Source organism: Choloepus didactylus, chromosome X, assembly GCF_015220235.1.
Source record: "Choloepus didactylus isolate mChoDid1 chromosome X, mChoDid1.pri, whole genome shotgun sequence".
NCBI lineage: Eukaryota > Metazoa > Chordata > Mammalia > Pilosa > Megalonychidae > Choloepus > Choloepus didactylus.
The window spans coordinates 6,900-78,988 of record NC_051334.1 but is presented as its reverse complement, the minus strand read 5'-3'; the positions used below and the strand labels follow the sequence as shown (position 1 = coordinate 78,988).

Below are 72,089 nucleotides of genomic sequence, written 5' to 3'. Positions count from 1 at the left end.
ATCACCCACATGACCCTACAACAATAACTAGACCACATCCAGAAGAGATGTGCGTGCTGATGTTCTAGGCTGGAGATGGCATTCTCTCCTCTTTTGAATTCCTTCCCTATATACAGTTGTGTGGTGATGACATCTTTATGAGCCTATTGGAAACCCCCCAAAATGAAATGTGAACTTTTCACACAAAAGTTCTTACGTGGGTGAATGCAGAGAATGCCTTTGTGCTGCTTGCCGGCTCCCCTCACCACTTCTTTCGGTTGGGACGGTTCAGCCGCAGGTAACAGACCACCTGATGTCCATCAGCTTAAACCACGTGGACCCTTGTCACTCAAATAAGAATCAGAGGGATGGCTGGCTTCTGCTTGGTGAATTTGATTGCCCAGTGTTGTTACAAGAGGTGCAATTCTTGCCTTTTTCTGCTGTGCCCTGCTCAGCTTTGGCTTCACCCTGGTCAGGGCCAGTAATGGTTTCAGATGGCTGCACAGCCAGCAAAGCCCCTGCTCCCTGGTTCCCTCCAGCGGGAGACAGGGAGAAGAGCAGGAGGTCCTTGGCTTCCGTCTGATGGGATCAGATCCACGCACGTGGCAACCTGAGCTTGGACGACAGCTCGGGTCAAACGCTGGCCCCTGCTTGGCCCATGGCACCCAGGCTGCAGCTGAGGATAAGTTCAGTCACCTCTGAGTTACCTGTGGGAGGGATGGGAATCTGAGCACCTGGGCTTCTGTTCTCAACTCAGCCGTGTTTAATTGAGAGTGAGGTCTGCGCTAGGCGCTGTCCCTCTCCTACCCTTCCCCCACAGAGGACTCACAGCATGCTGACCTGGATGCACAGCTGCCCTGCTCCTTTTTCTTGCGTCCTGCTTGGGCAGCCCGGCGCCATGTTGCTTGTTTGGAGTGGAGAATGGAACAACCTGATGGCATGTGTCTGTCACCACCACTACTCAGGCAAATGGAGAAGACCATGCTAAGGCAGCAGCTGACTGTGCAGCCGCTGCCCCTGTGTGCTCGTCTCACAAACCAAAGCCCAAAGGGACCAGACTGCCACCTCCCCCAGCCCGGCTAACTCCTCGGTCAGGCCCACAGTTCTCTGTGGGAACCTGTGGAGTGGCTAGTCTGTCTGCTGTGGGTTCTCCCTAGATTGGGCATGCAATCTCCTCTGAGCCCAGGAAGTGTGAGACAGACTGAAAGAGAAAGCAAAAGAGAGGGAAGAGGCAAGAGGATAGAGGAAAAGAGGTTAATTCCAGCAGCTTCATTCTCATCTTCTCTCTGCTAGTCTATTCCTCAAATCACTTTGACATATTTTTACCAACCCTTCCTATACACCAAGGGTACTTCATTGAACCCTCTCAACAATGCTGTTTTCCCTGCTCACAACTCACAACCTTGAGGTACTTCTATTCACTGCTTCCCTAACTTCATCTGTCCTGATCCATGGATGCCAATTTTTCAGCCTCAAAGAGAAACATAAAGACTATGTGTAAATGCATAGCTATGATAGTCAAAAGATGTGAAACTGACAGTGGGAATGTATGCATGCTTTGATCCTATCTACACATTTCAGATGAAGAAAAGTAGTCTGGTTTAACCCTGGTTAAACTGTCTCCATGTCTCACCAGTCTGGAGGTTGCTGAGTCCCCTCTTGACTCAACCATATTCAACCAAGAGTAAGAATCTCACAGGAATAGGCATCCTTGTTTCTCCAACTTTGATGGCAATGAGGAGTCTTCTTCATGAGAAATCCAACCTAGTTTCTCTAGAACCACACGGAGAACAGGAAATATGTCATCTGCTCTGTAACAAGCTCCTGTTTCAGGCCCTGCTACAGGCGCTGCTCCCCGGCCCCCCAACCCTTCTCCCTGCCCCATAGCCCACACTCCCGCTCTCCTCCAATTCCCCCACTCTTAATTTTACCTGCAGCAGGCTCACCTGGCTGGTACCTGGCTGCTTTGGTCCTTATCCATAAACCCTGGAAGGGCAGCAACACATTTCTTGCTTGACGTAGAGTTGGGAATGCCCCAACTGTGTCCTTTCACTAGTTTGAGCAGAGGGAGCAGGGAGGACATAGAGTGTGGTTGACAATTTCATGTACCTGTCATAACATCTCTGATTAGTAAAGCACAGAGCACTTAGTATTGTCAGTCTTTTAAACTACAGCCTTTCTGGTGGTTATGAGATGAGGATCCCATAATACCCTTTGCATATCCTTGATGATGAATCGCTTCTGGAAATTTGCCATGCCTTGCAGCACAGAAAACCATTCCATTTGTTTAACTCAGGATTTTCTAATTTCATGTCATCATGGAACACTTTTATCAAGTAGCTTCTATTAACTTGCCATGGGACAGAGTTTGCAAGTTGTATATCTCTGCCATGCTGGGGGACAGGTGTTAGTGTTCGTTTGCTGTTATTCTTGTCATCTAGTCAGCAAATATTAACATGAAATGTAAGTGGTAGGTTGTGTTGGTAGCAAGGTGTCGGAAACCCCTGGTAAGTCTCATCATCTTATAAAGACAGTTTACTGAGATTCTAATAGTAGAGGCACAGACAGAATCCAGCAGTGCGTTAGTGAGGACTGCTCAGCTTTTTGACACGATGATTAAAAATGTACCTGATTCTGCCTCCCGAGTCCTCTGTCTTCCTCAAGGTGCAAATGGGTTTTGGAGGAGCAAGACACACACACATTTACGTGCACACACACACACACACACACACACACACCATGTAATTGGGCTTCCAAGCATTCATTTAAGAATGGCTTAGAAGGCCATTAGGAAAAATACAAACCTTTCTGAAACTCTAAATTCCTGAAATTTGTCTTTGTGGAGATAACATTTTCAAAAATCTTTCCAGAAGCCTGTTCCCAGCCCACCTCACCCCTCCATCCTGTATATCCTGGGCAAATTGAATGAGAGTAAATTGACAATTAAGAATCTAAATGAAAGCTATCAATTTACTAGATGGCAGTGAATCCACCATCCCCAGAAGGTGGCGAACAGAGTGCTTCATCAAATTCCACAAATAAATAAGGGCATTTCTCCCCCTACCCCCCCACCCCCAAGTATGAGTGAGGAGAGGGATATTTTCCTTTAGAGTATACTAAATGAAAACCTGTCGCAAGACTGACTTCCACACAAGAGTCGTTTGCTACCCTGTAGCCATGTGCTCGTGAATTTAATTGACAGATTTAATTCCTAACCGCACCAGTGGTTTTGTCCGGGGAAGTCCCCAGTAGTTGTATGACTTCTTCCTCACTTCTGTCATTTAGATGTCCACTCACCCCACAATGGCACAGTAAGACCGAGCACTAGAAGTATGCTGATGGAATCTTCCCAGTATATCGGGTCTAGATTAAAAGCATCTCTTCCCACCCTCCACCAGGCAGAGGACCATTTATGGCCCATGGCCATACAACTAAGAACTGTTAACTCCTCTGTCGCTGTCTGTCCCCAGAAAAGCTTATTTCTCTGGTGTCCTTGCTCCTGTCTGCCTGGCGTGGTAGACCAGCTGTCCAGCATCGCCTGCTCCGACTTCATTGTGTTGCTTCCTGGAAGAGGGGAAGCCTCACGCTCCAGCTGACTCACTTGACTCAGCCTATCTGTAAGGTCTTGTGATGAGTCAGAGGAATTGGATTAGGAGGCACAAAAGCCAGATTTTTTTGTTGTTGTTACCATTATGTACGGGACCTTGCCAGCAGTTTGAATTTTCTTGTCTCTATTGAGATATCTTTGCTCAGTAATACATGTTTATGGGTTTTACCTTGGATAAAGTGGGCAGTATGTCTTTCTGCTTTGCAAATGAAATGTGAAAAAGTTCACTTAGGATAGACTCAGAAAAATGAGCCACACCATTAGATGGCAACCTGCATGCATGGTTAGTTCCACCCTTGATCTCAGCCAAGTGGCAGGGAAGCAATAGCGTGGTTAGTCTGCAGCAAGGGTTTATTTAATGAGGTGAAGGTGGACTGCCTTTGAGAGGGTTGTGAAACTGGCCACGTTAGATGCTGGCTCATGGCCACAGCCTGACTGCAGTGGAGTGAGCTCAGGTGGGAGGCCTTGCTGGGACCAGAAGACCTGGGAGCAGAGTGGAAAGGGAGAATGAGCTAGAGTGAGTCTCAGGGAATCTTTCTGCCGTGAGAAGCTGTGATGTCAACACAGCATGTCAGGCTCATGCATCGTTTGGGTAACCCTGGCACCTGAGGGAATGCAATGAGGGGTTCCAGGAAACCAATAAAAACATCAAGGCAAACTCCAACTGGCAAACTTTTGGCAGGAGAATCATGTTTCCTGGGGAAAGGCTGGTAAGATTTAGGTATCAAGATCCAAACAAATGCTGCAGATGAATTTATGGTCCAGAGCCCATTCCTAGAGAAGTGAGAATCTCTGGTTTCTTTGTCAGACAACCCAGGTTTTCTCAACGGCAGCACTACTGCTGACATTGTGACCTGGCCACCACCAGCTGTGTCAACCAAAACTGTCTGTAGTGTTGCTGAATGTCCCCTGGGGGGGCAAAATCGCCCACAGTTGAGAACCACTGAGGTAGACTGGTGGGGGATTTCCATGCAGACACTCAACATCACAGACAAGGCCAAGGAAGCTGTGCCAGTTTAAATGTATTATGTCCCCCTAAACACCATTATCTTTGATGCAGTTTTGTGTGGGCAGACATATTAGTGTTGATTAGATTGTAATTCTTTGAGTGTTTCCATGGAGATGCAACCCACCCAACTGTAGGTGATAACTCTGATTAGACAATTTCCATGGAGGTGTGGCCCCGCCCATTCAGCATGGGCCTTGATTAGTTTACTGGAGCACTATATAAGCTCAGACAGAAGAAGCGAGCTTGCTACAGCCAAGAGGGACACTTGGAAGAACACACAGAGAGATGAGAGCAACTGGGAGTGACATTTTGAAGAGAAGCTGCAGCTAAGAGAGACACTGAAGAATGCCCAGGAGCTGAGAGAGGAACTGCAGATGAGAGACAGTTTAAAGATGGCTGTTGAAAGCAGACTCTTGCTCCGGAAAAGCTAAGAGAGGACAAACACCCCAAGAGCAACTAAGAGTGACATTTTTGAGTAACTGAAGCCTAGAGAGGAACGCCCTGGGAGAAAGCCATTTTGAAACCAGAACTTTGGAGCAGACCCAGCCACTTGCTTCCCAGCTAACAGGTTTTCCGGATGCCATTGGCCATCCTCCAGTGAAAGTACCCAATTGTTGATGTGTTACCTTGGACACTTTATGGCCTTAAGACTGTAACTGTGTAACCAAATAAACCCCCTTTATAAAGGCCAATCCATTTCTGGTGTTTTGCATTCCAGCAGCATTAGCAAGCTAGAACAGAAGCAAACCGAGTTTATGCTGTGTGCCGATTCCCAAAATATTACGGTGGTTCTGAGTACATCTAACACACTCTGTGGGAAGGATTTTGAGGCTGAGCGTCTGTGGGGGAGGAATCCAGGGATCAAGCAATGAAGGCAGACATGAGGAAAGGAGCAGGAAATGACAGGACCACCATTCTCCGTCTGTCATTCCACCAGGGAGAGCAGAGAAGAAGGACTGCCTATGGACCCCCAAGAGTACGTCTGCTGGGTAATGGGACTGACTCCCACTCCCCGTAAACGGGTCTCTGGGACTACTGATTTTCCTCCTATCACTACATTGTCGTGATTGATGCAGGAGCTAGCATGGTCTAGGCAGGCTGCTTAGGACATTGGAAGGTCTCGCTGAAGAGAACAAATGCACAGAGAGTTCAGACGTGTTATATAATGTAGATCCCCCCCTCCCTCGATTCAATATGAAAATAAACAGTCTCTGTCCCCTCAGAGCTCACAGACTAACAGGGGAGACAGACACATACTAATTTAGGACTTGAACAGAAATGTCTGTTAAGTAAGGTGTGCCTGATCCAGTGTACTTCCCTTTCACGTTTAACTAAGCGATATGTCCCATCACACAGATTGATATCTGAGGAACTAAAACAGATAAGCAAAAGTATCTATTTGCTTGGCTAAGAAATCTGAGGTTTTTATAGTGAAAAGTGCTAAATCAATTTTCAAAGTTAGCACTGTATTTATCACTTTATGCCTAATGGCCTCTCCATGATGAATTGACTTAAGAGCTGTGCATTGAAGAATTAGCACAAATTACCTTTTTCAATAAGAGAAGGCTCAGGGTTAGCAAATATAGTTCTTTCTTAGAGCAGGGCATTTTAAAGTTGGAAGAGGTCTGAAGGCTCAGAGTTCATCCCAACTGCCACCTACAGTGTACCCCATTCACCCAGGGAATTAAGGGTCTGAAAAGTCAGGCCTGGCTGTATGAAATGATGTGTCCAAGACTTTGCAACTTTTGCTACATCCCCACCATCCCTTTGGCTGCCTTCTGCAGTCACTTTTGGTACATCTAAATTGTATGGCATTGCACAGAACCTCAGGGTATCTTCATAATGACAGAAGTATGTGTGTAATATTTAGGGAGGAGCCTTGCTTAGAAAAGACTTCAAGACAGAGGGAATTTTGGGAAATGGAATGATTAATGAATGGCATTTAAATACAGAGCAGATGGAGAAAAGGGTAACCAGCTAGATGAGTGACTCAACCTGCGAGTAAGGGAACCCTGAAAACCCCAAAAGAAGAGGATGAGCTCTAACAGGCTGGCCGTGGCTGCTAGTAAAGAACTAGTAGAAAGAGCAACTACAAGAGTCAGCCAGCTAGTGAGAGCAACAGCCTTTCTCCTCAGCAGCTTTTCTGAAGAAATCACTGTTTCAGAGAATAACATCTGAGGATGCAAACTGAAATAACTCACTTGTATGAGGGAGCCCTTTTTGCTTGAGCAGATTTACTCTGATTCAGTTCAATTGCCTATGGGCATTGCTAGATTCAGGTGTTACCCCACTAGCACAGGACTGTAATACAACCCTTTGGGTCACAGGAAAACACAATGTTGTGACATATTTAATCATGCAAACACGGTCAGCAGGAGCAGACTAGGAAATGTTACAGAAGGAAGTATGCTATAATATTGTTTCTCAGCATTTGAAAGCCAATCATTGCAATCCACAGTGTTATTGGAAAACATATGATCACATCAACAAATGCAGAAGAAGCATTAAAAAGAAGAGAAGCAGCAACCCCAGTGCTGATTAAAACCCCTAAGTGAACTAGGACTAGAAAGGAACGTCCTGAACCTGAGAAAGGATGCCTATTGAAAACCTAAAGCTAGCATCATTTATAAATGTAATGGTGAAACAGAATGCCCTCTCTTTAAGTTCAGGAGCAAGAAAGAAATGTCCACTTTTACCACTTCTATTCAACATTCTAAGCAGTGCAGCAGGAAAATAAAAATAAATAAAAGGCATCCAGATTAGAAAGGAAGATGTCAAACTGTATGCACAGACCATATGATCAGAAATCCAATGGAATATTTAAAATGCTACTAGAATTAATTGAGCTTAGCACACTTGAAGGATTCAAGGTCAACAAGAAAAATCAATTTTATGTCTATGACCTGGCAATGAACAATCAAATATTTCAATTTAAAAAATCAATACCATTTATAAGAGTATCAAAAATATGAAATATGCAGGGATAAATTTGAGGAAAGATTTGTAAGACCTGTACCCTGAAAACTACAAAACATTCCTGAGAGAAATTAAAGGAAACGTAAATAAATGGAAAGGTATACCTGGTTCATAGGGTGGAAGACTCAATATATTAAGAGGTCAGTCTCCCCAAGTTGATCTGTAGATTCAATGAAATCCTAATCAGACTCCTAAGAAGCTTTTCTAAAAATAAGTGTGTTTATTCTAAAATGTATAGGGAAATTTAAAAGACCCGGAATAATTAAAACAACTTTGGAAAAAAAAAAAAAGACAAAAGTTGGAGAGCTAACAAGACCTGATTTTAAGACATATTATAAAGCTGTAGTTAACAAAACAGTATGGTATTGGCATGAAAACAGATAAGAGGACCAATGGAATGGAATAGACTCATATATATATGTATGGGCAACTGATTTTTAACAAAGACACAAAGGCAATTTCAGTGAAGAATGAATAGTCTTTTCAACAAATGGTGCTGGAACAATTGAATATCCACGTGCAAAAAAATGAACATTAACTTATACTTACAAATAACACATGCAAATAAACACACATACATACTGATATTAACACAAAATGGATCATAGACCTGAGTGTGAGCCCCTAAACCATAAAACTTATAGAGGAAAACATAGGGCAAAATCTTTGAGATCTGGAAACACAATATAACGTCTGCAGTCTGCATCAGTTATGAGTCTGTTTCAGTTGATTGATTTTTCCTCATTTTGGGTCATTTTTCTCCTATTTCTTTGCATGCTTGAAATTTTTTGACCAGATGCCAGGCATTCTGAATTTGACCTTTTTGGGTGCTTGATTTTTTTTTTTTTTTTTAATCCTTACAAATGTTCTTGAGCTGTATTCTAGGTTTTCATTAAGTTACTTGGAAATTACTTGAAACTTTTGGGCCTTGCTGTTATGTTTTGTTAGGCATGCTCAGAGCAGTACTCATTCTAGGGCTAATTATTCCCCCAGCGTTAAGGGAAGACCTTTCTGGGCTCTCTTCTCCCCAGTGGTCAATGAATCATGAGATGTTTTCAGCCTGGCTGATGGAATCACTTGCTCTTCCCAGCCCTGTGTGAGCACCAAGCACATCCCCTCGAATCTTTCCAGGTGGTCCTTTCCCCAACATTGAGTGGCTTTCTCACTCTTATGCAATTGACCAGGATCTGATGAAGCTCAGTGGAGCTCTCTTTCTTGGGGCAGCTCTGTCCTCTCTGGTTTTCTGTCCTGCTCAGTCTAGCTGCCTTAGTGTCCCTGGGCTGTCAGCTCCATCTTCTCCACTCAGGGTGTGATCAAGCTCTGCCTCAGTTTCCCCTCTTGGCACTGTGTCCTGGAAACTTTCTCAAGTCATGCTTGAGTCATAGCGCTCACCTCATTTGTTTCCATTCTCAGAAATCACTGTCCTTCTTTGCCTGATATCCAGTGAAATGAGAACCATTGTTTCATATATTTAGTTAGGTGGTTTGTTTTGATTGTTTTCAGTGGAAGAGTAAATCCACTCCCTCTTTCGAGTCTTTCTTGGCCAGAAGTGGAAGTCCCTCCATTACTTCCATTTAATCCTCCAGAAACAATACTATACCATGAATACCTTCATTTCAGAAAGGAAGAAACAGACACAGAGGGAGTTGATGTAACTTGTCACCTGAGTGTTCAGTGGCAGTATCGGGATTTGAACCCACAGAGTCTGGCTACAGAAACCAGAACCTTAAGCATGTGCTTCATGATTATTTTCACATCATAGTACTCTCAGGCCTTCGCTGGTCGGTTGCCTGATTGACTGGACCCAATGATGAGAGTATAATTGAGAATGGGTCCAGCCATTACAGAGGAGTCTTGAGGATACGTTCAGCCTGTCATGGAGCTACTGTATGAAATCGTCAACCTTGACGTAAATCCTACTTTTAACTTAAGTTTTGCCTGCAGAAACCCAATCTCAAACATTTCTATAGCTCCATGGCTGAACCCAGCATCTGGTATATAGGATGTACTCAGTGAAAGCTTGGAAAGTGAATGGAAAGGGAAGACACCTCAGAAAATGTAAGGAGAGCTTTGAGGTGATCAGGTCATGGGTCCCCTCTCTTGGGCAGGATGAACACATTTGTAGACTTTGGACAATGCCCTTCCAAGTACAACTCAGCATAAATTCTCTAAACAGTAGAGGAGCTTCCCACTTTATCTCAGTATCAATAGAAGAAAGGTAGAAGTTGCTGAAGTCAGGAAGTCAGTTCCTGCAGTCCACTTTTAATGATGCAGGTGAAGTGTGTTGAAGGATGATGTGAAGTCAAAGATGCTGGTGATGACAGAGGAGAAAATGATTTTCCAGGAGGATGAAAAAAAAAACACTTGGGAGAATAATGCTTCAGTCTTTGATTCCATGATTAATTTTGCATGAAATCAGCCATATTATATTGTCCTGAAAATTAGGTAGCAGCCTATCTTTCACTCGCTTTTATGAGACTGCAGCAAGTGTCACAAAGTAAGCTGGCATTAAAGGCATTTTATAGATGCTGTGTTCCAGTGAATCTCCCCAAATGAAAACCCAGTCCTGCTGGCTGCACCCTCAAAACCAATATACATACCTGCATCAAAGTTATGATTTTGACAGTATGAGTAATTGATAACCATGAAATGAGTCATCAAGACATGATTAAATAGCAAATGAGAGCTCTACCCACAAAAAGTTGCATGGGTATAATTTTAAGCAGATTTCCAACAACAGCAGCTAAATGTTTACCTTAGACATTTTAATGCATGAAGGATTAACCGGCAATTAGAACAGTTACCCAGAATGCCTCTTCCCTGACATTATTAAGGAATTGGGATGGAAATGCAGTAGGAAATAAGCAGAATTGGATTAATGGTATTTGTGGGGGTAACACTATAATTTGTGTGTGGTTCGTGAGGGTCTCCAGTCTATAATACAACCTTTCACCCAATTCTGCACAGGTTGCTGAGAAATTAGATCCTGGTCAGGGCACTCTAATGGGTTGACTTTTCTTCCTTATGAGTTTGTCCCAAACCAAAAAACAACATTCCCGTATACACGTGCAATTTAAGCAAAAGATGATGCCTTTTTATAAAAATCAGGTATACCAACTGCAGCCAGAAGAGATGAGGTGCTAACCATGGTGGGCTCAATAAACTCTCAGAGCCCAATCAGCCTCTCTGTCCTCATGACCTGTATCCAGGTGCTGAAGTCAGGAGAAGAGCCAGAAAGCCTCCTCCTGGTGATCCTAGCAGATACACTGTGTGGAGTAGCTGTATGGTTTCTCAAAATCCTATCAGGCTGCCACTCAAAATGGCTCCAGGCAGTTTCTTCACTGGCAATCCAAGCTGGGGATGCAATGCCACCCCCAACTGCTAATCCACAGGAATGTGTGAGCCAGCCAACTCTGGGCTGGATTTGATGCTCTGGGATTGCCCACTTACATTGTCATATATCAGCTGTGTCACTCTGGATGAAGAACTGGTGGTGGCCTTTTCCTGGTTACGAAGAGCAGTTTAATATGAAAAACGGCAGTGAGAATGAATATATCATTGTAAGCCCTTTTTAAAATTCAATTTTACTGAGATATAGTCACATACCATACAGTGATCCAAAGTGTACAATCAGTTGTTCACAGCACCATCATATAGTTGTGCATTCATCATCACAAACAATTTTTGAACATTTTCATTAGTCAAAAAAAATTAAATTAGGAATAAAAATACAAGTAAAAAAGAATACCCAAAACATCCCATCCCCCCATCACATCCATAGTTTTCATTTAATTTTTGTCTCCATTTTTCTACCCATCTGTCCATACACTGGATAAAGGGAGTGTGAGCCACAGTGTTTGACAATCACACAGTCACACTGTATAAGCTACATAGTTATACAATCATCTTCAAGAATCAAGGCTACTGGGTTGCAGTACAATAGTTTTAGGTATTTCCTTCTAGCTATTCCAGTACACTAAAAACTAAAAAGGGATATCTATATAATGCATAAGAATAACCTCCAGAATGACCTCTTGACTCCATTTGAAATCTCTCAGCCACTGAAACTTTATTTTGTTTCATTTCTCTTCATCCTTCTGGTCAAGGAGGCTTTCTCAATTCCATGATGCCAGGTCCAGGCTCATCCCCGGGAGTCATGTCCCACACAGGACAGTGAGTTTACCTGCAGAGTGGTCTTAGAGACTGGCTGCATCTGAGCAACAAAAGAGGTTCTCTGGGAGTGACTCTTAGGCACAATTATAAGTAGGCTTAGCCTCTTCTTTGCAGTAACAACTTTCATGAGGGAAAGCCCTAAAATCGAGGGTTAGTACTAAGGCAAATCCGACTAAAGGATAAAGGATGATACTGATGGTGTTTTAAAACTTCAATTTCTGTGTGAGACCAAAGGAAGAGATGTTTATTTGGCGCAAAATCTGTATTTTCTGTAGCACACTGTATAATTTAACTTGTATGGTCAGTTTATACAAACACCATCATTGCATGGAACTCTGAATAGGGAGTGAGATCTTGTTGGTTTGTATGGGTTAGTGTGAAGCCCTGATACATCCCAGAGTAATTTGGGCAGAAAAAAAAAATGTATTTGCAAAGCCCCCTTGAGGGACTGGGGGAAAATGTGGAAATACTAAACTTCCCCACCTGGGGAATTGCTGATATTCTCACAAGCATTGGGGACTACCATCTTAAGCCTTTTGAAGATAGTGCTGTGTCTGTTTGTGTGTGGGGTGCTGTGCACACACAACTGACATTTGAATGAGCCTAGCAGATTGCTACCAGTGATGCTGAACCCGTATGAGATCACCTCCACCTTTTTTCTTCAGTGGGAACAGAGACTTGGATGGTGAAGCCACTAAAGGGCAGATAAGGGAAGAAGGTGAGGCACTGAGTACAGCTCTGATTTACTATTGACAAATAATTTCAATTTTGTAGAGAAATACCTGAAGTCTTTAGTTAACTGCAAACTCAGCATGTCTCAACTGAGTGGCAAAATTTTTGAAAAGGCTAATGCACGATTAAGGCTACTTTTGTGTAATGTGGGGCAACCTTATTTCCCATCTCAGCATGATAGCACATTTTTGATGAAAAAAGCAGTGCTATCAAACTATCCAGGGAAGGGTTAGAATCATTTATATGCATATATAATAAACACTATATATTTGTATACTATATATATACACACATATATACATATATACTATACATAAACACATATAGTATATACACACACATATATACATACATATACTATATATATACACATTTATACATATATGTACTATATTTATACGTATATATACTTCCAGCAAAGATGGGATTTTAAACTCCCACTGCAAGCCTGGCCTGGTACGGAGGGTGGCCCAGGCCTGGATCCATTGGATGGTGCTCCGCGCCTGAGGTGGAGTCACATGGGAGGCCGGGCAGGCCCATTTCAGAGGCAGCCCCACTGCCCTGGCCCAAGCAGTGTACAGTGCCTGCTGCCAGAGAGCTGGAAGGCACACCTGCTGTCAGATAAACTGAGCTGTTGCGTTCCATAAAGAGATTTGCATATGTCAGACAGACAGTACAACGAGGCTGTTAGACATTGTGCTCATTTAATAAAACTGTTTTAAACTCTAAATACACACACACACACACACACACACGAATGAACTCCTCTCTAAAGAATGACTATTTATAATTACTGATAAGAGTGCATTTCAGCCTGACGGTAAAAAAATGGTTGCCAAAATGTTTTTACCTATGACACTATGGCTTGTAAGCATTGTTTTCTTAGCTTATTATATTGAAAAGTCTGACATTAATTTATCTGTATAAGTTTGTGTCTGTGTATGCTAGCACAAATGCACTCTATTATAATCTCATCTTATTCTATGAACGGTTATTTAAAAGAAAAAATTACAGTCATGGTTCAGTAATACTGACAAGTTGTCAGGGGTGTTTAGATTTCTTCTTCAACCAGCTCCTGTTGATTTTGCATGTTTAAGATCTCTCTACCCCTTTTCTATGAAAAGTTGTATTGCTACTGTCTTAGTTGAGGCTTTCATCATTTTTCATGTGGACTGTAGAATAACTACTTAATTGGTCTTTCTGCTTTTTAGCCTTAGGCCGCTCGTTCTTATTGCTTCCTTGAATAATCTTTCTAAAATGCATAGCACATCTAGATTCTCCTCCACGGCCTGCTGGATAAACTTCAGACTCCTTAGCATAGTGTAGAAGGTCCCTTTTGATCAGGCTCTATCCTACATTTTTAGCTGTGTTTCCCAGCTCTCTCTAACATATACTGTAGTTTTGTGAAATAGGTATATTGCATTTTTAGGAAACTGTTTGATGTTCCAGTGTGTGCAGTTCTGTTTTATTCCTCCTGGCTTTTGCACAATGAATCCCCCAACTCTCTGGCTTCCTTGTGAATATCTGTTGCTCCTTTGAGCTTCAGGTCAAGCACTTCTTCCTCTGTCATGTCTGTGGAATTGTAATTACCATAGTAATCTGCACATGGCTCCCCTGAGTCACTTCTACAGTTGCTAAAGTTGTTTAAATATCTTTCTTCTCATCTGCCTAGGTTTATTACATGCCTTTTTTATATCTGTAACATCTGCCATACAGCGCTTAATAAATGTAGAATGAATGAGTTGGGAGACACCTTGGAGCTCAGTTAGTCCATCCATGTGCTTGATGAATCCCCTCTGGATAGCCCTGTCAAATGGCCATGTAACCTCAGCATGAGCACCTCCAATGAAGGAAAGTTCATTCCATTTTTGAATTGTAATTATTAGAAAGTTCAAAAATGGAATCTGCCATCTGGTAATTTCCATCTGTTATGTCCAATAGCCATACAGAATAAATGTAAACTATATTTACGTGTGGTAACCCTTCAATTATTTAAACATAACTATAATTTCCTCCTTGCTTTTTCTCCTCCTAGGCTGTGTAAGCATTTTCAACTTTCAGATATCCTTCAAAAGCTGTAATATCCAGATTTCTCGGTTGTTCATACTCTTTTACAAGTGCACTCTGTTTCTTAGGACCCTCTCTCTGATCTGGATATGATTCAGTTTCGTGGGAGTGGGTAGGGTAAAGATGGGGTAGGTGAATGGAAATGGGCTCTTGCCGGTGTTTTCCTTGGTGCTTTTCTTCCATTCAGGAAATATTTATCTGTCACCTACCAGGTGGCAGCCTCTTGTAGGGAATAGAATAGTCAGCAAAACTGACATGGCCCTTGCTCTCATGGAACTTGCAATAAGGCAGCTAAAAGTATAATCAAAAGTAGGAATGCTAGCAAGGAGAAGACCATTCTAGAACTGTATTGGGGGATATGTAACCTCACCTGGGTTGGAGGGAGAGGCTCAGGGACTGAAGCTTAAGCCAGGGCATTAAAAATCAGTGGGATGTAGTAGCCTATGGGAATGGAGGCAGAAAAGATTCCAAGCAGGGGGATGAGGCCCTGAGTTAGGAAGGAGTGTCTCTAAGGAACTGAAAGAATGATAGTATAATTGGATTTAAGAGTCATAGAGGCTAGTTCAAAATGAGACTGGAGAGGTGACCATTTTAAGATTATACTGGATTCTGTGGAAGACTCCTTATGATCTTCATATTATGATTTTTCAGTTTCATTCTGATGGAATCTTTCATCTCATTCTTTTAAAATAGTTTTCTAATTTCAAATTGGATAATTTGAAATTTGCCATCCTTCTCAGCTAAGTATCACTTTGGGGAAGTGAGGATTTTAAATAAAGAAAAAGATAATAGGTAAACCACTCATGACTTGTACATGAGTACATCCTAATGTAGCTCTGGGTTTGGACTGCTTAGGTTAGCATGCCCTAACACATATTAGCTGTGTGACCCTGGAAAAATTACTTGACTTATCTGTGCCTGAGTTCTCTCACTGGTAAAATGGGGAGACCTATTTCATGGAGTTGTTATGAAGATGGAAAAGACACTTTTAAGCCCTTGAAACAGAGCCTGGCACACAGTCAGTGCCGAATAAATGCTGGATACTATTTTTAGTATTGTTGCTCTTTACATTTTGATTTAGTTGTTCAGAGTTTTAGAAATAGAAATATAAAAGTGACAGATAAATTGAATCTCTCTGTACTGCTTCTTGATTGATTGCCTTTTTAAGAAGTTTCCCACACTACTTTTGTTTTCTCATAAAAGATTTCTTCTTATCTAATCTTCTAGCCTCTTACACCAAAATATCTTTTAAGAATCTCAGGAAATTGATTTGTATTCCACCCTCCCCCCCCAAAACTTTCAAAGATATTCCTTCCTAAGTATGTTCAGTGTTCTCCTTGCCTATTATAACAGACTTCAGACTCCAGTCAGTTCTTGGCAAGATTCTTTTTTCCCCCCACTTTATTACCCTGTTCTTCCTAATTGGTCAGAATTAGGATTGAAATACCAGTTCTTCTTATCAGTGGAACGTGAAATTTTCAGCTGGAAATAGCAACTTTCCCTGCATAGTTGGAGGCCACGGTTTTCTCCTCTGTACTCCTTCAGTATTTTTTTTGCATTTGGTAGTTTTCTCTCACGGTGCTACTGTCAAATCTGGTGTGTTTTTTTTTTTTGTTTTTTTTTTTTAGCTAGTTACTTGGGCACATGTTTTTTCTCCTTTACAGGCTCGGGTTCTTGAAGGCAGATACCCTGTCTTCTTCATCATAGCACCTAGGATAGTGTCTCCTAACATAGCATGCTCAGGAGAAATGTGCTGAATACATGGATCAATGAGGAACAGTGATAATATGCAGATTTTAAGAGATGGTATCCATGATTATTGTCTTCTTTCTTCATTGTAGGTTTTTGCAAGTGCTTCCTGCTTGCACTGAAGATGAGAAACTGTTAATAGATGTCATACATTTCTTGAATAAGTTAATGAAAGAACAAAGAAAAAATTCATCTGTAGAACTTCTAAACTGGGTTCTAGAATTACTTCTTAGACCTGTAAGTATTGTTAAGGAATTTGGATTTAAGGTTTGACAGGTGATTAATTTATAAAAAAAATCATTAATACTATATTAGGGAAAAGAGTAATTTTTATGTGGGCTGCACTTAGTCAAGTAGTCCCCTTGTTATAATAGGTAACTCACAGTCACCTGGCTTTCCTCATAGGATTGTGACTATGTTTATTCAATTAAAATTCTCTAGGATGAATGGGATCTTCAGTCTTGATGTTTAACAAAACCTGTTCTATATGTGAGCTTTCATGCTTCAACTATGTTTTTAAGTGGGGATCTCAGCAGGGGTTCAAATTGGAATGTGAAGAGGCAGATAGCAGGCCAGTTGGAGGCAGTGAGGTGGGGATAGTAATGGTGAGGTTGGAAAGGAGGAGTAAAAAGCAGTGCTCAGGTTTTAATATGTTTACTGTAGTAGTTATTCTTTCACTATCATTGTCAGCTTTTTTAGTTGATTGTGTTCTAAGAAACATGTTAAGAACCCTAGAAGCTGGCTTCCTATCTGTTATCTATCTATGTGTTTTTATTATTTTTGCAAATACTACATGTATTTACTTAACTTGGTCAAGATAAGCCTTTGCACAAATAATCAAGGAATAAAAGACAAAACCCACAAGTAAAATTTGAAAAAGAGGGTCTAAATCAGTATAGAAGATAGTAGACCTTGTAAGAAAAATATGTTCTGTTATATATTAATACATATGCAAACTTTAATCAAAGATTCGTTCTCTCTAAAAATACAAAGTGCCGATATGTTGTAAGTTAGAAAATCTAATTGAGGATGTTATTTAAAAATCTGCATAGTATATACTACATGAATGTGTGTGTATAATACTTGTCTACATGTTTATTATCTTCTACCTTATTGCAGATTGGTCGAAGTAGGGACAATCTGTTTTGTTCACAGTTGCATACCCAGCATCTAACATAGTATTTTGCACAGTGGACTTGCAATAAATGTTTATTAATTCAGTAATAAACATATAACATTAAGCCAGCTATGCGGTTAATTGCAAGAAATACACTTATCCTTAATTTCATAACATGTTAAAGTATAATAAAAATAGAAATGATGAAACATACTCAAGGTTACTGATAAACATAGGATGTAAAACTTTTAGATTACTACTAACAAATCAAACTCAAGTCTATGCAAACAGAATTACTCAGCAAAACCAAGAAAGTTTTATCCCAGAAACACAAGGTTGGTTCAGTGTAGGAAAATATGACAATATAATTTAGGATATTGATAAATCAAATACCAGAATGGGAATGGACAAAATCCAATAATTGTTAATAAAAACGCTTAAAAAAATCATTAAAGGGATCCTACATTAATACGACTGTTTAAAGAAGAAACCCTAGAGGCAACCCCATTAAAGTAGGTAGAGGCAACCCCATTAAAGTAGGTAAAGTGCTTAGTATAGTGTTCTGGTTTGCTGATGCTGCCAGAATGCAAAACACCAGAAATTGATTGGCTGTTATAAAAGGGGGTTTATTTGGTTACACAGTTGCAGTCTTGAGGCCATAAAGTGTCCAAGGTAAGCATCAACAATCTGGTCCCTTCACTGGAGAATGGCCAATGGCGTCCAGAAAATCTCTGTTGGCTGGGAAGGCACATGCCTGGAGTCTGCTCCGGAGTTCTGGTTTCAAAAGGGTTTTCCCCAGGATGTTCCTCTCTAGGCTGCAACAGCTCTCCAAAATGTCAGTCTTAGCTGCTCTCAGATTGTGTTTCAAAATGGCATTCTCCAAAATGTCTGTGTCAGCTTCTTAGGGCAAACTCTGGGCTAGTACCTCCAAAGCATCAGCAAAACTCTACTTTCATCGTCCGTCTTCAAAATGTCTCTGTAAGTTGCAGAAGCAGGCTCCTTCTGTCTGAGCTCTTATATAGGGCTCTAGTAAACTAATCAAGGCCCACACTGAATGAGAGGGGCCACACCTCCATGGGAATTATCTAATCAGAGTTATCACCTACAGTTGGGTGGGTCACATCTCCATGGAAACAACCTAATCCAAAGGTTCCAACTTAATCAGCACTGATCCATCTGCCCCCACAAGATTGCATCAAAGAACATGGCTTTTTCTGGGGGACATAATATATACAAACTGGTACATATGGTATTGACACGTAGTATACATCCCCAAATTATTAGTTGGTCATTTATTATTTTTAAAATATTGTGTGCACAAGGGTATTTATTTATTCTTTTATTATCTATTCTTTTATTATTGGGCCTTTATTATCTGTCAGGCAATATGCAGACTGAGCTCTATACTTTGAGTATTGATGGGGCAGATAGATTTGAGGAAAGGGTACAGCCACTACCTGGATTAGGGAGAAAGAAACTAAAGTCTAAGGCTGAAATTGTTTTATCTCTTGTGGTGTGTGTATTTAAATCAGTAGATATTATTTTTTTACCACCAAATAATAGTGCACTATTTACATTGTTCTGCATACTTCTCCTGCCCTACCATCAGTGTATCCTGTAAATTTTTCCATATGGGTGCATATAGAGATGCCTTATCCTTCCTAAGGACTGAATAGTGTTGAAAGACAAAGGAGAGTTTGTAGATTATAGCATTTTATTTGGGACACCAGAAGTTCTGCTGCAGCAAGGAAGCTGGATCATTTGTGAAAATTGGAGCAGCTTCAAGCTTCTGGGGATGGCAAGTGATTATTAGCTTGAGTCTTGTTGATTGGGTGGGGGTTTGTTTCTGTCATTTAGGGGTGGATTTAGGGCAGGTGAGCTTTATTTTGTATTGGGTCAAACTTACCTAACTAGAAGCTTGATTGGCTTTCTGGGCCAGCTGGCTGCCTTGGTTGAGGATTTCAAATTTCAAAAGATTTCAAGAGGAAACTCACAAGGGTGTTCAAAGAGGAAGTACAGCACAGGGTTTGCTTGTTATTGTGTTTTTTGGCTCTGATTTTTATATAATTTTATCAGTTTGTTCAATGTATAGTTGTACCTTTTCATTCACTCATTCTTTCTCCCCACAAATATTTATTAAGCAAATGCCCTGCACTAGGTACTGTTCTAGGCACTGGACAAAATACACAATGAACAAACATCCTAGTGAGGGAGCAGATGATAAATAAACGAAAAATAAAACAGGGATAAAACAGGGTAAGGGATGGAGAGTGGTGGGGGTTCCACCCTAGATGCAGTGGTCTGAAAAGGCCTCACTGAGGAGGTGGTGTTGGAGGATGCGCCTGAATGAAGTGGGTTGGGAGTGGGGGACCAAATGGAAGATGAGGGGGAGAGAGCTGAGGCTTAGGTGAGTGGAAGAACTGAGGCTTTGAGGCTAGAGGCCTGACTTGTTCCGAAACAACTAGGAGGACAGTGAAGGTGGAGCGGAGGGAGAGACTGAAGCAGCAGTAGGAGACGATCTATTCAGCCATGATTATTTTCACCATTATTCACTGTGCCAGTTTGGATGTATTGTGTCCCCCAAAATGCAATCTTGTATGTACTGTGTCCCTCAAAATGCAATCTTTGATGCAATCTTGTGGGGAGATGTATTAGTGTTGATTAGGTTGGAACCTTTTAATTGCGTGTTTCCATTGAGATGTGACTCAATTAACTGTGGGCAAGACCTTTGATTGGATAATTTCCATGGAGGTGTTACCCCACCCATTCAGGGTAGGTCTGAATTACATCACTGGAGCCATATAAAGAGCTGACAAACAGAAGGAACTCAGAGCAGCTGTGAGTGACATTTTAGAGAAGGAGCTGCAGCTTACAGAGACATTTTGAAGATGGCCATTGAAAGCTGACAATGACATTTTGAAGAACACTATTTTGAAATACAACATGGGAGCAAGCAGACGCCAGCCATGTGCCTTCCCAGCTAACAGAGGTTTTCTGGATGCCAACGGCCTTTCTCCAGTGAAGGTACCCTATTGGTGACGCCTTGCCCTGGACACTTTATGGCCTTAAGACTTATAACTTTGTAACCAAATAAACCCCCTTTATAAAAGCCAATCCAGTTCTGGTATTTTGCATGATGGCAGCATGAACAAACCGGAAGATTCACTTACTGTTTTTTCAACAGTTATTTATTGTGTTGTCACTTATTTAACATAATCAACTTAGCCAGTTTCCTGTCAGTGGACAGAAGGTTGTTTTCAGTAGAGCTATCATAAACAGTTCTGCTCTGATTACTTGTAGCCATATCAAGCCATATCATTTATCACATACGCAAGTGTATTTATAGGCTAATTTCCTAGAATTGTAATTGCTGAGTCAAATTACAAATTGCAGAGATCTGTGTGTAGTGCGTGTGTATTTTTTTTAAAATAGAGATGGCCCAATTGTCTACCTCAGAGATTTAATCAATATATATTCCCTCAGATAGTGCTTGAGCTGCCTATGTCTCCACAATCTCATCAACATTGTATGAGGTTCTGTTTTGTTTTAAGAGAAAATCGTGGTACTTTGAAGTCATCCTTGAGAGAGTAACAGAAGACCAAACTTTACTAAACAATGAGTCTACGGACTTTGGAAGTTCCCTTATCTTATTAAGGATGTAATAAATGTACTTGAAAGAAATTAGCCTTTTGTCTCTCATTTGTGTTATAATTTTCTGTTTATTATGTCTTTTTAACTTTAAGGTATTCCCTGCCAAGCATACAGAATTCATTAAAATTTGCGAATAAATGTTCTCCCAGTGACAACTATTCTCTAGTTTCAGAAAATAAACAAAAAGTTAATCTGGAAGAAATAAAAATAACCAGAGAAAAATATAAAGTTTGAGGAGAAACTTGAGTAATTTCAAAGAATTCAGAGAATATGGGCATTTCAGAGGAATACAAAGCCCAATTAAAGAGCCATGTATAATTAGGAAATTACCTTATGATTAAAAAAATAAAGATGACAATTCAAATCAGGGAGAAATACATGATTTTCTCTTATCTTTTTTTATTATTAAGACATTAAGGAAGTGTACATAGTTATTTTCTGAACATTTTTTATAAAGCAAAACAGTAAGACTTAATATCATTATAATTTTTCTTTATAGCTTTTAAGGAGCTTAACTATTTTGGAGATTGGATATTAAATTATTAAAGGCATCTATCATGCTTTTCCTCTGAATGAGATTTTTTGATAATTCAAATCAATTTTTGGTCTATGCATCTTGTATAGCTTCCTAATTATTTTACTCATTTGTTTCATTTTAGAAATAAGCTTTGAAATAATATCCTTTTTGGGTTAAAACTCGAGTATTCTGGGGATTATGAATGGATTGTGAAAATAGCAGATATAATGGGCGTTAGTTTTAGAAACTTTTCTTGAAAATTTGTACAATAATTGACCTTATTTAGTTTGAATATAAGACTCTTACATAGTATATAACAGAAAAACACCAGTGCATATTAAAATATTTAAGTTAAAATTAATTTTATAGTTAATAACATAAAATATATTTAATTAAGTAAAATTTAATTAAGTCAAAACTAAATTTAATTGATTGCAGTATGTAATGAGTACTGATGTAATTTTATAACTTATTCTTAGTTATGAAATTAAAATGAGATTTCTACTAGATTCTAGATGATTTTACTATAGTTGTAATTCAATTTTAGAAAAGGTTTTTTGGTTTAATTAAATTTACTTATTTGATTTCATATGGTATCAGGTCCGTCTTTGGAACGTTTTTACTTTATGTCCTCTTAGATTTTTTTTTTTAATTATTCATTTTATTGAGATATATTCACATATCATGCAGTCATACAAAACAAATCATACATTTGGTTGTTCACAGTACCATTACGTAGTTGTATATTCATTACCAAAATCAATCCCCGACACCCTCATTACCACACACACAAAAATAACCAGAATAATAATTAAAGTGAAAAGGAGCAACTAAAGTAAAAAAAAACACTGGGCGCCCTTGTCTGTTTGTTTGTTTGTTTCCTTCCCCCACCTTTCCACTCATCCATCCACAAACTAGACAATCGGGAGTGTGATCCCTATGGCCCCCCCAACCCACTGTCCCCCCTCATAAGCCACATTTTTATACAATTGTCTTCAAGATTCATGGGTTCTGGGTTGTAGTTTGATAGTTTCAGGTATCCACCACCAGCTACCCCAATTCATTAGACCCTAAAAAGGGTTGTCTATATTGTGCGTAAGAGTGCCCACCAGAGTGACCTCTCGGCTCCTTTTGGAATCTCTCTGCTACTGAAGCTTATTTCGTTTCCTTTCACATCCCCCTTTAGGTCAAGAAGATGTTCTCCATCCCATGATGCCGGGTCTACATTCCTCCCCAGGAGTCATATTCCACGTTGCCAGGGAGATTCACTCCCCTGGGTGTCTGATCCCACGTAGTGGGGAGGGCAGTGATTTCACCTTTCAAGTTGGCTTAGCTAGAGAGAGAGGGCCACATCTGAGCAACAAAGAGGCATTCGGGAGGAAGCTCTTAGGCACAGTTATAGGGAGGCCTAGCCTCTCCTTTGCAACAACAGTCTTCCCAAGGGCAAATTCCGTGGTAGAGGGCTCAACCCATCAAACCACCAATCCCCTATGTCTGTGGGCATGTTAGCAACCATCGAGGTAGGGCAGGCCAATACCCCTGCATTCTCCACCAGCTCCTCAAGGGGGCTCTGCATATTTTTTTCCTTGTTTTTTTTTTTTTTAAACTTTTTTTTTCTAAATCAACTATGAAAAATAAAAAAAATAAAAATAAATTTAAAAAAACATACAATAAAAGAACATTTCAAAGAGACCATAACAAGGGAGTAAGAAAAAGACAACTAACCTAAGATAACTACTTTACTTCCAACATTTTCTTACTCTACCCCAAGAAAGTAACCTAATATAGCAACATTTCTGTGAACTTGGTCCTGCTATACCCATCAGAAATTAACAGACCATAGTCATTTCTGGGCATTCCCAGAACATTAAATTTACCCATGATAGCTTATCTGTTCTTCTTGGATTATTGTTCCCCCTTCCTTAATTGCTCTCTATCGCTAGTTCCCCTACATTCTACATTATAAACCATTCGTTTTACATTTTTCAAAGTTCACATTAGTGGTAGCATATAATATTTCTCTTTTTGTGCCTGGCTTATTTCACTCAGCATTATGTCTTCAAGATTCATCCATGTTGTCATATGTTTCACAACATCATTCCTTCTTCTTCTTAGATTATTAATACTAGGGTTATGAAAATACTTTGAATGGTGAGCAAAGTGGAATTAAGCATCCACTGCCAGGAAGGTTTACTCTAAATAGTATGCTACAAGAATTAAATTGGATTGTGTAAGAACCAACGTTCAATATAAGCCTGGAAATAGAAAGTCAGGTACCTTTTAAAGTTTAATTAGAATTTGAAATGGGTAAAATAAGTAAGAAATTATTTAAGAAGGTCAGTGAGATAGCATTTCCAAAGCAATTCTTTGGGAATTTTTTTACAAATTTTTTTTGGAAATTGTTTTGGACCTGTATGAAAAGATATGGAAAAGCTATAGTGGAAAAACTGACAAAATTATGTAGATATGTATACCTGACTAGGCAGAAGAATGCTGATAGGAATTGTAAAGAAAAATCACGTAACTTACTGAGAAAAAATTTGGGAACTTTCTCTTGTGAATTTTTTTCTATGTGTTTATCAAAGCGTTGATTTATTACAGACATATTGTAATTCTTAAGCATCTTAGGAAATTATTACATCACTAATATATATTTTATTGTAATGATACTTTTGCTAATATGTAAGATAACCTAGAAGTGCTGAATTTGAATAACTTACTTTTCAAAATGCGTTTTTTTTTTTTTAATAAAATAGGTTGCTTTATTTCAAACAGTAACTTCCTTAAATTGGAGTATTGCCAAAACCTATGGGATGCAGCAAAAGCAGTGCTGAGGGGGAAATTTATAGCACTAAACGCATATATTAAAAAGGAAGAAAGAGCCAAAATCAAAGAACTAATGGATCAACTGAAGAAGCTAGAAAATGAACAGCAAACCAATCCTAAACCAAGTACAAGAAAAGAAATAACAAGGATTAAAGCAGAAATAAATGACATAGAGAACAAAAAAACAATAGAGAGGATAAATATCACCAAAAGTTGGTTCTTTGAGAAGATCAACAAGATTGACAAGCCCCTAGCTAGACTGACAAAATCAAAAAGAGAGAAGACCCATATAAACAAAATAATGAATGAAAAAGGTGCCATAACTGCAGATCCTGAAGAAATTAAAAAAAATTATAAGAGGATATTATGAACAACTGTATGGCAACAAACTGGATAATGTAGAAGAAATGGACAATTTCCTGGAAACATATGAACAACCTAGACTGACCAGAGAAGAAATAGAAGACCTCAACCAACCCATCACAAGCAAAGAGATCCAATCAGTCATCAAAAATCTTCCCACAAATAAATGCCCAGGGCCAGATGGCTTCACAGGGGAATTCTACCAAACTTTCCAGAAAGAACTGACACCAATCTTACTCAAACTCTTTCAAAACATTGAAGAAAATGGAACACTACCTAACTCATTTTATGAAGCTAACATCAATCTAATACCAAAACCAGGCAAAGATGCTACAAAAAAGGAAAACTACCGGCCAATCTCCCTAATGAATATAGATGCAAAAATCCTCAACAAAATACTTGCAAATCGAATCCAAAGACACATTAAAAAAATCATACACCATGACCAAGTGGGGTTCATTCCAGGCATGCAAGGATGGTTCAACATAAGAAAATCAATCAATGTATTACAACACATTAACAAGTCAAAAGGGAAAAATCAATTGATCATCTCAATAGATGCTGAAAAAGCATTTGACAAAATCCAACATCCCTTTTTGATAAAAACACTTCAAAAGGTAGGAATTGAAGGAAACTTCCTCAACATGATAAAGAGCATATATGAAAAACCCACAGCCAGCATAGTACTCAAATGGTGAGAGACTGAAAGCCTTCCCTCTAAGATCAGGAACAAGACAAGGATGCCCGCTGTCACCACTGTTATTCAACATTGTGCTGGAAGTGCTAGCCAGGGCAATCCGGCAAGACAAAGAAATAAAAGGCATCCAAATTGGAAAAGAAGAAGTAAAACTGTCATTGTTTGCAGATGATATGACCTTATATCTAGAAAACCCTGAGAAATCGACGATACAGCTCCTAGAGCTAATAAACAAATTTAGCAAAGTAGCGGGATACAAGATTAATGCACATAAGTCAGTAATGTTTCTATATGCTAGAAATGAACAAACTGAAGAGACACTCAAGAAAAAGATACCATTTTCAATAGCAACTAAAAAAATCAAGTACCTAGGAATAAACTTAACCAAGGATGTAAAAGACCTATACAAAGAAAACTACATAACTCTACTAAAAGAAATAGAAGGGGACTTTAAAAGATGGAAAAATATTCCATGTTCATGGATAGGAAGACTAAATGTCATTAAGATGTCAATTCTACCCAAACTCATCTACAGATTCAATGCAATCCCAATCAAAATTCCAACAACCTACTTTGCAGACTTGGAAAAGCTAGTTATCAAATTTATTTGGAAAGGGAAGATGCCTCGAATTGCTAAAGACACTCTAAAAAAGAAAAACGAAGTGGGAGGACTTTCACTCCCTGACTTTGAAGCTTATTGTAAAGCCACAGTTGCCAAAACAGCATGGTACTGGCACAAAGATAGACATATAGATCAATGGAATCGAATTGAGAATTCAGAGATAGACCCTCAGATCTATGGCCGACTGATCTTTGATAAGGCCCCCAAAGTCACTGAACTGAGTCATAATGGTCTTTTCAACAAATGGGGCTGGGAGAGTTGGATATCCATATCCAAAAGAATGAAAGAGGACCCCTACCTCACCCCCTACACAAAAATTAACTCAAAATGGACGAAAGATCTCAATATAAAAGAAAGTACCATAAAACTCCTAGAAGATAATGTAGGAAAACATCTTCAAGACCTTGTATTAGGCGGCCACTTCCTAGACTTTACATCCAAAGCACAAACAACAAAAGAAAAAATAGATAAATGGGAACTCCTCAAGCTTAGAAGTTTCTGCACCTCAAAGGAATTTCTCAAAAAGGTAAAGAGGCAGCCAACTCAATGGGAAAAAATTTTTGGAAACCATGTATCTGACAAAAGACTGATATCTTGCATATATAAAGAAATCCTACAACTCAATGACAATAGTACAGACAGCCCAATTATAAAATGGGCAAAAGATATGAAAAGACAGTTCTCTGAAGAGGAAATTCAAATGGCCAAGAAACACATGAAAAAATGTTCAGCTTCACTAGCTATTAGAGAGATGCAAATTAAGACCACAATGAGATACCATCTAACACCGATTAGAATGGCTGCCATTAAACAAACAGGAAACTACAATTGCTGGAGGGGATGTGGAGAAATTGGAACTCTTATTCATTGTTGGTGGGACTGTATAATGGTTCAGCCACTCTGGAAGTCAGTCTGGCAGTTCCTTAGAAAACTAGATATAGAGTTACCATTCGATCCAGCGATTGCACTTCTCGGTATATACCCGGAAGATCGGAAAGCAGTGACACGAACAGATATCTGCACACCCATGTTCATAGCAGCATTATTCACAATTGCCAAGAGATGGAAACAACCCAAATGTCCTTCAACAGATGAGTGGATAAATAAAATGTGGCATATACACACGATGGAATACTACACGGCAGTAAGAAGGAACGATCTCGTGAAACATGCGACAACATGGATGAACCTTGAAGACATAATGCTGAGCGAAATAAGCCAGGCACAAAAAGAGAAATATTATATGCTACCACTAATGTGAACTTTGAAAAATGTAAAACAAATGGTTTATAATGTAGAATGTAGGGGAACTAGCAATAGAGAGCAATTAAGGAAGGGGGAACAATAATCCAAGAAGAACAGATAAGCTATTTAACGTTCTGGGGATGCCCAGGAATGACTATGGTCTGTTAATTTCTGATGGATATAGTAGGAACAAGTTCACAGAAATGTTGCTATATTAGGTAACTTTCTTGGGGTAAAGTAGGAACATGTTGGAAGTTAAGCAGTTATCTTAGGTTAGTTGTCTTTTTCTTACTCCCTTGTTATGGTCTCTTTGAAATGTTCTTTTATTGTATGTTTGTTTTCTTTTTAACTTTTTTTTCATACAGTTGATTTAAAAAAGAAGGGAAAGTTAAAAAAAAAAAAAGAAAAACAAGGAAAAAAAGATGTAGTGCCCCCTTGAGGAGCCTGTGGAGAATGCAGGGGTATTGGCCTACCCCACCTCAATGGTTGCTAACATGACCACAGACATAAGGGACTGGTGGTTTGATGGGTTGAGCCCTCTAACATAGGTTTTACCCTTGGGAAGACGGTTGCTGCAAAGGAGAGGCTAGGCCTCCCTATGGTTGTGCCTAAGAGCCTCCTCCCGAATGCCTCTTTGTTGCTCAGATGTGGCCCTCTCTCTCTGGCTAAGCCAACTTGAAAGGTGAAATCACTGCCCTCCCCCCTACGTGGGATCAGGCACCCAGGGGAGTGAATCTCCCTGGCAACGTGGAATATGACTCCCGGGGAGGAATGCAGACCTGGCATCATGGGATGGAGAACATCTTCTTGACCAAAAGGGGGATGTGAAAGAAATGAAATAAGCTTCAGTGGCAGAGAGATTCCAAAAGGAGCCGAGAGGTCACTCTGGTGGGCACTCTTACACACACTTTAGACAACCCTTTTTAGGTTCTAAAGAATTGGGGTAGCTGGTGGTGGATACCTGAAACTATCAAACTACAACCCAGAACCCATGAATCTCGAAGACAGTTGTATAAAAATGTAGCTTATGAGGGGTGACAATGGGATTCGGAAAGCCATAAGGACCACACTCCCCTTTGTCTAGTTTATGGATGGATGAGTAGAAAAATAGGGGAAGGAAACAAACAGACAAAGGTACCCAGTGTTCTTTTTTACTTCAATTGCTCTTTTTCACTCTAATTATTATTCTTGTTATTTTTGTGTGTGTGCTAATGAAGGTGTCAGGGATTGATTTGGGTGATGAATGTACCACTATGTAATGGTACTGTAAACAATCGAAAGTACGATTTGTTTTGTATGACTGCGTGGTATGTGAATATATCTCAAGAAAATGAAGATTTAAAAAAAAAAAAATTAACTCAAAATGGACGAAAGATCTCAATATAAAAGAGAGTACCATAAAACTCCTAGAAGATAATGTAGGAAAACATCTTCAAGACCTTGTATTAGGCGGCCACTTCCTAGACTTTACACCCAAAGCACAAGCAACAAAAGAAAAAATAGATAAATGGGAACTCCTCAAGCTTAGAAGTTTCTGCACCTCAAAGGAATTTCTCAAAAAGGTAAAGAGGCAGCCAACTCAATGGGAAAAAATTTTTGGAAACCATGTATCTGACAAAAGACTGATATCTTCCATATATAAAGAAATCCTACAACTCAATGACAATAGTACGGACAGCCCAATTATAAAATGGGCAAAAGATATGAAAAGACAGTTCTCTGAAGAGGAAATACAAATGGCCAAGAAACACATGAAAAAATGTTCAGCTTCACTAGCTATTAGAGAGATGCAAATTAAGACCACAATGAGATACCATCTAACACCGATTAGAATGGCTGCCATTAAACAAACAGGAAACTACAATTGCTGGAGGGGATGTGGAGAAATTGGAACTCTTATTCATTGTTGGTGGGACTGTATAATGGTTCAGCCACTCTGGAAGTCAGTCTGGCAGTTCCTTAGAAAACTAGATATAGAGTTACCATTCGATCCAGCGATTGCACTTCTCGGTATATACCCGGAAGATCGGAAAGCAGTGACACGAACAGATATCTGCACACCCATGTTCATAGCAGCATTATTCACAGTTGCCAAGAGATGGAAACAACCCAAATGTCCTTCAACAGATGAGTGGATAAATAAAATGTGGCATATACACACGATGGAATACTACGCGGCAGTAAGAAGGAACGATCTGGTGAAACATATGACAACATGGATGAACCTTGAAGACATAATGCTGAGCGAAATAAGCCAGGCACAAAAAGAGAAATATTATATGCTACCACTAATGTGAACTTTGAAAAATGTAAAACAAATGGCTTATAATGTAGAATGTAGGGGAACTAGCAATAGAGAGCAATTAAGGAAGGGGGAACAATAATCCAAGAAGAACAGATAAGCTATTTAACGTTCTGGGGATGCCCAGGAATGACTATGGTCTGTTAATTTCTGATGGATATAGTAGGAGCAAGTTCACAGAAATGTTGCTATATTAGGTAACTTTCTTGGGGTAAAGTAGGAACATGTTGGAAGTTAAGCAGTTATCTTAGGTTAGTTGTCTTTTTCTTACTCCCTTGTTATGGTCTCTTTGAAATGTTCTTTTATTGTATGTTTGTTTTCTTTTTAACTTTTTTTTCATACAGTTGATTTAAAAAAGAAGGGAAAGTTAAAAAAAAAAAAAAAGAAAAACAAGGAAAAAAAGATGTAGTGCCCCCTTGAGGAGCCTGTGGAGAATGCAGGGGTATTGGCCTACCCCACCTCAATGGTTGCTAACATGACCACAGACATAGGGGACTGGTGGTTTGATGGGTTGAGCCCTCTACCATAAGTTTTACCCTTGGGAAGACGGTTGCTGCAAAGGAGAGGCTAGGCCTCCCTATATTTGTGCCTAAGAGTCTCCTCCTGAATGCCTCTTTGTTGCTCAGATGTGGCCCTCTCTCTCTGGCTAAGCCAACTTGAAAGGTGAAATCACTGCCCTCCCCCCTATGTGGGATCAGGCACCCAGGGGAGTGAATCTCCCTGGCAACGTGGAATATGACTCCCGGGGAGGAATGTAGACCTGGCATTGTGGGACGGAGAACATCTTCTTGACCAAAAGGGGCATGTGAAAGGAAATGAAATAAGCTTCAGTGGCAGAGAGATTCCAAAAGGAGCCGAGAGGTCACTCTGGAGGGCACTCTTACGCACACTTTAGACAACCCTTTTTAGGTTCTAATGAATTGGGGTGGCTGGTGGTGGATACCTGAAACTATCAAACTACAACCCAGAACCCATGAATCTCGAAGACAGTTGTATAAAAATGTAGCTTATGAGGGGTGACAATGGGATTGGGAAAGCCATAAGGACCACACTCCCCTTTGTCTAGTTTATGGATGGATGAGTAGAAAAATAGGGGAAGGAAACAAACAGACAAAGGTACCCAGTGTTCTTTTTTACTTCAATTGCTCTTTTTCACTCTAATTATTATTCTTGTTATTTTTGTGTGTGTGCTAATGAAGGTGTCAGGGATTGATTTAGGTGATGAATGTACAACTATGTAATGGTACTGTGAACAATCGAAAGTACGATTTGTTTTGTATGACTGCGTGGTATGTGAATATATCTCAATAAAATGAAGATTAAAAAAAAAAAATTGGAGTATTGGCCAAAATCTGTATGAAGATGAATCTTCTGAATTTCTTTTTTTTTAATTCAGTTTTATTTAGTTCTATTCACATACCATATGATCATCCATGGTGTACAATCAACTGTTCACAGTACCGTCATACAGTTGTGCATTTCAGAATGCATTTTTTGTTGGAAGTTCTTAAGAGTGGAGCCCTATTTTGTGTGTGTGAGGCTGTTCAGAACTATACAGTGCATATATCTCTTTGTTGGTTGACTCTCCCAGACTCATCTGCACCCAGAGGGTTCGCTCAGGCCATTGCTCGTCTCCTGCGGTGGCTTGCTGATGGATATGAAATTGGATAGGATGAATGGTAACAGTGTATGCATAAAGAAAGTGAACCTTCATTATGGAAATTGCTGCCTTTTGAAGGTCAGCAGTGACAAAGTAATGACCCGAATAGTTGGTTTAAAATTAAGATTGAATAGTAGTGTCTACAGACAAAAGCTTCAGGTGTGATTAAGCGCTTGAAATCAATAGGCATCACTAGAGGCGTCTATTCTACTCTCCATTGTGCTTGAAGAATGGTAGTTCATCCCATTTTTATAGAAGTGATGTCACTGAGGCTCACTGAATCTTATTATTAACATGTAAATTGAAGATACATTGTAACAGGGGAAAAAGCTCAGCAATTTATAGCTTATTGATAGGATTAGATTCTTTGGAAGACTTAATTTTAGGTGCACAAGTAGTATATTGATATCTGCATATAAATTCATCATTAGCTTCTATTTAATTTTTGTTTGTATATCAGAATTAATAATTCTTGTTAGTAAATTTATTTTTACTAAGATGGGGTTTGTATTAGAAGCTGCTTGTTTATTTTGTCAGTATTTACGGAAGTTAGAGAGAGGGTGTGTAAATCAGACTTCAGTTATTTGGGGCTAAGAATGCTTTATAAAATGTATTTGTTTTTATAATTTTACTAAGTATATATCTTGATTCTCATTCATTTATGACATAGAGAAGTTGTAGCTAGGTTTCATATTTTACTTGATCTAAACAAGGTACTTTTTGCTCAGAATGAAAAGAAAAGCTGAAAAAAAATACTGCTTAGGTATGAAACTATAGTAAAATCAGTTAAAAACAAAACATCCTCTCAGTACTTTCCAAATGCTCTAAATTATATTGTTTATAATTGTGTGTACGTTATTAAAATATTCTTTACATACTCAATATATAAGCAACTCAGAATTTTCTCTCCATATTTTTTGTTTCTTTATCCTAAAGGAAATGTAGTTAATTTTGCGTTGCGTTCTTTAGTGAAGGATTTTCTAACAACAGTAATTACATTTTGATTTTATCTCTTTTTTGTTGCTGTTATATGTGCTATTGAAGTGATATGATGCCGAGGATGGAATATAAACTAGTTTTGTAGTTTCATGGTTGAGAATGAATCCTTGCTCTTTCCAATTTTATGACCTCAGACAGGTTACTTAACCTCTTTGTAAGCCTCGTTTGACCATATGTAAAATAGGAATGAAAATACATACCTTCCAGTTTAATAAAAAAAATTAAATGAACTCTTGTTCTCTTTCTCTTTTTAGCACAATGCCTGTGACATTGTAGGTGATGGATAATTATTCTGTATGTCTATTCATGCTGCTGGTTAATGAGACAGTAGAAACTGTCTCCATGTTATTAGAAATAATCCTATTATATTTCATAAGCTACAATTTGTTTTCAGTTAGAAAAATAGGAAAAAAATTTAAAAGTACTAGTTTACTTTTATTGATTTGTGTATTAGCCTATTAGCAAAGATTACAACAAATAATACTCAGCATTGGTTTGGATGCTGTGTGCCTTCTCACGCCCTGCTTACTAGTATGTATTGGTGTATTATTTTTGCAGAACACTTGGCAATATATATCAAAAACATTAAAATGATTATTATGTTTTGATTTTGTATAATTCATTTGCTTCACATCCATGCAGAGGAAATCATCAGAGATGACCACACAGTTTGTTAATTGTAGCCCATTGAAAATTAGAAATCACTGATTATCCAGTAGTTTGTGTGGTAAATTCTTGTGGTTGAAAACAATCAGATGTTAAAATACTGTTTTAAAAGAAATATTGGTAATATTAAGTAGAAAAAGGTTACAAAAAAGATCCAAGTTTTGCTAAAAATATATACTTTGATTATTTTTATATTTATACTCACACACAAAAAAGCAAGAGTATGTACTAACGTGCCCATAGTGGCACTCTCTGTGAGGTGTGATTATGGGTGATTTTTGTTTTTCTTATTGTGCTTCTCTATATTTTTCTCAGTTTTCTATAGTGAATCTGTTTTCCTTTTGTTGAGATAAACTGAATACCTTTTGAGTTTAGAACATCTCTACTAAAGCTGTAATCATTTGACATATTTGCAGTAAAGATGCCTTTATTTAGGTAGTGTAACTCCTAGTTAATCTTGAACACAATTAGCAACAAAACCTTTATAGGAAAAGAACACAGCTCAATTAGAGAATAAATATGTATATATATATATATATATATTTTACAAATTTCATTTTTTAGAGTCCGAATCCACTATTGGACCTGCTGGTTCCAACAGAGTCGCAGGCTGGAGAAGCAGCAGAGGACGTCCAGACTGCTGTCAGGCAACAACTTCAGAAGGAATTGATTGCTCTTTTCAGTACTTTGCTGTTCAGTTTCATGGCAGTTACTGACAGGTACCATTGGTATCATTGAAGGTTTGGGTACATTCATAGGACCTAGTTTTGTTTTTATTTCCAAAGAGCTTTGCTTTCTCATTTCTTTCAAATTAGGAGGAAGAAAGACTTCAGTAATTTTGTTTGCATTAATTTCTGTGATAGCCTGATTATAACTTCTCAGTCTCTTTCACTGTACACCCATACATGCATGTGTGTGCACACATACACAGTGTTTTGTTGTCCTTTAGAGTTTAGTTCTTGGTCTTGTTTTAATTCCCTACACATCTATCTTGGCAAACATACCCATTACTATGACTTTCCTGAGTATTTTTACACTTATGATCAGATGTATATTTCTAGTTAAGATTTTGAAATTTTTAAAGATGAGATTCACCATGTTAACCATTTTAAAGCATACGATTGAGTAGTTTTGGTAAATACACAATATTGTGCAAACATCACCACGATTTAATTCCAGAAGTTTTATCGCTCCAAAGAGAAACCCCATGTCCATTAATAACGTAGTCATTCTCTATTCCCCCCTCTCCCTTGTCCCTGTCAACCACTAACATGTGTTTTGTCTCTATGGATTTGCCTGTTCTGGACATTTCGTACAAACGGAATCATACAGTGTATGCCCCTTTGAGTCTGGCTTCTTACATTTAGCATAGTGTTTTCAAGGTTCCTCCATGTTTTAGCATGTATCATATGTCATTCTTTGTTAGGAATTGATCTATAATTAATTGAATTTTGACAAAGGTACCCAGAATATTCAATGGGGAAAGAACAGTCTCTTCAACAAATGATGCAGGGAAAACTGGATATCTCATGTAAAAGAATGAAATTGGACCCTTACCTCACATATACACAAATATTAACTCAAAATGGATCAAAGACCTAAATGTAATAGCTGTAACTATGAAACCCTTAAAAGGAAATATAGGTGTAAATCTTTGTGACCTTGTATTTGGCACTGATTTCCTAAGTACAACACCTAAACACATACAACAAAAGAAAAAAAAATAGATAAATGGGACTTCCTCAAAGTTAAAATCTTTAGTCCAAAGGATACTATAAAAAGTGAAAGACACCGTATAGAATGGGAAAAATTATTTGCAAATCATATAATTGAAATACTGCTTTACACCCACGAGGGTGGCTATTATTTAAAAAATGGAAAATAACAAGTGTTGGAGAGGATGTGGAGAAATTGGGACTCTAGTGCATTGTTGGTGGGAATGTAAAATGGAAATCAGCTTGGTCGTTCCTCAGAAAGTTAAATATAGAATTACTGTATGATCCCGCAATTCTACTCCTAGGTATAAACCCAAAGAAATTGAAAACAGGGATTCAAACAGATACTACATACCAATGTTCGTAGCCGCATTATTCACAATAGCCAAAAGGTGGAAACAACCAAAATGTCTATCAATGGATGGATGGATAAACAATGAAGTACACAGGCACAATGGAATATTATTTGGTTGTAAGAATAAATGAAGTTCGGATACATGTGCATCGTGGTTGAACCTTGAAAACATTATGGTGAGTGAAATAAGCTATGCACGTAAGGACAAATGCCAAATTATTTCACTTATATGAAATATCTAGATACAGCAAATTTGAAGAAACAAGGAGTTTAGAAATTGCCAGGAGAGGGAGGGAGGGAGGAAGAGGGAGCTGATGCTTAGTGAGTGTAGAGTATTTGTAAATTTTCAAAAATTAGAAAAGTCAACCCCTAACCCAAATTGTGCAACTAAAGGACAAACCCTTTTGGTGAAAAATGAACTACTTCAGTTTCAACAGCTCTTATAAATAAATATTTGACATTCAGTTTTTTAAAATGCAATTTTATTGCGATATACTCACATGTCATATAATCCATCCAAAGTATACAACAAATGGCACACAGTATAATCATATAGTTGTGCATTCATCTCCACAATCAATTTTCAAGCAATTAAAAAAAAATAAAAAAGAACACCCAAACCATCCCATACCCCCATACCCCCTATTATTTATATATTTTTTGTCATTATTTTATTACTCATCTGCCCACACACTGGTTAAAGGGAGTGTCAGTCACCAGGTTTTCAATATCACATGGTCACACGATACAAGCTATATAGTTATACAGTTGTCATCAAGAATCGAGTCTACAGGATTACCGTTCAACAGATTCAGGTATTTCTTTCTAGCTATTCTCATACACTAGAAGCTAAAAAGGAATATCTGTGTAATGCATAAGGATAACCTCCAGATTGACTCCTCAACTCTATTTGAGATCTCTCAGCCACTGAAACTTGATTTTGTTTCATTTCTTTTCCCCTTTTTGGTCAAGAAGGCTTTCTCAATCCCATGATGCCAGGGCCAAGCTCATCCCCATGAGTCATGTCCCACATGGCCAAGAAGATTTACACCCCTGGGAGTCATGTCCCACGTAGGGGGGAGGGCAGTGAGTTTACCTACAGAGTTGGCTTAGAGAAAAAGGCCACATCTGAGAAACAAAAGAGGTTATCTGGGGGTGACTTTTAGGCATAATTTCAAGTAGGTGTAGCTTCTCTTTTGCAGTAACAAGCTTCATAAGGGCAAGCCCCAAGATCAAGAGCTTGACTTATTAAATTGGTATTCCCTAATGCTTGGGGGAATATGAGGAATTCCCCAGGTGAGGAAGTTGAGTATTTCCACATTTTCCCCCAGTCCCTCAAGGGGACTTTGCAAATACTTTATTTTCTGCCCAAAGTACTCTCGGTGCATTGGAGTATCATGTTACCTGTACGGAATAATAAGATCTCATTCCCCGTTCTAGGTTCCATGTAACCATGTTGTTTAAATAAACTGACCATACAGGTTATACTAAAAATTTTGCTATAGAGAATATAAATTTCGTGCGAAATAAACATCTCTTAAATAACAGTCAGAAATCAGGAATAGATGTGACTGCTATAAGAGCTTATAATCAAACTTTACAACAAGCCTCACTGAATCCTCCGCACTCCTGCATTGCTGATTGCCCAATCTCTGTCCACATTCTCTCCCCTGGCACTGTGCTTGGGAATTCAGTTCTCAACATTTGCTCATTAAAGTAAGTTTATATTAGTAAGGACTTACAGTATTTGTCCTTTTGTTTCTGGCTTATTTCACTCACCATAATGTCCTCAAGGTGCCATTCAGTATTCCATTGTATGTATACACCATGTTTCACCCTTCATTCATCCTTCCATGCTTCCATGTGTGATGCTTCCATGTACCTGTAGGCTGCCTTCATTCATTGCAAATTGTGAATACTGCTGCCATAATCACCAGTGTGTAAATGTCTGTCTATGTCCCTGCTTTCAGTTCTTGCAAGCACCATCCTACCTGCACCATTCTACTTCCCTACCAACAGTGAATAGGTATATCTCTCTCCACATCTTCTCTAGCACTTGTATCTACATTCGATTTTTTTTTTCTTTTTAATTTTTATTGGGGTTGTTCAGATACCATACAGTTATCCAGAGATCCAAAGTGTACAGTCAGTTGCCCCTGATACCCTCATACAGCTGTGCATCCATCACCACACTTAATTTTTGTTCAATTTTAGAAACTTTTCATTACTCCAGACAAGAAATAAAGTGAGAGATGAAAAAAGAAAAAGAAAAAACAAAAAGAAAAGGAAACTCAAATCCTCCCATATCCCTAACCAACCCCCCTCAATTGTTGACTCGTAGTGTTGGTATAGTACATTTGTTACTGTTTATGAAAAAATGTTGAAATACTACTAACTGTAGTATATAGTTTGCAATAGATATATATTTCTTCCCTATATGCCCCTCTATTATTAACTTCTAGTTGTATTGTCATACATTTGTTTTGGTTCATGGAAGAGATTTCTAATATTTGTACAGTTAATCATGTACATTGCCCACCATAGGATTCAGTTTTATACATTCCCATCTTTTGACCTCCAACTTTCCTTCTGGTGACATATATGACTCTGAGCTTCCCCTTTCCACCTCATTCACACACCATTCGGCACTGTTAGTTATTCTCACATCTTGGTACCGACACCTCTGTTCATTTCCAAACATTTAAGTTCATCCTAGTTGAACATTCTGCTCATACTAAGCAACTGCTCCCCATTCTTAAGCCTCGTCCTATATTTGGTACCTTATATTTCATGTCTATGAGTTTACATATTATAATTAGTTCCTATCAGTGAGACCCTGCAATATTTGTCCTTATGTGTCTGACTTATTTCACTCAGTATATTGCCCTTGAGGTTTTGTCATCAACCCATTTTTTTTTTTTAAGATGGTTTTGTTCACACACCGTACATTCCATCCTAAGTAAACAATCGATGGTTCTCTGTATGGTCACATGTTTATGCATTCACCACCTTCAACACTGTCTATATAAGGGCATCTACATTTCTTCCACAAGGCAGGAGGGAGAGTCAAAGAAGGTAGAGAGGCAAAAGAAAGAGGGAAAAAATGACAGCTAGGAAGTTGAAAAGGAAAAGTAACCTTAAATCAAAGTAGAATAAAGAGTCAGACAACACCACCAATGTCAAGTGTCTAACATGCCTCTCCTATCCCCCCTCTTATCTGCATTTACCTTAGTATATCGCCTTTGTTACATTAAACTAAGCATAATACAATGTTCTGTTAGTTATAGTCTCTAGTTTACGTTGATTGCATCCCTCCCCCAATACCTCCCATCTTTAACACCTTGCAAGGTTGACATTTGCTTGTTCTCCCTTGTAAAAGAACATATTTGTACATTTTATCACAATTGTTGAACACTCTAGATTTCACCGAGTTACACAGTCCCATTCTTTATCTTTCCTCCTTTCTTCTGGTGTCTCACATGCTCCCAACCTTCCTCTCTCAACCGTATTCATAGTATCTTTGTTCAGTGTACTTACATTGCTGTGCTACCATCTCCCAAAACTGTGTTCCAAACCACGCACTCCTTGTCTTCTATCACTCTGTACTGCTCCCTTTAGTATTTCCTGTAGGGCGGGTGTCTTGTTCACAAAGTCTCTCATTGTCTGTTTGTTGGAAAATATTTTGAGCTCTCCCTCATATTTGAAGGACAGCTTTGCTGGATATAGGATTCTTGGTTGGCGGTTTTCTCTTTCAGTATCTTAAATATATCACACCACTTCCTTCTCGCCTCCATGGTTTCTGCTGAGAGATCTGCACATAGTCTTATTAAGCTTCCTTTGTATGTGATGGATTGCTTTTCTCTTGCTGCTTTCAGGATTCTCCCTTTGTCTTCGACATTTGATAATCTGATTATTAAGTGTCTTGGCGTAGGCCTATTCAGATCTCTTCTGTTTGGAGTACGCTGCGCTTCTTGGATCTGTAATTTTATGTCTTTCATAAGAGATAGGAAATTTTCCTTGATTATTTCCTCTATTATTGCGTCTGCCCCTTTTCCCTTCTCTTCTCCTTCTGGGACACCAGTGATACGTACATTATTGTACTTTGTTTCATCCTTAAGTTCCCAGAGACGTTGCTCCGCCACCGCTCATATTTTTTCATTCTTTTCTCCATCTGCTCCTTTGTGTGTAGGCTTTCAGGTGTTTGGTTCTCCAGTTCCTGAGTGTTTTCTTCTGCCTCTTGAGATCTGCTGTTGTATGTTTCCATTGTGTCTTTCATCTCTTGTGTTGTGCCTTTCATTTCCATAGATTCTGCTAGCTGTTTTTTTTGAACTTTTGATTTCTGCCGTATACATGCCCAGTGCTTCCTTTACAGCCTCTATCTCTTTTGCAATATCTTCTCTAAACTTTTTGAATTGATTTAGCATTAGTTGTTTAAATTCCTGTATCTCAGTTGAAGTGTACGTTTGTTCCTTTGACTGGGCCATAACTTTGTTTTTCTTAGTGTAGGTTGTAATTTTCTGTTGTCTAGGCATGGTTTCCTTGGTTATCCAAATCAGGTTTTCCCAGACCAGAACAGGCTCAGTTCCCAGAGGGAAGAAATATTCAGTATCTGGTTTCCCTGTGGGTGTGTCTTAGAAAATTGCTCCACCCTTTGATGCCTCGGGTCACTGTGCTTTTCTGCCCAGCAGGTGATGCCTGTTAGCCTATAATTCTTGACTGGTGTGAGGAGGTGTGGCCGTGTTCCCCCAGGCTCTGGGGTCTGGTTCTGAATGGAAAGGGCCCCACCCCTTTCCTCCTAGAGAAGACAGACCCCCCAGGTGGAGGTCGTTAGCATTTCAATGGTCTCTCTCTCTGCTTGTGGTGTCTCCACCCTTCCCAGAGTCACAGCCCTGGAAACTGAAAATGATTGGGGCTTTCTCCACTGAGCCCAAAAAGAAACAGATAGTCCCCTTCAGACCCAGTCCAAGGCGACCCTCTGGCTCTTCAAGGTCAGTCGTCACCCAAAGCCTCTGTCTGTTTTTTGGGGATTCGTACCTGTAGTGAGCAGTTCATACTCACTACTTAAAACCCCAGTTAGAGCTCAGCTGAGCTATATTCGCCTGCTGGGAGAGAGCTTCTCTCTGGCACCAGGAGGCTTTGCAGCTCGGGCTATCAGGGAGGGGGTCTCGCGACTTGGATCCGCAGGTTTTACTTACAGATTTTATGCTGTGTTCTCGGGCATTCCTCCCAATTCAGGTTGGTGTATGATGAGTAGATGGTCTCGTTTGTCCCCCTGCAGTTATTCTGGATTGTTTTTGTAGTTTTGTTTCTGGTTCTTTGTAGTTGTTCCAGGGGGACTACTTAGCTTCCACTCCTCTCTATGCCGCCATCTTGCCCAACCTCCACGTATGTATTTTGAAAACAAAGTCAGGCAATAATTATTAAACATGTTGGTAATGCATTTGTAAAGAGGATAGTTGTATTTAAAACTCCTTACCTATTTTTTAACCTACTAGTGTGTTTTTTTTAAGTTCAGTTTTATTGAGCTATATTCACATACCATACAGTCATCCATGGTGTACAATCAACTGTTCACAGTACCGTCCTATAGTTATGCATTCATCACCCCAGTGTATTTTTGAACATTTTCTTTACACCAGAAAGAATCAGAATCAGAATAAAAAATAAAAATAAAAAAGACACCCAAATCACCCCCCCATCCCACCCTATTTTTCATTTAGGTTTTGTCCCCATTTTTCTACTCATCCATCCATACACTGGATAAAGGGAGTGTGATCCACAGGGTTTTCACAATCACATTGTCACCCCTTGTAAGCTACATTGTTATACAATCATCTTCAAGAGTCAAGGCTATACTAGTGTGTTTTAAAGCAGTATTCGTGTTCTAAATTTTATAAAATATTTAAGTTTTCACATGTTAGAAATAAAATATGGTGAGTTTTCAAGTATTATCCTTGATTTCTATGTCTTTTCATCTGGGATGTTAATGGTTGGGTCTGAACATTTCAACCAGTTATTCATACAGTAAGAGTGAATTAGGCAAATACGGTAGTGAGTATAAGTAAACGAATTGGAGTTTTGGGAACTGGGGGACAGGTATGTATGGCGCAGTCTTCAGAGTAGAGACCTGGCAGGGTGCTTAAGGTCATAATTCTGGGGAAGGTACATCAGAGCAAGGTAGGGAACTTGGAGAATCCAGATTTTGCCAAAATTAATAGGCTCAAGTAAAGTAGAAATAAATTAGATGAAATAAGCTATTTCTGTTATGTATGATAAATTTTATTTTATTTTTGTATATCAATAAGAAAGAGGAGTTGAATTAAATTTTTATATGGATTAAAGGCACTTACCTTCCCCTATTAAAGAAGGCTCTACTGATAGTACAGGAAATATCTTTTCTAATCCTTTATAGGTAAATATTTTACTTGTAAAAGTTAACTGTGTGTGAAATTATTCTGCAGCTTACCGCACACAAGTCTTTGTAAAGGGTGTTTCTTATAACACTAGATGATTAAGACAGTCCTACTCTCCAGGAGTTTAGAGTTTTCTAACTACAGGATGTATAAAGTTCTGCGGTCTTCAAAGCATTTTCAAGTACAAATATATTCCATTTACTCTCACAATAACTCTGTGAGAGAAGTAGTCTTGTCCCTGATTCCAGATGTGGAGACAAGTTTAAAACACAGCTTTGTACAAGGGGTTAGCGATGCAGGAACTGAGTTGCAGAATCAGAATTTGAACCCAGGTCTTCCGACTTCAAAGGCCCAAACAACTTCCACTGGCACAGTTTCTCCCTGTACACATGAGGAAGATGGTTATGTGGTAGCAGCTAATAATGACTGAGCACTGACTGTCAGGCACCCTAAGTGCTTTTTAATGTATTGATTCATTTATTCCAATGAAAGAACAATGCTGTGAAATAGGTACTTTTATTCCCATTTTACAGCAATTGAATAACTTGCTCGGTATTGCTCTGTAAGTGTCAGAACCCAGATGCAAATGAGGCACTCCAGTTCTGTAGCCCATGCTCTTAACCTCCACACAATACCAATGGCTGTAATGTGCAGCAGACCATGATTGGTAACGTAGGACATTTGATAGCAGAGCCTTATGTGAGATCAAGGAAGAGAAAGATTATTTCTGTTTAGGGGCATCAGGACATATTTCAGAGATTTGATTAATTTGAGATTAACCATGAAGGGCGGAAAGGACTTTGGGAGGTAGAGGTAAGAGAGGACGGTCCAGGTAGAGGTTAAAGCATGTGCAGAGATACAAAGGCAGACAAGTAAATAGTGTGTTTGGAGATTATTGCATAGTTGAGTTTGTCTGTAGGTTAGGGCAAGGGTTCCTATGTAAGGGTCAAGGAGCCTAGGGAGTCTGAACCCCCAAAATGCTGTGTTAAATTTGGTATGTGCTTTTTTTTTTTGGTAGAGCTTTCATCAAATTCTCAGCAGAGGGTGCTGACTCACGCAAAGAGTCACTGGCTGGTGAATGTTAGGGTATGTGAATTGTATCTAAAAAAAAAAAGTCACTGGCATGAGGAGTGGATGGCAATATCGCTAGTGAGGAAGGCTGGGGACCTAGTGTAGAAGGCCTTTTCTAACAGTTTGCAGGGTTTATACTTGATAACTGGTTTTTGAATTTGAAATCTCATAATTATACCCTTGTTTTTGGAAGATAAATCTGATGTTGTATAGGCATCTTAGAGAGACTAGAGGTGGGAAAGCCAATTGGAAAACTATTGGCCTAGGTGGAAATTCATGAGGGCCTCAGTTAAGGTGCCAGGGTCAGCACGAATTTATAGACAGAAGTAGAGAAAGAGAGACGCATTAGGACTTTGTAACTAGTTTTGTATGAGAAGTTTCATATGGGAAGAAAAGGAAGGGTGCTGACTGGGGCTCTGAGTTTCAGTGGCTATGGTACCGAGTATCTCCTTGGTGCCAGTGTTTGCTAAATACTTCATAGAAAACTGTGACCCAGGAAACTTCATTATCTGTGCAGATCCATGCAGAATATCAGTATAATTGTGTTTGCAATGTTTAATCAACTTTTAAGTGGTCCATTTCATGGGTATTGGATATCCCACAACTTCCCTAAGTTCTGTGATTTTCTAGGACTCCCAAGATTCAATAGCAGGTTATGCTCATGGCTAAGATTGATTACAGAAAAGGATACAATGCAAAAGTAGCAGAAAAAGGATATGTATCACAATAGGTTTCCTAGTCTTTCCTACCCAAGGCCACACAGAACATGATTTCTCTTTGGCAGTGAACTATAGGGACATGTGTGGAATGTCTCTGCCCAGGAAAGCCCATTCAAGTCTTGAGGTCCCAGGCTTTCTTGGAGGACTGGTTACTGTAGGCACATGCTGCTCGCAACTGGCCACAGCCACTAAAACTCAGAGCCCCAGCAATGAAACCAGGTACACACCGTCAATGTTTGTGCAAAGCAACACTAAGTTGCTGGTAGGCATAGTTCATTGCTCCAAGTATACATAGTAAAATCATCAATCTCTACCATAAAGAACACTTTGAGGGCCGCATTCCCAGGGGCTGGCCCGGGGTTAACCATGGTTCCCTTGGAGACATGCAAGGCATAAGCAACCAGACCTGCTGTGTTCTCTTTCCTCACACCAGTGGCGATTATGTTCTGTGGAATTCTTCAGAGTAAATGGTGTATCTGCAAAGGCTTTTAAAATTCCTGCTTTGTAGAAATCAATTCAGAGAAATGAATAAAAGAGTTCCTGCTTTCAAGAAGCTTGCCGTCCTAAATATAATAACAGAAGCAAATCAGTAGTGTTAGTATGGGCATGGGAGTGATTAAATGTCAGGAGTTTCTTGAAATGGGAAGTCTTTCTGGGGGAAGTGTCATCTAGCATAGTAAAATCTGCAATCTTAAATTCACTTAGCATATTTAACTGGCGTCTCCACACATGAATGAGTTTTTTTAAAACAAGTTTTGTAAAAAGTAATCACTTATTAGACAAGTATTCATCAAATGCTTAAAATACAAGGCATTCTGCTAGGTTCTTGTGATACCATGGTGAGCAAGACAAAATCCGTGTCCTTATGGGTGCTTAATGTCTAGTTTTTGCTTCAATTAAAAGTAATTAGAAGTAAGATAGTCTTTATGTTTTGTGATACAGCTAAACTGATTTTCAAGTTGTTGTTAATTAGTAATTATAGTGGTGAATTCTTCATGAAGATTGTTGGGGTAGAATAATGAAGGGGGAAAGAAAATCTAATTTCTTTACCATACAGTAAAAATATCTCAAAAAAGGTCAAATTCATTAAGTTGTAATTGTGTCCATTTTTTTTGTTCGTCATGAGAATGTGCACTAAAAAGACCAGTATTTTGTCTACATTTATTTCATCCTCAATCACTGTTCTTTTCCTTCAACAGCAGAGGGTGAACTCTACACCTTTGGAGAACCTGAGTGTGGGAAGTTAGGGCTTCCTGCGGAGCAGCTGACCAATCACAGAACGCCCCAGCTGGTGCCTGGAATTTCCGGGAAGGTGATCCAAGTAGCTTGTGGTGGAGGACACACTGTAGTTCTCACAGGTATGTGTGCAGACTGCTGCTGTGTTCTCTGCTTCTTTGGTTGCTAAGGGAATTTCACCCATTCTCTGACTTGGCCTTCCATTTCTTTCCGTTAAGATCACCACCTTTTATTCCTATAGTTAATATACATTTATGTCCTGTGTAAGAAAATTTTAAGTGGAAAAATATGAATCTTATTGAATTGTTTTGGCTAACATAATTGACATTTTCTTGACTGTAACACCTTTAATGGTAGCAGATAACATTGTTTTTAGCTCATTTTCAAGGATAAACTATTTTCCACATGGATTTCATATTTATCTAAAATTGACATTGTTTTTCCTAAAATGCCTTCTTTTGGAGAAGCTCCTTATATTCATGCTGTTTTCTACGTGTAGTGGATAATTCTTTTCTTTATACTACTCACAATCTTTGTCTTTTGCGGTTTTTAAGTACTGTTATAGTAATTCATTAAAAAGTGCTAAGGTTTTAAATTGAAAATGAGGAAAGAAAGTTAGAGCCTTCGTAGTAATGTCACTTTTGGCTTCTGAATTTCTTAACTTGGTAGGGCATTTCATTTCTCAGGATTCTAGTCAGTATATTAAAATATACTTAAAACTTTATAATATAAATTGATGCTCCCAAATTTGTTCAGCATTAGATTTATTTTACTGGATAAGTAGTGTAAAAGTAATGCAGTCAGGTATGAATTTATTATGATGATTTTTTGGTCAAAAATTTTAAATGAACTTTTTCTGAAGTCACCACCTGATCTTCAGTAACCCAAAGTAAGTATTCCAGACAAATTTGGAATAATGTAGTCCTCAGATAATATGTTTAATTTTGCAAGATGACTGAGCAATTTTTTAACTTTAGATTTGCCTCTTTTATGTTGTTTTCCCTTGATTTCTTATTCTAGTCTCAGTCATGCTTATTAAGCTCTGGTTTCCCAGAATTACAATTTGCACATGGAATCTTTTTTTTTTTTTTTTTTTTTTCCAGATTTGAAAGCAAGTTTATTAGCAAAAAAGAAGCCTTCTCCGACCTCTCCATTCCCAAATTTGCTGATGCCAAAGGGTTCAGGCCCAAGTGGCATTGAATATGACCATTCTTCACATATCCCATGAAAGCAGATCAGTGTAATCTCACCCTGATCTGACTGACCTTTGCACATGGAATCTTTTCCAAGTTTGAAATATTTTTTTTTCAAAGCCTCCACTCTAAATTTGGAAATAATTCTGAGGTCTAGAATTTTTTAAAATTTTAAAATGAATTTTCATATAATTTTTAAATGATTTATTCTGGGAATTAAACTTTGAAATTAATCTTTATAAATTATCTGAAAATTCACTATAGCTAGAAATGCAACTTATTTTTTATGTATTATGTGTTTTTTCTAGCTTATACGAAGATCATATAAATAATTATTAGGCGATTCAAGGTTAAAATGAAGGGTACAAGTGTTGATTATATAATAATAATAGGTCACTCAAGTATACATTATAAAAAATATTTTTACATAAAATGAACACCAAGGTAATCCATGATACTTTTAATTTATACTTACAATAAAAGATGCACTTGGTGTGATATTTTCTTTTAGTAGTTAAAGCATTTAGCTGTCTATGGACATCAAATATTAGGGTTGTTTTTTTTTTTAATTAGGAACCATGGTGCCAGATATTGATTCTTCTCTCCAAATTTTTGCAGACTTTTGGCTCTCACAGACCAGTAAGGTTTTTTACAAAAATTATGAGGACCAACAGATGGTTGCCAGCTTCTGATTTTCATTTGGCTAAATATGGACATTACAAAAAATTGCCATCTGTTATCACCATCATTTCCTAAAATAAGGGATATTTTCAAAAGAAAATTAAAAGCTCGTGATTTTATAATAACACTCCCTTTAATTGTATAAATTTATCTGTATGGAAAATTCACTACTTTGCCTGTTTTTCACATTTCTCCATGAATCTGTGAGAGTTTTATTGTGAGCCAACCCTGGTGAGAAACCCTGTGTTCTGGGGCACAAAGTAAACAGAAATATTAAATATTTGGTCACAAGTGATGAAGAAATGAACCCAGAGAGTATATTGATCATCAGTTTGACTAAATATAAAATTGAACAGTTAAGAGAGTTATGAAATACTTTGTGAGTTCTTAAGAAAAGAATAGCTTACCATCTGTTCTGGGTCATTCCCTTCACCAAAGGAAAGGACTTGGATTAGATGATTCTATGGGGGCCCTCCCCCACTTTGTTCTCAGTGTCTCTATAAGTCTGATCTTAAAACTTATTTGAGTCTCATTCATTAAAATATTATAAAGTTAATTTGAATTAATTCATTGCTGATGAATTTATTTAAAACTAAATATTTACACATGACCATGCTGCAGTATAAAAGGATAGGCTAGAAAATACAACTGCTGGTTGCAGTGCTGATAAGACTGTAGAGTCTCCATAGAATCAGGGAAGTAATGGACTGCTGTTGAGAAAGTGTCAGACTGGAACTTGGGTCACACTGAGGCAGAATAATAAGGACAATCTTGTATGTTATCCACAGCCATTACCCAAAGATAAAAACATCTGGTTATAAGATGAGGTCCACAATGAAGTATGGATCCCAAGGAAAATCAGAACTTAACCTTAATTTTTCCAGATTATGTTTGGAAAAACATAAGATCTCCACAGGGCAACAAGTAACAAGTTGCTAGTCATGAAATCAAATATGTTCTGTGATATTAGAGCAATACTGATTTGAAGCCAACTAATAAAACATGTTTTCCTAATGAAGTATTACTTATTAACATTGAATTACAACGTTAATGTCACAAAGGTGATATGATCAAAAATTATATTTGTTGTTATATGGCATTCTCATAGATAAATAATAGTCTTATGTGGGAAACTGAGTCTTCCATGTTGCCTGAGGCATATCTAGGGTGGTGGCTTAGAGCACTGAGCTGCAGGCCTGCATAGAATGCCATGCAGGCCCGCCCTGTAAAGATGTGTAACTTGTAACTAACTTGTAACTATGATGATGAATGTAAACACCTGATGTAAGTCTTGTGCCTATGACGATATACACCTGATGTAAGTCTTGTGACTGACGTTCCTGATGTAAACAAGATGTACACACCTGATGTAACTACACCTGATGTAACCGTAGGTATCTGGTGGGCTCTCCTGAGCCCGAGGATCTTTAGCATATGCACGTGATCTGCTCTAATAAATAGCTGGAGCAAAGATGCATTGGCGTCCACTCGCCCTAGAGGCAGTGGGCCCCCTGCTCCCTTAACTCTAAGCTTTGTGTCCGTGTCTCATTCCTGTGTCGCCCTGTCAGCAATAGTCTTAAGTCATTAAAAAAAGAGAAACTACTGTCATACTAATCATCGTACTAAGCACCTGAAAGAAAACCTAACTGGATAACAAAGCTTTTGTGATATGATTCATGCTGCCTAAAAAGCCACAGGCTAATATCAGAAAGCTCGAGAAATTAGAATAATTATTGGCCAACTGGAGATGATGGAGTAATTGTTTTATTTTACCCAATGTTCTACTACTAAATTGAAAATTTAGAATTGGAGATTTGCAGTGTGATTATTTAATAAACTAGGAGATGGTAGTTTTTACATTAAAATAGTGATCTGTTTTGCCATTGCCTCAATGTGGTTTCATATCCTAGACATAGCATATTTTCTTTAAGAAGTGGTATCAACGTGTCTTACGAAGCAAGCATTCTTTACTTATCAGACAGAAAAAGAAATAATGTAAAATTACATGACAATAGAGAGTTATATGTTCACCAGTACCCCCCATTGTCAGAATGAGTTGATTAGATGATTACTTTTTAGAAAATTATTTACAACATAATATCCTATTATGTTTCAAAATCTGTGTGAATATTTTCTCATTTAATCTGCACTCTATTAAATAGGTGTTATTAGAGACTTTAAGTAACTTGCCTATTTGCCACAGCTAGTAATAATGAAGATTTGGGTTCCTGCCTGAATCCAAAGCTCTTGCACTTCCTCCTGGTAGCAGGAGCAAGTCAACATATTGAACTAAGGAGATGTGTATGAATATAATAGTGCCCTTCCTGATGAGGTAGGCAGTGAGACTTTAAGTGTGTCTAAAAGGGCCCTTTCGTCACCACTCATTTATCCTGTTTTTGTGGTTTTCCATTTCTGTAAAATATATGAATTAATATTTACTGATTTATTGGAGGTCCTTTGGAATCACTTTAAAAATATTAATATAGAGGAAAGCTTTTTATCCCTTTTGTTTTAGTTTGCTAATGCTGCAGAATGCAAAACACCAGAGATGGACAGGCTTTTATAAAACGGGGGTTTATTTGGCTACACAGTTACAGTCTTAAGGCCATAAAGTGTCCAAGGTAACACATCAGTAATCGGGTACCTTCACTGGAGGATGGCCAATGGCATCTGGAAAACCTCTGTTAGCTGGGAAGGCATGTGGCTGGCATCTGCTCTGAAGTTCTGGTTTCAAAATGGCTTTCTCCCAGGATGTTCCTCTCTAGCAAGCTTGCTCATCTTCAAAATGTCACTCACAGCTGCACTCTGTTCAGTCTCTTTGAGTCAGCATGTTTTATATGGCTCCACTGATCAAGGCCCACCCCGAATGGGTGGGGCCACACCTCCATGGGAGTATCCCACCAGAGTCACCTCCCACAGCTGGGTGGGGCACATCTCCATGCAAACAACCTAATCCAAACATTCCAACTTAATCCCCACTATTCTGTCTGCCCCACAAGATTGCATCAAAGAATATGGCTTTTTCTGGGGGACATAATACATTCAAACCGGCACACCTTTCTTTCACTATTATTGCATTTCCTGATACAGGGAGCTTTACTTATGAATAAATAGAGCATATCATAAGTTTTCATTCTCTTGCAAATTCTCTGAAATTGTGTTTTATAAAGTAAATTATTCTATTAACTGCTTTTCAAGGAGTTGTTCTGTGGAAGATACCCTTCATTATTTTGATTTAAAGCAGCAACTAGAATTAGCTTAATGACAATTGATGCTTTCTAAAGAGATGAAGTGGTGATTATATGGACCTTTCAGGTAGTTCACCCACTTGTATATCTTGCATCTTGCGTGTTGCTTACTTAGAAGCAGTATGGGTCATTTATGGCAATTCCTTTTATGGTTATATGCAACAGATAAAATCAGGCCCATGCCATAATTTTTAAAATTGTGTCCCTTTTCATTTTTCTCTTCCTTCATCACTGGAACATTTATACTTAATTATTATGCATTCTTATATGAGTGCTTCTTTCAGAGGCACTTAATCTTCGTTATAAAAACTTGAATGTCACAATTTTTCTAGATGTAATGATGACTGTGTCTGTTTACATGCAGTCCTTTTCTTGTATTTGACCATTTCCCATTTCCATTCAGAGAAAGCAGTGTATGCATTTGGACTGGGACAGTTTGGTCAGTTGGGTCTTGGCACTTTTATTTTTGAAACATCAGAACCCAAAGTCATTGAGCATGTTAAGGATCAGAGAATATATCATATTTCGTGTGGAGAAAATCACACAGCTTTGATAACAGGTATACATTAGAATTTGTGTTATATTTTTATAGTAGCCTGGGTATATTTTATTATAAAATGAATAATACATGGAATAATGTATCTAACTTCAGCATGGGAGTTACTGATCACGAAAAATGGAATTCATTGTTTAATATTTACAAGTACAAAGTTGTAACTCATTCTTATTCTTTTAATTTGATTTAAAACAAATGTAAATGATCCCAAGGGTTAGAACCTCAAAATATGTCAGTGCCTTCAGAGGTAAGATTGCAGAAAGCTGGAGTCCTTTTGAAATTTATATCAATTTGAAAGCTCTTAACTCTGCTCAGGCCAGAAGGAAAACTCCCAAGAAAAAGACTTTATTTTAAAGCATTTTCCCTGTTCAATCTGACAGGACTACATTCAGGCTGAATAAATTCTCCTGGTGCTTTTGCCACCAGGAGATGCTTTCAGGAGTGACTCCTCCCGTTTCCACAGTGATAGAGAAAAGGGCACCTCAGAGTCCACTGTGTGAATTTACATACCTGAGTACTCCAGATCTTCAGCTCCATACTTTCTCATTTATTCAGGGAGAAGATTCTTTGGGCCAACTTCTCAACCTCAGAAATTTGGTCCTGTAAGTGTAGGACCCAATAAAGCTTCTATCCTAAAAATTGACATATTCCACAATTTTAATTGCTTAGGAAAGAAAGGATCTATAATTTCACTATTTCTAGCTTATATTTCAATCTAAAAATGAAGTATCAAAAAGTCAGAAATCTTTCTAGTATTTTGAAATAACCTAGCTACTGATATTTCTACTTTTCCCCCCTTTCTTTTTAAAAAAGCCACTGCTATGGTAGAACTCATCTAATGGTATGTGATTAGGAAAACTAGGAGTTGGCAAATACAAGGTACTACCGTACGCTCTTTCTTCTTCCCCAAAGAACCCTTCAGAGAGACTACCTGCCCCTTATTCAAATATTGCTGTCCTTGTTAGTGTAGCATGAAATATAACTTATATAGAATGTAAAGAAGTATTATTCATTCATAGTCCCATAAGAGTTGTTGATACGTGTTCCTTACCATGGGGTCATGCTCTTGTTACCATTTTTCATCAACTCTAAATTGACATTTATAAGTACACACTATTTTTAAAAGCATCATCCAACATACCAGTTAGATTGTTTAGTTAAATTCCCATAGTATTTTTCCTCCTGATGAATTAAGTGATAGCACAAACAGTTGAACATTAACTGGGTTTGCTTTTTTGCTAATTTTTTTTTTCTCCAGGACTAATGATAGGTGTGTAGTGAGTTATCTGTAAATGCTTGCCAACTCTCTAATATAGCCAGTAACTTAAAAGGCTCTCTCAGGTTCAAGGTACAATCAGGGGACTTGGATCAGTGTTTATTTTTTTTCTGTCTACAACCACTCGAGTTAAAAGGTCAAACCTTTACAAACATTTTTGATAAAGTTATCAGGGTCAAAGAAGGAAGAAGAAGGAATAAAGGAGGAAAGAAATATATATATATATATTTATAAAGATATATATGTATAAAGAAAGGAAATAAATACCTAATAATAATTATACAAAAGAGTCTAAACACTGTTTATTGTTGGTTTATAATGAAACTTATCTATTTAATTAGTTTTTATTAGAGAAGTTGTGCGTTTAGAAAACAATACGTACAAAATACAGGATTCCCATATATCATCCCACCCCAACACCTGACATTGGTGTGAAAATTTGTTGCAATTGATGATAGCATTTTAAAAATAATTGTACTTTTTTAAAACAGTAGTTACCTTTGTTACAATTGATGAAAGATTACTAAAATTGTACTATTATCTATATCATCCATAATTTGCATTCGGTGTATTTTTTCTCGTATAATACCCTAGTATTAACACCTTGTATTAGTATTGTATATTTATTATAATACATGAAAGAACATTCTTATACTTGTATTATTAAGTATAGTCCATTGTCTACAAAAGGGTTCAATATGTTCTACAGTCCTATATTTTGTCTTTTAGTTCTAGTAATATATATATATCCTAAAGTGTCCCCTTTTAACCACATTTCCCTCTGTAGTTCAGTGCTGTTGATTACACATGCAATAATGTGCTACCATCACCACCATCCATGTCCTCAACTTTACCATCAACCTAAATAGAAATTTTGTACAAATTAAACATCAAGTCCCCATTCTCTAACCCCAGTCTATCTCCTGGTAGCCTATATTCTAGATTCTCTTTGAGTTTGCTTATTATAATTAGTTCATAACAGTGAGATCATACAATATTTGTCCTTTTGTGTCTGGCTTATTTCACTCAACATAATAGCCTAAAGGTTCATCCATGTTGTCACATGCATCAGGACTTCATTCCTTTCTATGGCTGAATAATATGCCGTTGCATTTATATACCACAGTTTGTTTATTCATTCATCAGTTGATGGACACTTGGGTTGCTTCCATCTTTTGGTAATTGTGAATAACACCACTATGAACATCATTGTGAAAATATCTGTTCGAATCCCTGCTTTCAGTTCTTCTGCGTATATATCTAGTAGTGGGATTGCCAGATCATATGGTAGTTCTATATTTAGCTTCTTGAAGAACAGCCAAATTGTCTTCCACAACGGTTGTACCATTTTACATTCCCACCAGCAATGAATGAGTGTTCCTATATCTCTTCTCTCCAACATTTGTAATTTTCTATTTTTTTAATAGTGGCCATTCTAGTATCTCATTGTGGTTTTAAGTTGCATTTCCGTAATAGCTAGTGATGTTGAGCATGGTTTCATGTGCTTTTCGGCCACTTGTATATCCTCTTTGGAGAAATATCTATTCAAGTCTTTTGCCTGTTTTTTCATTGGGTTGTTTGTCTTTTTATTGTTGAGTTGTAGGATTTCTTTATATATTCTAGATATTAAACCCTTATCAGATATGTGGCCTTCAAATAATTTCTCCCAGTACATAGGTTGACTTTTTAATTTCTTGACAAAGTCCTTGGATGCACAAAACTTTTTAATTTGGAGGAGGTTCCATTTATCTGGTTTTTTTTTGTTGTTGTTGCTTGTGCATTGGGTGTAATGTCTAAGAAACCATTGCCTACCACAGGATCTTGAAAATACTTCCCTACATTTTATTTTAGGAGTTTTATACTCCTAGTACTTAAGTTTAGGTCTCTGATCCCTTTTGAGTTGTTAATTTTTGTATATGGTATGAGATAGAGATCCTCTTTCATTATTTGCATTTGGATATCCAGTTCTCCCGGCACCACTTCTTGAAGAAACTTTTCTTACCCAGTTGAGTGGATTTGGCAACCTTGTCAAAAATCAATTGGCTATAAATGTGAGGGACTGTTTCTGAAACCTCAATTTGATTCCATTGGACAATATATCTTTATGCTAGTACCATGCTGTATTAACCACTGTAGCTTTGTAAGATGCTTTAAAGTCAGGACGTAAGAATCCCCCAATTTTGTTCTTTTTCAAGATGTTTTTGGTTATTTGGGGTACCTTACCCTTCCAAATAAATTTTATAATTGGCTTTTCTATTTCTGCAAAGTAGGCTGTTGGAATTTTGATTGGGGTTGCATTGAATCTGTAAATCAATTTGGGTAGAAATGACAACAATATTTAGACTTCCAGTCTATGGACACGGAATGTCCTTCCATTTATTTAGATCTTCTTTGATTTCTTTTAGCAATGTTTTGTAGTTTACTGTGTACAAGTCCTGTACATCCTTTGTTAAATTTATTCCTAGATATTTGATTCTTTCAGTTGCTATTGTAAGTGGAATTTTTTTCTAGATTTCCTCTTCAGACTGCTCATTACTACTGTATAGAAGCACTGCTCATTTTTTTTTTTATTCAGTTTTATTGAAATACATTCACACACCATACAATCATCCATGGTACACAATCCACTGTCCACAGTATGATAACATAGTTATGCGTTCATCACCACAATCTGTCTCTGAACATTTTCCTTACATTAGAAAGAACCAGAACAAGAATGAAAAATGAAAGTGAAAAAAGAACACCCAAATCATCCCCCCATCCCACCCCATTTGTCCTTTAGTTTTTATCCCCATTTTTCTACTCATCCATACACTAGATAAAGGGGGTGTGATCCACAAGGTCTTCACAATCACACTGTCACCCCTTGTAATCTACATTATTGTATAATTGTCTTCAGGAGTCCAGACTGCTGGCTTGGAGTTTGGTAGTTTCAGGTATTTACTTCTAGCTATTCTAATACATTAAAACCTAAGAGGTGCTATCTATATAGTGCATAAGAATGTCCACCAGAGTGACCTCTCGACTCCATTTGAAATCTCTCAGCCACTGAAACTATTTCGTCTCATTTTGCATCCCCCTTTTGGTCAAGAAGATACTCTCAGTCCCACGATGCCGGGTCCACATTCATCCCCGGGAGTCATATTCTGCATTGCCAGGGAGATTTACAACCCTGGGAGTCAGGTCCCACTTAGTGGGGAGGGCAGCGAGTTCACCTGTCGAGATGGCTCGGTTAGAGAGAGAGAGGGCCACATCTGAGCAACAAAGAGGTACTCGGGGGAGACTCAGGCACAATTACATGCAAGTTTAGACTCTCCTAGAAGCACTGCTCATTTTTGCGTGTTGATCTTGTATCCCACCATTATGCTGAACTTGTTTATTAGCTCTAGTACCTTTGTTGTAGATTTTTTGGGAATTTCTATATATAGGATCATGTCATCTGAAAATAGTGAAAGTTTTGCTTCTTCCTTTCCAATTTGGATGCCGTTTATTTCTTTTTCTTGCCTAACTGCTCCAGCTAGAACTTCTAGTACAATGTTGAATAACAGTGATGACAGGGGGCATCCTTGTCTTCTTCCAGATCTTAGAGGGAAGGGCTTTCAGTCTTTCACCATTGAGTACAATGTTAGCTATGGGTTTTTCACATATGCCCTGTTACAGTTTGCCAATGCTGCCGTTATGCAAAATACCAGAAATGGATTGGCTTTTATAAAGGGGATTTATTAACTTACAAATTTACAGTCCTTGGGCCATAAAATTGTCCAAACTAAGGCATCAACAAGAGGATACCTTCACTGAAGAAAGGCTGATGGTGTCTGGAACACCTCTGTCAGCTTGGAGGGCACATGGTCTGCTGGTCCTTTGCTTCCGGGCTGTGTTTCAAAATGGCTTTCTCGAAAATGTCTCTGGGCATCATCTGTCTTAGCTTCTCTTAGCTCTCTGCTTGGTTCTCCTGGGGCAAACTCTGGACTTCATCTCTTAGCTTAGCATTTCCAAACGTCTTTCTGTCTGCATCTCCAAGCATCTCCAAGCATCAGCAAGCATCTGGGTCACCTCTTGAGTTCTCTTAAATTCAAGATCCACCCTGAATGGGCAGGTTCCACACCTCCATGGAAATAATTCAATCAGAGCTTTCACCCTAATCAACAGACTAATCAGTTTGCATTAAAGAACATGGCTTTTCCTGGGGGACACAGTATAGGCAAACCAGCAAATGCCCTTTATCAGTTGAGGAAGATTCCTTCTATTCTTATCTTTCAAAGTGTTTTTATCAAGAAAGGATGCTGGATTTTGTCAAATGCCTTTTCTGCATCATTTGAGACAGTCATCTGGTTTTTTCCATTCATTTTGTTAATGTGTAGTACATTAACTGATTTTCTTGTGTTGAACCACCCTTGCACACCTGGGATGAAACCCAGTTGATCCTGGTGTATACTTCTTTTAATGTGCCATTGGATTTGATTTGCAAGTATTTTGCTGTGGACTTCTGCATCTATATTCATTAGAGAAATTTGTAATTTTATTTTCTTGTATTGTCTTTATCTGGCTTTGGTATTAGGGTGATATTGGCCTCATAGAATGAGTTAGGTAATGTTCCCTCCTCTTCAATTTTTTGGAAGAGTTTGAGCAAGATTGGTATTAATTCTTATTGGAATGATTGGTAGAATTCACCTGTGAATCCATCTGGTCTTTTCTTTGCTGATAGATTTTTGATGAATGATTCATTCTCTTTACTTGTAATTGGTCTGTTGAAGTCTTCAATTTCTTTTAGTGTCAGTGTAGGTTGGTTGTGTGTTTCTAGAAATTTGTCCATTTCATCTAGGGTATCTAATTTGTTGGCATACAGTTGTTCATAGTAAGGTCTTATGAGCCTTTTTATTTCTGTGAGGTCAGTAATAATGTCCCTCCTCTCATTTCTGATTTTATTTATTTGCATCTTCTCTTTTTTTTTGTCTAGCTAAGGGTTTGTTGGTTTTTTTGATCTTCTCGAAGAACCAACTTTTGGTTCTGTTGGTTGTCTGTATTGTTTTTTGGTTCTCAATTTCATTTATTTCTGCTCTAATTTTTGTTATTTCTTTCCTTTTATTTGCTTTGGGATCAGTTTACTGTTCTTTTTCTAGTTCCACTGGGTGTGCAGTTAGATCTTTGATTTTAGCTCTTTTTTCTTTTTAAATGTAAGCATTTGGGGCTATAAGTTTCCCTTTCAGCACTGCCTTCACTGACTCCCATAAGTTTTGATATGTTGTGTCCTCATTTTTATTCGTCTCGATATAGTTACTGATTTATCTTGCAATTTCTTCTTTGACCCACTGATTGTTTAAGAGTGTGTTGTTTAACATCCATATATTTGTGAATTTTCCAGTTCACTGCCTATTACTGATTTCCAGCTTCATTCCATTATGGTCAGAGAAGGGCTTTGTATAATTTCAATCTTTTTAAATCTATTTAGACTTGTTCTGTGACCCAACATGTGGTCTATCCTGGAGAATGATTCATGAGCACTTGAGAATAATGTGTACCCTGCTATTTGGGGTTGCAATATTCTGTGTATGTCTGTTAGGTCTAGTTCATTTATCATATTATTCAAGTTCTCTGTTTCCTTACTGACACTCTGTGTAGATATTCTATCTATTGTTGAGACTGGTGTATTGAAGTCTCCAACTATTATTGTAGAGAAATCTATTTCTCCCTTCAGTTTGGCCAGTGTTTGCCTCATGTATTTTGGGGCACCATGGTTAGGTGAATAAATATTTATGATTGTCATTTCTTCTTGGTGGATTTCCCCTTTTATTAACATATAGTGTCTTTCTTTGTCTCTTTTACGAGTGTTGCATTTAAAGCCTATTTTGTCCAATACTAGTATGGCTACCCCAGCTCTTTTCTGGTTACTGTTTGCATGGCATATCTTTTTCCAGCCTTTCACTTCAAACCTGTTTGTGTCTTTGGGTCTAAGGTGAGTCTCTTGTAGACAGTATATAGTTGGATCATACTTGTGAAAATATCCATTCTGCCAATCTCCATCTTTTGATTGGAGAATTTAGTCTGTTAACATTCAGTGTTAATACTGTAAAGGCAGTATTTACTTCAACCATCTTATTCTTTGGTTTTTTATGTCATAATTTTTTCTCTCTTTTACTCTTTTAGTTATTCTTACAGATAATCTTTATTTCTACAATCCAAGCCTCTCTCTCCTGTCTTTTCCTTTCAGCCTGCAGAATTCCCTTCAGTATTTCCTGTAGGCCAAGTCTCCTGTTGACAAAATCTGTCAGTTTCTGTTTGTGAATATTTTAAGCTCTCCCTCATTTTTGAAGGACAGTTTTGCCAGATACAGAATTTGGGGCTTGCAGTTTTTCTCGTTCAGTACATTAAATATATCATACCACTGCCTTCTGGCCTCAATGATTTTTGATGAGAAATCGGCACTTATTTTTATTGGGGTTACCTTGTATGTGACAAATCCCTTTTTCTCTTTCTGCATTCAGGATTCTCTCTTTATCTTTGGCATTTCACATACTGATTAGTATGTGTCTCAGAGTAGGTCTAATTAGGATTTATTGTTTGGATTACATTGTGCTTCTTGTACATGTATTTTTATGTCTTTCATAAGATTGGGGAATCTTTGCCCATTATTTCCTCACATATTCTTTCTGCCCTTTTTCTCTTCTTCTCCCATGACACGTCTGTTTGTGCACTCTATGCTGTCTTTCAATTTGCTGAGACCCTGCTCCAGTTTTTCCATTCTTTTCTCTGTTTTCCTATCTGTAAGATTTCAGTTGTCTTGTCTTCTGGTTCACTGATTTTTTCCTTCTGCCTGTTCAAATCTGCTGTTTTATGCTTCTAGTGCATTTTAATCTCTTCTATTGTGCCTTTTATTCCCATAATTTCTGTTATGTTTCTTTTTATACTTTCACATTCTTCTTTATGCTTATACATTGTCTTCTTAATATCTTTTACTCTTTAGCCATATTTTCCTTCATCTCCTTGAATTAATTTAGGAGATTAGGTTGAACATCTTTGATTAGCTGTTCCAAATTCTGTCTACTTCAAAGTTTTAATTTGTTCTTTTACTCTTTAGCCTTCAAAGTTTTAATTTGTACCTTTACTCTTTAGCCATATTTTCCTTCATCTCCTTGAATTAATTTAGGAGATTAGTTTGAACATCTTTGATTAGTTGTTCCAAATTCCGTCTCCTTCAAAGTTTTAATTTGTTCCTTTGTCCTGTTTCTTAGTATGGCTTGTAATTTTTTGCTGATGTCTAGGCATCTGATTATCTTGATGAGTTTACTCTGAGTGTCCATTTCTCTCTCTTGCCTAGTGTTTTATTGTTGATTGGCTTTGTGTTAAGGCTCTTCTTTGATGCTTGGTCTGCCTTAGTCTATACCTTTAAATAGCCCATGTTTAACTGATAAGGTTTTTTCAGCTCTTCTTCACCTTATTCTTGCTTGGATTTGTGGTACAATTTTTAAGATTGCACTTTTTGTGCAACTGTTTCACCTCCAGGAGAAATCTTCCTTTCCTCCATTCCTTCTCTGGAAATCTTGATCTGTTCTGTTTGTTTTAGTTTTGTCTCTATAGTTTTTTACACTCTTTTGATTCTCCCTAGCTGCTTTTATACCTGGAGGGCAAATTCTGGGAGGAGGGTCACCCGGGAGAGGACTTTTCCAAGTGAGTATTTCCCAGCAGAAACTGGGTCAGGGACCCATGAAGGGAGGCAGACTGGCTCCATTGTGCCCTGGGGCGGGAATCAGGCAGGGTTCCAAAGGCTTCTTTGAAGTCTCCCCAAATTTGTGTTTTTCTGTCCTTTCTAGCAAACTCTGAAAATACAGAGTGAGAATTTTTGAGTGGGAGGGAAGTTTGGAGACCATATTTTTGGTTGTTTTTTTTTTTTTTTTAAGATAAATTGTAGGTTTACAGAAAAATCATATAGGAAATAGAGAGTTTAACTATGCTATTAATTATAGTCCGTCTACATTAGGGTTCACTGTGTTACACAGCTCTATGTGTTTTTTGTTTCTGTTTTTTTTTTTTTTACTTGTTTTCCCCTAATAACATACAACCTAAAATTTCCCCTTTTAACCGTATTCAAATATGTAATCCACTGGTGTTGATTACATTCACAATATTGTACAACCATCACCAATACCAAAATTTTCCATCACTCCAAACAGAAACTCTTTCCTAATTTAGCATTAACTCCCCATTCCCTATCTCCACCCAATCTCCCTAGTAACCTATATTCTAGATTCTGACTTTTTGAATTTGCTTATTCTGTTTGTTTCAAATCAGTGAGCTCATGCAATATTGCCCTTTTGTGTCTGGCTTATTTCACTCAACATGATGTATTTAAGGTTCATCCATGTATATCCCTTTCCATCACCAGCAGCTAGCCTGCCATGAGGGTAGGGGACAGGCGCTGGTAGCCACTACATGGAGAGAGAAATTTATGGTTCTTTACCGTGATTTATCGGTTTCTTCCTCCCACTCTCTCCTGGATGCTGTATAGTGTTTTTCTGGCCTCTGGGGTTTGAAAATAGTTGTTTCAGACAGTTCATGTCTGTTTAATAGTTGTTTTGGTGGAAGGACTGAGTCCTGGAGCTCCTTGCTCTACCATCTTTCCCCAAAGTTCCTCTGTTTTAATAGTTTTTGACCTAAAGTCTATTTTATCTGGTCTTAGTATAGATACCCCAGTTCTCTTTTGGTGACTATTTGCATGGTATATTTTTTCTTGACTTTTTACTTCCAAACTGTTGTGTCATTGAGTTTAACGTGAGTGTCTTATAAACAGCATTGAGTTGGGTCATGCTTTTTTATTACTGCCTTTTGATTGGGGAGTTTTATCCATTTACATTTAAAGTAACTACTGATTATGTGGGACTGCTGACATTTTGCTATTTTGTAGGTTACACCTTTTTTGGTTCCTCAGTTCTTCCATTAATGCCTATACTCTTATTTGATTTTTTTTTTTAATAGTGTACCATTTTGAGTCCCTTCTCATTTCTCTCTTTGTATATTTTTCAGATAACTTTCTTTGTTGTTACCATGGGACTTAACTTTAACATCCTAAATCTGTAACAGTCATGTTTAAGTTAATACCCGCTTACCTTCAGTAGCATATACAAACATTGTTCCTATATCCATCTGTACAACGCATTGTTGTTGTACTTGTTACAGATTATATCTTTATGTAGTGTATGTCCCAAACCACAGATTTATCATTACTTTTTATGCATTTGCATCGTAGATCCTGTAAGAAACAAAAAGTGGAGGTACATACATACATACATAACAAAAATGAAATACAATAGCACTGGCATTTATAATTACCCATATAGTTATTATTTCTGGAGATCATTATTTCTTTATGCTGCTTCAATCCACTGTCGGGTATCCTAGTATCCTTTCTTTCAGTTTGAAGAACTCTTTTGCATGGTTTGGGGGGGCACCAGTTGTGAGGGACTCCTTCAGCTTTTATTTATCTGGGAATATTTTAATCTCCCTATCATTTTTGAAAGAAATTCTCACCAGATATAAAATTATTTGCTGGCAGTTGTTTTCTTTCTGCATATTTTATTTTATTTTATTTTATTTTATTTTGTTTTATTTTATTTTATTTTTTGAGATATATTCACATAACATACAATCCTTCAAGGTGTACAATCAGTTGTTCATAGTTGTGCATTGATCACCACAGTCAATCTTTGAACATTTTCATTACTCCAAAAACATAAAAGAATTAGAATAAAAAGAACATCCAAAACATTCCATTCCCCTCCTCCCCCCATTGTTCATTTACTTTTGTTCACACTCATTCACTGTTTTTTTTTTAATTTTTATCAAAAATTAAAAAACAAACAATAAAAAAACATTTCAAACAAAACCAAAACAAAGGACTAAGAAAAAAAACAAATAACCTAAAATAACTACATTGCTTCCAACATGTTCCTACCCTACCCCAAGAAAATAAACAGACTATAATCCAACAAAGGAATAAGAAAAACAAATAACCTAAAATGACTACATTCCTGCAAACTTGTTCCTAACCATACCCCCCAAAAGTTAACAAGCCATAGCCGTTCCTGACCATTACCAGAACATTAAATTTACCCTCCATAACTTATCTTTTCTTGTTAGATTATTGTTCCCCCTTCACTATTTGCTGTCTTTCGCTAGGTCCCCTACATTCTACAATATAAACCATTCATTTTATGTTTTTCACAGTGTTCACATTAGTGGTAACATACAATATTTCTCTTTTTGTGCCTGGCTTATTTTGCTCATCAGTATGTCTTCAAAGTTCATCCACGTTGTCATATGTTTCATGGCATCATTCCTTCTTACTGCCGTGTAGTATTCCATCGTGTGTATATACCACATTCTGTTGATCCACTCTTCTGTTGAAGGACATTTGGGTTGTTTCCATCTCCTGGCAATTGTGAATATTGCTGATATGAACATTGGCATGCAGGTATCTGTTCACGTCACTGCTTTCAGATCTTCCGGGTATATACTGAGAATGTCAATTGCTGGATTGAAGGGTAACTCTGTATTTAGTTATCTAAGGAACTGCCAGACTGTCTTCCAGAGTGGCTGTACCATTATACAGTCCCACCAACGATGAATAAGAGTTCCAGTTTCTCCACATCCTCTCTAGCATTTGTAGTTTCCTGTTTAATGGCAGCCAGTCTACTTGGTGTGAGACGATATCTCTTTGTGGTCTTAATTTGCATCTCCCTAATAGCTAGCGGAGCTGAACATTTTTCACATGTTTTTTGGCCATTTGTATTTCCTCTTCAGTGAAATGCCTTTTCATATCTTTTGTCCATTTTATAATTTGGCTGTCTGTACTATTGTCGTTGAGTTGTAGGATTTCTTTATATATGCACGATATCAGTCTTTTGTCAGATACATGGTTTCCAAATATTTTTTCCCATTGAGTTGACTACCTCTTCACCTTCTTGAAAAATTCCTTTGAGGTACAGAAGCTTTTAAGTTTGAGGAGTTCCCATTTATCTATTTTTTTTCTTTTGTTGCTTGTGCTTTGGGTGTAAGGTCCAGGAAGTGACCTCCTAATACAAGGTCTTGAAGATGTCTCCCTACATTATCTTCTAGGAGTTTTTTGGTACTGTCTCTTTTATTGGGGTCTTTAACCCATTTTGAGTTAATTTTTGTGTAGGGTGTGAGGTAGGGGTCCTCTTTCATTCTTTTGGATATGGATATCCAACTCTTCCAGCCCCATTTGTTGAAAAGACTATTATGTCCCAGTTCTGTGGCTTTGGGGCCTTATCAAAGATCAGTTGACCGTAGATCTGGGGGTCTAACTCCGAATTCTCAATTCAATTCCATTGATCAATATGTCTATCTTTGTGCCAGTACCATGCTGTTTTGACTATGGTGGCTTTATAATAAGCTTCAAAGTCAGGGAGTGTAAGTTCTCCCACTTTGGTTTTCTTTTTTAGAATGTTTTTAGCAATTCGAGGCATCTTCCCCTTCAAAAATATGGAACGCTTCATAAATTTGCATATTTTCCTTGCTCAGGGGCCATGCTAATTTTCTCTGTATCGTTCCAATTTTAGTATATGTGCTGCCGAAGTTAGCACTCTTAAGCATTTTTAAGCATTTCAACCCACTACCTTCTTGCCTCTGTGGTTTCTGATGCAAAATTGTCTCTCAATTTAATTGGGACTCCCTTGTATGTGACGTGTTGCTTATGTCTTGAAGCTTTCAGAACTCTCTCCTTGTCCTTTGTATTCAATAGTATGATCCATATAGGATGGGGTATATTTTTCTTAATGTTTGTACCTTTGGTGTTCTCTGGGGTTCTTCGATATGCATATTCACATCTTTTGCTAGGTTTGGGAATTTTTCTCTCATTATTTCTTTGACTATTCCTTCTGCCCTTTCCTTTCTTCTCCACCTGAGGTTCCCAAAATGTATATATTAGTATGCATGATGGTGCAGTGCAAGTCTCTTAGGCTGTGCTTACTTTTTAAAATTCTTTATTTTTCTTTTTGCTCTTCAGCCTGTATCATTTCAATTGTGTTGTCTTTGTGTTAACTGTTTTTTTTTTCTTTTGTTTTTTAATTCACACACCATACTGTCCATCCTAAGTGTACAATCAGTGGCTGTTGGTTATGCATTCACAACCACAGTCAAGATGGCCCATCCTAGGTCTGCCCTCTCCTTGCGCCATGACGGCTGTCCCCATAAACCCTCATCCTCCCTCTGTTCTGCACAGACCGCCCCCCATGACTTCCCTTCACACCGGCCCACCAGGCCCCGCATGCCCCAGCTCCCGCCTGCCAAGCCCACCCTCCGCCCGCCCAGGCTGGGGCCCTGTGCAGGGGCCCAGAGCTGACCCTGGGTGCATGTTGCTGCCACCTGCCGCCGTGTACTCTCACACTCACTACCGGGCTCGTATTCAAAATGGTCAACATCTGGAATCGGAATTCCACATTTTTAATATTCTATCATCAGAAACAATGTCCACAACACTGCATATCGAAGAACCCCAGAGAACAACAAAGGCATTTATGCCATAAAAGGACAACAGACAAGCCCTGCCACCTCCGCTAGGGAGCTCTGCTTTCTCGTGGCTGCGGAAAGGCTCTACAGGTCCAGGTTAGCAACCAGTTTTGTAAAAATGTTAGTGTGACTATGACAGCAAGCAAATAACGGAGTTTTTTTGAAAGGTAACATATGTAGATGGTGAAAAACAAACTGGACAGAGCAGTGGACCCCCCTGGGCCCAGCTCTGCGCGGTCCCCCAGCCCCTGCTGGGGGCAACCACCGCTGCCAGCCTGGGGCATCCTCTGAGGACTGTTCCTGCCAAGACCAGCAGGTGTGTGTGCCTCTCTCCTGCCCTTGGCCTTTTTTTTTTTTTTTTAATCTTCATTTTATTGAGATATATTCACATACCACGCAGTCATACAAAACAAATCGTACTTTCGATTGTTTACAGTACCATTACATAGTGGTACATTCATCACCCAAATCAATCCCTGACACCTTCATTAGCACACACACAAAAATAACAAGAATAATAATTAGAGTGAAAAAGAGCAATTGAAGTAAAAAGAACACTGGGTACCTTTGTCTGTTTCTTTCCTTCCCCTATTTTTCTACTCATCCATCCCTAAACTAGACGAAGTGGAGTGTGGTCCTTATGGCTTTCCCAATCCCATTGTCACCCCTCATAAGCTACATTTTTATACAACTGTCTTCTAGATTCATGGGTTCTGGGTTGTAGTTTGATAGTTTCAGGTATCCACCACCAGCTACCCCAATTCTTTAGAAGCTAAAAAGGGTTGTCTAAAGTGTGCATAAGACTGCCCACCAGAGTGACCTCTCGGCTCCTTTTGGAATCTCTCTGCCACTGAAGCTTATTTCATTTCCTTTCACATCCCCCTTTTGGTCAAGAAGATGTTCTCCGTCCCACGATGCCGGGTCTACATTCCTCCCCGGGAGTCATATTCCACGTTGCCAGGGAGATTCACTCCCCTGGGTGTCTGATCCCACGTAGGGGGGAGGGCAGTGATTTCACCTTTCAAGTTGGCTTAGCCAGAGAGAGAGGGCCACATCTGAGCAACAAAGAGGGATTCAGGAGGAGACTCTTAGGCACAAATATAGGGAGGCCTAGCCTCTCCTTTGCAGCAACCGTCTTCCCAAGGGTAAAACTTATGGTAGAGGGCTCAACCCATCAAACCACCAGTCCCCTATGTCTGTGGTCATGTTAGCAACCATGGAGGTGGGGTAGGCGAATACCCCTGCATTCTCCACAGGCTCCTCAAGGGGGCACTACATCTTTTTTTTTTCCTTGTTTTTCTTTTTTTTTTTTTTTTTAACTTTCCCTTCTTTTTTAAATCAACTGTATGAAAAAAAAAGTTAAAAAGAAAACAAACATACAATAAAAGAACATTTCAGAGACCATAACAAGGGAGTAAGAAAAAGACAACTAACCTAAGATAACTGCTTAACTTCCAACATGTTCCTACTTTACCCCAAGAAAGTTACCTAATACAGCAACATTTCTGTGAACTTGCTCCTACTATATCCATCAGAAATTAACAGACCATAGTCATTCCTGGGCATCCCCAGAACGTTAAATAGCTTATCTGTTCTTCTTGGATTATTGTTCCCCCTTCCTTAATTGCTCTCTATTGCTAGTTCCCCTACATTCTACATTATAAGCCATTTGTTTTACATTTTTCAAAGTTCACATTAGTGGTAGCATATAATATTTCTCTTTTTGTGCCTGGCTTATTTCGCTCAGCATTATGTCTTCAAGGTTCATCCATGTTGTCATATGTTTCACGAGATCGTTCCTTCTTACTGCCGTGTAGTATTCCATCGTGTGTATATACCACATTTTATTTATCCACTCATCTGTTGAAGGACATTTGGGTTGTTTCCATCTCTTGGCAATTGTGAATAATGCTGCTGTGAACATTGGCGTGCAGATATCTGTTCGTGTCACTGCTTTCCGATCTTCCGGGTATATACCGAGAAGTGCAATCGCTGGATCGAATGGTAACTCTATATCTAGTTTTCTAAGGAACTGCCAGACTGACTTCCAGAGTGGCTGAACCATTATACAGTCCCACCAACAGTGAATAAGAGTTCCAGTTTCTCCACATCCCCTCCAGCATTTGTAGTTTCCTGTTTGTTTAATGGCAGCCATTCTAACCGGTGTTAGATGGTATCTCATTGTGGTCTTAATTTGCATCTCTCTAATAGCTAGTGAAGCTGCACATTTTTTCATCTGTTTCTTGGCCATTTGTATTTCCTCTTCAGAGAACTGTCTTTTCATATCTTTTGCCCATTTTATAATTGGGCCGACTGTACTATTGTCATTGAGTTGTAGGATTTCTTTATATATGCAAGATATCAGTCTTTTGTCAGATACATGGTTTCCAAAAATTTTTTCCCATTGAGTTGGCTGCCTCTTTACCTTTTTGAGAAATTCCTTTGAGGTGCAGAAACTTCTAAGCTTGAGGAGTTCCCATTTATCTATTTTCTCTTTTGTTGTTTGTGCTTTGGGTGTAAAGTCTAGGAAGTGGCCGCCTAATACAAGGTCTTGAAGATGTTTTCCTACATTATCTTCTAGGAGTTTTATGGTACTTTCTTTTATATTGAGATCTTTGGTCCATTTGAGTTAATTTTTGTGTAGGGGGTGAGGTAGGGGTCCTCTTTCATTCTTTTGGATATGGATATCCAACTCTCCCAGCCCCATTTGTTGAAAAGACCATTATGACTCAGTTCAGTGACTTTGGGGGCCTTATCAAAGATCAGTCGGCCATAGATCTGAGGGTCTATCTCTGAATTCTCAATTCGATTCCATTGATCTATATGTCTATCTTTGTGCCAGTACCATGCTGTTTTGGCAACTGTGGCTTTATAATAAGCTTCAAAGTCAGGGAGTGTAAGTCCTCCCACTTCGTTTTTCTTTTTTAGAGTGTCTTTAGCAATTCAAGGCATCTTCCCTTTCCAAATAAATTTGATAACTAGCTTTTCCAAGTCTGCAAAGTAGGTTGTTGGAATTTTGATTGGGATTGCATTGAATCTGTAGATGAGTTTGCTAGAATTGACATCTTAATGACATTTAGCCTTCCTATCCATGAACATGGAATATTTTTCCATCTTTTAAGGTCCCCTTCTGTTTCTTTTAGTAGAGTTATGTAGTTTTCTTTGTATAGGTCTTTTACATCTTTGGTTAAGTTTATTCCTAGGTACTTGATTTTTTTAGTTGCTATTGAAAATGGTATCTTTTTCTTGAGTGTCTCTTCAGTTTGTTCATTTCTAGCATATAGAAACATTACTGACTTATGTGCATTAACCTTGTATCCCGCTACTTTGCTAAATTTGTTGATTAGCTCTAGTAGGTGTATCGTTGATTTCTCAGGGTTTTCTAGACATAAGATCATATCATCTGCAAACAATGACAGTTTTACTTCTTCTTTTCCAATTTGGATGCCTTTTATTTCTTTGTCTTGCCGGATTGCCCTGGCTAGCACTTCCAGCACAATGTTGAATAACAGTGGTGACAGCGGGCATCCTTGTCTTCTTCCTGATCTTAGAGGGAAGGCTTTCAGTCTCTCACCATTGAGTACTATGCTGGCTGTGGGTTTTTCATATATGCTCTTTATCATGTTGAGGAAGTTTCTTTCAATTCCTACCTTTTGAAGTGTTTTTATCAAAAAGGGATGTTGGATTTTGTCAAATGCTTTTTCAGCGTCTATTGAGATGATCAATTGATTTTTCCCTTTTGACTTGTTAATGTGTTGTAATACATTGATTGATTTTCTTATGTTGAACCATCCTTGCATGCCTGGAATAAACCCCACTTGGTCATGGTGTATGATTTTTTTAATGTGTCTTTGGATTCAATTTGCAAGTATTTTGTTGAGGGTTTTTGCATCTATATTCATTAGGGAGATTGGCCGGTAGTTTTCCTTTTTTGTAGCATCTTTGCCTGGTTTTGGTATTAGATTGATGTTAGCTTCATAAAATGAGTTAGGTAGTGTTCCATTTTCTTCAATGTTCTGAAAGAGTTTGAGTAAGATTGGTGTCAGTTCTTTCTGGAAAATTTGGTAGAATTCCCCTGTGAAGCCATCTGGCCCTGGGCATTTATTTGTGGGAAGATTTTTGATGACTGATTGGATCTCTTTGCTTGTGATGGGTTGGTTGAGGTCTTCTATTTCTTCTCTGGTCAGTCTAGGTTGTTCATATGTTTCCAGGAAATTGTCCATTTCTTCTAGATTATCCAGTTTGTTGCCATACAGTTGTTCATAATATCCTCTTATAATTTTTTTAATTTCTTCAGGATCTACAGTTATGTCACCTTTTTCATTCATTATTTTGTTTATATGGGTCTTCTCTCTTTTTGATTTTGTCAGTCTAGCTAGGGGCTTGTCAATCTTGTTGATCTTCTCAAAGAACCAACTTTTGGTGATATTTATCCTCTCTATTGTTTTTTTGTTCTCTATGTCATTTATTTCTGCTTTAATCCTTGTTATTTCTTTTCTTCTACTTGGTTTAGGATTGGTTTGCTGTTCATTTTCTAGCTTCTTCAGTTGATCCATTAGTTCTTTGATTTTGGCTCTTTCTTCCTTTTTAATATATGCGTTTAGTGCTATAAATTTCCCCCTTAGCACTGCTTTTGCTACATCCCATAGGTTTTGGTATGTTGTGTTCTCATTTTCATTCGTCTCTATATATTTAGCAATTTCTCTTGCTATTTCTTCTTTAACCCACTGATTGTTTAGGAGTGTGTTGTTTAAGCTCCAGGTATTTGTGAATTTTCTAAGTCTCTGATGGTTATTGACTTCTAATTGTATTCCATTGTGGTCAGAGAATGTGCTTTGAATAATTTCAATCTTTTTAAATTTATTGAGGCTTGTTTTATGTCCCAGCATATGATCTATTCTGGAGAAAGTTCCATGAGCACTAGAAAAGTATGTGTATCCTGGTGATTTGGGATGTAATGTCCTGTAGATGTCTGTTAAATCTAATTCATTTATCAGATTGTTTAGGTTTTCAATTTCCTTATTGGTCTTCTGTCTGGTTGATCTATCTATAGGAGAGAGTGATGTGTTGAAGTCTCCCACAATTATTGTGGAAACATCAATTGCTTCCTTTAGTTTTGCCAGTGTTTCTCTCATGTATTTTGTGGCACCTTGATTGGGTGCATAGACATTTACGATTGTTATTTCTTCTTGCTGAATTGCCCCTTTTATTAGTATGTAGTGGCCTTCTTTGTCTCTCAAAACATCCCTGCATTTGAAGTCTATTTTATCTGAGATTAATATTGCTACACCTGCTTTCTTTTGGCTGTAGCTTGCATGAAATATTTTTTTCCATCCTTTCACTTTCAGTTTCTTTGTGTCCCTGTGTCTAAGATGAGTCTCTTGTATGCAACATATTGATGGTTCATTTTTTTTGATCCATTCTGCGAATCTATATCTTTTAATTGGGGAGTTTAATCCATTTACATTCAACGTTAAAACCGTGAATGCATTTCTTGAATCGGCCATCTTATCCTTTGGTTTATGTTTGCCATATTTTTCCCTCTCTCTATTAATATCCTTTATTGTACCCATACCGAATCTCTTTAGTACTGAACCTTTCTCCAAGTCTCTCTGTCCTGTCTTTGTTTCTCTGTCTGTAGGGCTCCCTTGAGTATCTCCAGTAGGGCAGGTCTCTTGTTAGCAAATTCTCTCAGCATTTGTTTGTCTGTGAAAAATTTAAGCTCTCCCTCATATTTGAAGGAGAGCTTTGCTGGATAAAGTATTCTTGGCTGGAAATTTTTCTCACTCAGAATTTTAAATATATTGTGCCACTGCCTTCTCACCTCCATGGTGGCTGCTGAGTAGTCACTACTTAGTCTTATGCTGTTTCCTTTGTATGTGGTGAATTGCTTTTCTCTTGCTGCTTTCAGAACCTGCTCCTTCTCTTCTGTGTTTGACAGTGTGATCAGTATATGTCTCGGAGTGGGTTTATTTGGATTTATTCTATTTGGAGTTCGCTGAGCATTTATGATTTGTGTATTTATGTTGTTTAGAAGATTTGGGAAGTTTTCCCCAACAATTTCTTTGAATACTCTTCCTAGACCTTTACCCTTTTCTTCCCCTTCTGGGACACCAATGAGTCTTATATTTGGACGTTTCATATTATCTATCATATCCCTGAGGTCCATTTCGATTTTTTCAATTTTTTTCCCCATTCTTTCTTTTATGCTTTCATTTTCCATTCTGTCATCTTCGAGGTCACTGATTCGTTGTTGAACTTCCTCTAGTCTTGTACTATGAGTGTCCAGAATCTTTTTAATTTGGTCAACAGTTTCTTTAATTTCCATAAGTTCCTCCATTTTTTTATTTTGTCTTGCAATGTCTTCTTTATGCTCTTCTAGGGTCTTCTTGATTTCCTTTGTCTCCCGTACTATGGTCTCATTGTTCATCTTTAGTTCTTTGAGTAGCTGCTCTAGGTGCTGTGTCTCTTCTGGTCTTTTGATTTGGGTGCTTGGGCTTGGGTTATCCATATCGTCTGGTTTTTTCATATGGTTTATAATTTTCTGTTGTTTTTGGCCTCGTGGCATTTGCTGAACTTGATAGGGTTCTTTTAGGATTTGTAGACCAATTGAAGTCCTTATCTCTAATTTATCAGATCTACAGCTTCGTGGAGTACACTTTCTCTAACTAACCAGCAGGTGGCGTCCACGAGCCACCTGTTCTCCACAAGCCAGTTCTCCCCTGCTTAGCCTTTTTGGTGAGTGGGGGAGTGAGTCTTGTGGGGTCCAATTGGTGTACCAAGCTTGCGTGTGTAGTTGGTGTTGCCTGCCCTGTATATGGGGCGTGTTTCTGGGCAGTCAGGGAGTGGGGGGTGGCTCTAACAATCAAATCTCCCTGGTGATCCTAGAGTTTTAAAGCTTCTGCAATAGTCTAATCCTTCAGTTCAGTCCTGCCACAGTTTGTCTCTGCCACTGACCCACAAGTCCTTGGTATTGGCATATGGCTCCTGAGACTTGCAAGTGGGCCCCTCTTCCAGGCCGTGCACCCCGGGTCCTCTGTTGAGGGATGACTGTGCTATGTCACAGGTGAGTGCCGTCCCCCCGGGGCAGTTCTGGGCTGCTGGGCTGTGTAGGGAGGCTCCCAGTCTGCTGAAATGATGGCTGAATGGGGCTTTGTTAATTCACACTGCTCTACCTTCCCAACTCTGGGACAATCAGCTGAGGTTGCAGGGAAGGCTAATGTCCACGCCCAGTTTTGTGGTGTGTGCCTGTTATTTGAAGCACTTCCGTCACACTGGGTTGTCTGGGGCAGTTCTGGGCTATGGGGCTGGCGATGGGCAGGAGTGTTTCCTGTCCACCAGGATGATGGCTGTGAGCGGACACCCCCCTTTTCTTAGGAAGTTGTGGTGTTTAGTGAATTTTCTCAGCCACTGGATTATTGCGTTTTGTCTCAGAGCTCTCCTAGTTCTGCTCTTGACTTGACCTGCCCAAATTGCAGGTCTTTGAAGCTTTCTGTATTGGGCTTCTTAGAGTAATTGTTTTAGAAAAAGAAAAAAGGATTAAAAAAAAAAAAAAAAAAGGGCCTTCCTCAGAGATCTAATGGGTTATTGAAATGCTAAGAGACAAAGCAACCAGGGCCATTAAGGAAAGGTCCACAGGGCAGAGAGATCAGCTTTTCTTCGGGATTTGCATATGCGCCTCAGGGCCTGAGCTCGGGCCTGCGCTCTGCCCCTCCCCCCTCCACGCTCACCAGAACCCCAAAAACCCTCCGCCTTTATTTTGGAGTTTTTCGTGTTGTTTTTTTTCTATGCCTGTCTCCTCTCTGCTGGGCTGGCTGCTCTCAGATTCTCTGGTGTCTGGTCTCCGTCTATCTATGGTTGGAGTTTGGATCAGCAGAATGAGTTTCTGATAAGGGCTGCCACTGCAGTTCTCCCTTCTCCTTCCCGGAGCTGACAGCCCCTCCTCCCCCGGGACTGAGCCTGGCAGGGAGGGGCGCGGGTCCCCTGGCCGCAAAAACTTACAGATTTCGCTGATCTCAGCAGTTCCACGTTTTCATGAGTGTTGTATGAAGTATGCCCAAAGTCAGATTGCTCTGTGGTGTCCAGTCCACGCAGTTCCTGGCTTTCTACCTACTTTCCTGGAGGAGTAACTAAAACATACAGCTCAC

General features: G+C 38.5%; 1 long non-coding RNA gene and 1 other non-coding gene across 2 annotated transcripts; one reads left to right on the top strand and one right to left on the bottom strand.

Annotated features, from left to right (window-relative positions):
* The first annotated feature begins 16,368 nt into the window (after positions 1-16,368).
* On the top strand, positions 16,369-50,145 carry LOC119522848. The gene is made up of 4 exons (XR_005214546.1): positions 16,369-16,529; positions 33,522-33,676; positions 44,430-44,588; positions 49,992-50,145. It is a non-coding gene; the product is annotated as an uncharacterized LOC119522848 (long non-coding RNA).
* A 12,765-nt stretch (positions 50,146-62,910) lies between these two features.
* LOC119523930 lies at positions 62,911-63,017 on the bottom strand. Its single transcript, XR_005214731.1, has one exon. It is a non-coding gene; the product is annotated as a U6 spliceosomal RNA (small nuclear RNA).
* Positions 63,018-72,089: the final 9,072 nt, after the last annotated feature.